The sequence below is a fragment of the Amborella trichopoda genome, chromosome 2 (genome assembly GCF_054954075.1).
Source record: "Amborella trichopoda isolate Santa Cruz 75 chromosome 2, AtrichopodaSantaCruz75HAP2 v2.0, whole genome shotgun sequence".
In the NCBI taxonomy this organism is placed as follows: Eukaryota; Viridiplantae; Streptophyta; class Magnoliopsida; order Amborellales; family Amborellaceae; genus Amborella; species Amborella trichopoda.
In genome coordinates this window covers 28,354,305-28,426,393 of record NC_142337.1, presented here as the reverse complement: position 1 = coordinate 28,426,393, position 72,089 = coordinate 28,354,305, and the positions used below count along the sequence as shown (strand labels likewise).

The following is a 72,089-nucleotide window of genomic DNA, read 5'->3' as shown; positions in this document are numbered from 1 at the left end:
ATATATCGATATGTATATATGTATATACGTATATATGTATACATGTTTATATATATGCATATACACTTGTATACATGTATTTATGTGTTTATATTTTTGTGTATACATGTATATGTGCATGTATATAAATATATAAATACATTTATGTAAATATACATGTATAAATACATATATATAAATAAATATATATGTAAATACATGTAAATATATTTACATATATTTATATGTGAATATGTTAATATAAATGTGCATGCATTTATATTTGTATTTAAATATATTTACATAAATTTATAAATATATATATATATATATATATATATATATATATATATATATATATATATATATATATATATATATACATTAACATATTTACATATAAATATATATATATATATATATGTAAATATATTGAGATATAAATATATATATATATATATTTATTTTTATATATATTTATATGTTAATATAATAGTTATACATGTAAATAAATATATATGTAAATATATTTACATTTATTTATATGTAAATATGTAAATAGAAATGTAAATACATTTATATTTATATTTAAACATATGTACATAAATTTATAAATATGTAAATATATATATTTAAATACATTTACATATTTACATATAAAAATACACATATATATGTTTATGTAAATATAAGTATAAATATATATTTACATATAAAAATATATGTAATTATTTGTAAATATAAATAAATGTAAATGTGTTACATATATATTTAAATATATTTGCAAACATATATATAGTGTGCTCGTTTCTTTAAAATTGGATGAATCTTGAAAGCTTTGGATTGATAGTATGCTTGTTTCTTGATGGCTATCTGTGATTTCTTCTTTGGATCACACTAATAATGCTGTCACGATCGTGTGACAACAAATGCAGCTCGATTTCATGCCAAGACGAACATTTCACAACTTTGGAGTTTTTACTAGAATTTGGAATTTCGACGTCAAAATTTGCAGTCATTTTATTGGCTTCGAGTCCAAAATTAGACCATTCACCATGTGCGGAGTTCGGACCAGAGATAGGCCTAGACCTTACGCATACTATGGAACCAGTCTCCCGTCAATCCGTTGCACGAGCGCCGTGATTTGACCGCTGAAGCGAGGCATGTCGCTGGTGATTTTTCTACAACTTTCTTCACGGATCGACAACTTCTCTCTAGATTTTCTCCTTGTTCGGGAATCATCAAGGGGCGTTCCACATATCAAAATGCTTGTCCTGACGAACACGCTCACGAAATTTGAGCATGATTCGACTCGGAACGAGTGAGATATGGCCCCGAAAGTCACTGCCTGAGACTGTAAAAACAACCACCTTTAATGGTGATTTGGTGCAGGGAGTGCACACGGGAATAGTGTGCGGCCTACCCCTTTTTGGTCTTTTACCCATAAATTTATCTTAGAGTGCCCGATTAAGCCGAAACTTGACCCATAGGGGTTTTCTATCTTGCTGGATCTAATGGAAGTGGTCCAATAGCAATTTGACGCACCGGAAATAGAGCTCTAGTTACAGGGTCCATTTTAGGGTGCTAGAGACTGATTTTTCTGAAATTCTTTCTTTGTTGGCACTGCCTTAGACATGTCAAATTGCAACGAAACATGGCAGGTTGCCTTTTGAAGTGCTTAAGAACATTATGACTTGTTTTGGGACAATTATGAGATTATCGAGAATTCCACTATAATTCAGGCTTATTGACCGGCTTCTCTTTTTATTTTGCATCGGGGACTAAGGTGCTAAAAAATGTGTTCAAACAATGGTCCTTCAGCGTGGGACCTGACTTGCCGCCTTGGTGATTCTTCTGACTTTCGGGTCCTTTCGTGAAGGACTCAAACGGTCAGATTCTTCTTGAAGCTCATATTTTAGGGTCCTGATATCAAGGGATCCTGACACCAGTGATTTTTCTTTGGAATGCGGGCTGAAGCCATTTAAGAGGTGTGTGCTGCATCAACCTGCTTATTAGTCCAAGTGCCCTTTGTGGGTTTCCCTTGAACTTGGGAAGTGGAGTTGTAGGGACAAATTTCACCAACCTCCTTTTATTCGGGGCTCTTTTACTTACGACCTTTCTGCCACATCCACCCTTTTCTTTAATTTTTACTCACGGTTCCCTTTCGGGTTTTTACCATGCCTGGGTTTTTATTTTCACAAAACTCTCTTACGCATGGTTTCGCGACCATGCCCATCTGTCATTTTTACTCATTGTGTTCCCTTGACTAGGTGTAGACCATGCTCGTTATTCATTATTTTTTTGTTTTGTAAAGGCATGTTTAGGGTCATGCCTTCGGGACCTATGTGAAGCCTTTTAATGTCTTGCAATCAAGATGTGCACTATAGTTTTAAGGTCATACAGTTGGACCGTTGTGGAGATGGATGACAGTCTCTGGAGACCATGAAGTGAGTATGGTGGTGGTTTGACTCACTTTGGGGGATGACACGAGGCTGCCTATGAAAGATGGATGGTGTTGGTATGGAAGGTGGATAGTGGTAACCCACTAGCTGACGGTGAGTATGGATGGCAGGATGGTTCGCCATTTTTTGAGTGTGGGTGAAACTCACTGGGGAATGTTGATGGTAATGAAGAAAGATGGATTTAATGGGGGTTTGATGAAGATGGTTCGCGCACATGATCGGGTCGGTTAGGGAAGACGTGCGTGAAGACTCATGTAAAGGGCATGTGCGCGTGTGTGGAGGCACATTTAAGGTCATGCCTCTAGGACCTGTGCAAAGCATTTAGCGTCATGCCACCAGAATGTGCACTATAGTTTACGGTCATATATCTTGGACCGTGGCTATGCAGTTTAAAGTCATGCAGCATGGACCATACAATTTTAAGGTCATACAACTAAACCTTCGCTACAGTTTAAGGTCATATAGTTCGGACCGTGATGCTAAGCCTTTTAACGTCATGTAAGCAGGACATGCACTATGGTTTAAGGTCATACAGCTGGACAATGCAGTTTAAGGTCCTGTCACTAGACCTCCGCTATAGTTTAAGGTTGTATAGTTTAGACCATGCAATTTAGGGTGCACTTAGACCATGATGTGGGTTGCCATGTAGGCATAGCTCCATGGGGAATAGAACAATCCAACTCCCTGGGGATCCAATGATTAAGGCAATATATAAGCAGAGGGCTTAAATGGAGATGCTAAGCGGAAGCAAACTTCACTAGGGATTGGGGGACAAGTATGACTCCTTGGGGGTGAAAAATGAGACTCCATAGAGAATAGGCTTATGGAAGGTAATCTGACTCCTTGGGGATAAAATACCAGAGGAATAAGGACTTGGTAGGAAACAGACCCACTGAGGATTGAAGAGGTAATAATGACCCTAACCTAACTTCATTGGGGATAATGGGCTGCAACATGGGTGTGACTCGTACTGACGATAAGGGACTGTGGCTTGGTCCTGACACCATTAGGGATGATAGGTCATGGCTTGGATGCAAATTCACTAGGGATAATAGTAGGCCACACACGGCAGTAACCAGGTGCTAGCACATGTGGAGAGTTAGCATGGGGAGCGCAACACACACGACAGTAACCAGGTGCTAACACACGCGGGGCGTTAGCATGGGGAGAGCAACGCACACAGCGGTTGACTTGAACGATAGTAACATTGACATGTACGGCATCAGTACATGCAGAGGTAACATACGCAACGCTAGCGTGCACAGTGGCAACACGCACGACGATAGATTTGAGAACACAGCCGATGCTGGGCATAGCCAGTGCTAGCTTTTGAGAACACAGCCGGCGCTAGGCCTTTGAGAACACAGCCGAGACTGGGCATAGATTACGAAGACGGCACTGGTCACAAGTTACACAGACGGCACTAGTCACAAGTTACACAGACGATGCTGGTCACAAGTTACACAGACAACACAGACGACAGTGACTTGTGTTCGGGCCTCAAGCCTGAGCGTGACCCAGTCCTGGTCTCTAATGCATGAGGTTTCATGGGCGGTGATAAACTACGTTTAGGCCTCGGGCTTGAGCCTGACCTAGTCTGGCCCATCGTCGTTTAGTCCTTAGGGACCTGACTTGCATTCCTGATTTGTTAGGGGCACTTCGGGGAAGATTCACCTATATAAAGGGGTAAACCTCATTTTTACCATTTTATCGAAGGTAAAATGGCTAAGGCATTCTTAGTAGCATGAAAGAGAGAGCTCTCAGAGAAAATTCCTACAAGAACGCAGAGCTTACAAGCGATGGTTGTGGGGAGTGTGACAAAGACACAGAGATTTCCTGTGATAACTCTGGTGCGAACGCAGGGTACGTCCGGCAAGGTTTGCTATTTGCTAGAATTGGGAAGTAGGGAGTTTTATTGGGGCCTACAGAGATTCTGGTAGTGATTTCAGGAGTTTCGGAGAAGAAGGAGAGGGGGGTGGAAGTTGCGACAGGGGAGTGCCGGTGAACTTCCGCTAGCTTTCGCGGGTTTTCCGGTGGTGTTCTACCATTGGGAAGAAGACGAGATGGTCCACCAGTGGATTTATGGTGAGCGGAGGGTGGGTTTCTCGTGGGAAGCCGAAAGGTCGTGGGGGAATGAACAGTCACTGACAGCAAATGGCCATCGGGAGGTGAATGGTCATGGGGTGACAAAAGTCCATAGGTAGCGAACATGCATCAGAAGGTGAACAGTCACGGGGAGTTGAAGGGTCTTGAAGAGTTGAAAGGTCACTTGGAGCTGAAGGGACACGAAGGGTCTTAAGGATGCTAGATGATCATCATCGCTAGCAATCAAAGAGTCACGAGCAAACACGCGCGGCGATAGAAAACACAGTCGGCGTTAGCTTTAGCGGGTGTTAGCTCTTTGTTAGACACAAGCGACGCTAGTCCTTGAAGACACAGCCGACGTTAGCCCTCAGGAAACTCAGCCTACGCTGGGCCTTAAAAACATAATTGGCGTTAGTATTTTGTAGACGCAACCGACATTAGCCCTCAAAAAATGTAGCTAGCACAGGGCCTTAGAAACACAGCCGACGTTGAGCCCTGTGCGACGATGATTTTGCACGGCTATGAATTGGGTAGGCAAAGCGTGCTGACCAATGGTAAGGCCTGGCTTATAAAACTTGTTGAAGGCCAAGTCCTCAAGCACAATTGTGAACTCCATGTTGTTTTGTGGAAGAACCCTCGCTGTGAACAAGGTATGCTCTCCATCATAGGACAATTCCTTATCAGAGAAGTCTAATTTGTATGTTTGATATACTCGATCAAAGTGCTTCCACCTTCTTCTAATGTGAGAGAGAATATTGGCCTGTAACCGTCCTCTCCTCAGATGCAAAAGCAACGCTGAGGTCAGCCGTTCTCTTTTCTTCTGATGCAAGGGATATTTTTGGCCTGTAATCGTCCTCTTTTCCTCAGATGCAAGAGCAACACTGGGGTCAGCCGTTCTCTTTTCCTCAGATGCAAGAGCAATGCTTTGACACAACTATGCAATGCTGTGTAATATATGTGTAACCTCCCTAATAATGGGTTTTTTGGCTTGTAACCCCTTCTAATGCAATAAAAGAGGTTTAATTTCGTTCGAACTGTCTTGCTCCTCTCCTTTCCCTCTTTTTTTCTTTCTTTTTATTCGTATTTCCTTCTTGCCATGTCTTTTGAAAGTGTATCAATGATACTACTTCTTTAGGAATCACCCATTGATAGAGGGCATCGCCTCCTCTCCGTTAGGGTACGCCAATATGTAATCCCCATTTGGCGAGACCTTTTTTATAAAGGGGCCATCCCATTTAGGTTCAAACTTCCCTTCGCGCCGCCCATGCATAACAATCGGCCTCTTAACAGCTAGAACAAGATCCTCACGGGTAAATGAACGGACCTTGACTGACTTATCAAAAGCCCTCTTCATCCTCCCCTAGTTGAGCTCGGGATTCTGCTAAGCTTCTAGTCTCTTTCCATCGAGTGCATACAACACTTGATAACGAAGCTTGACTCTCTCGTCTTCGGTCAATCCTTGAAGCATGGCAACACGTAGCGAGGGAAGTTGAATCTTAAGGGGTAACTGCTTCACCCCCATAGACCAAGGAATAAGGAGTGAAATCAGTGGCATTTCACGTGGTAGTGCGATAAGTCCACATCGTTTCAGGAAGCTTCTCATGCCAGTTCTTTTTCATCTTTGATACTGACTTCCTTAGAACACTGCATAGAGTCTTAGTGAAAGCCTCGGATAAGCCATTCGCTCTAGGGTAGTACATAGTTGAATACTTCCACTCGAAACCAAACTGGCTAACTAAGCGATCAGTGTGATGACTTCTGAATTTAGGGCAGTTGTTAGATGTAATCCGGTCAGGCACCCCAAACCGGTATATGATGTGATGCCACACGAAGTTAGCCACTGTAGCCCCAGAACTTGCTTGAGTGGGACCGCTTCAGCCTATTTTGAGAAATAATCTGTAACCGCTGGAATAAAGACATGGCCCATTGTAGATGGAGGATCTATAGGTCCTACAATGCTCGTTCCCCATTATGAAAAGGGCCACGATGTCACTATAGTATGTACAGGCTTCGGAGGTTTATGAATAAGGCTTGAGTGCATTTGGCACACCTGGCACCTCTTGGCATAGTTCAAGGAGTCGGCAACTATTGAAGGCCAATAGTACCCCAATCTATGTATCTGTTCATAAATCTTAGGGCCGGATTGATGCAATCCACATATGCCATCAAAAGACCGACGGAAGAGAGTATCCCCTTTAAGGAGGGTGTACTTGGTAGACATATGGTGCACATTATTGCGTTCGGCATGAACTTCAGGTAGTCTACCATTCTTTATGAAATTGATGATTGACTCTCTCCAATCTTCGACCTGCTCAATTTCTACACATATTGGATCGAAGAAGTATAATTCCTATTTTTGAATATCTGCTCCTTGACTTTGTGCCATTTCCTGTTCAGCTTGAATAACCTCTGTGGCTGATAAGAGTTCCTCAAATGGATAAGGCAGGCACTCGGGAAAGAGGACTCTTTCTTCATCAGCATCAACCTCAGTTCTCAGTTCAATGTATCTCCACTCTACCACCCAGATAGGTGTGGGCCCTGGTAAGGACAATTGAATTGTAGCTCCGAGCTTTGCGAGTGCATCAACCTGCAAGTTTAATCTCCTGGGGATATGAGTCAAAGATACATCATCAAAATGGGCCATATACGATTTTACAGTATCGTGATAAGGCTTGAGAGTGTCTTTTCTTACGTCATAGATCCCCTTAAGCTACTAAATAACCAACTCAGAATCGCCATAGATATTGAGCTGCTCCAAGTCTAAATCAAAGCTTATTTCCAACCCAATTATAAGGGCCTAATTTTTGCCTCGATATGAGAACCGACTTCTGTGAGAGAGAAGGATAGAGGAAGTATCCCTCCTTTCATAGTCATGAATACCACTCTAGCACCTCCACGATCAGATTGAAAGGATCTGTCAAAGTACATCCCCCACGAATGAGTAAGTTATGCACATAATATTGCTTCATCAAGGAGGTCACTTGTTAAAGGAGACTCTGACGGTACAGGATGTGCTGCAAGAAAATCAGCCAGGGCTTGACCCTTGGTAGCCTTTTGTGGTACATATGTGATGTTAAATTCCATAAGCAATAATGCCCACTTAGCAAGGCATCTCGACAAGAATGGGCATGTCATAAGAAACTTTATAGGGTCTGCTTTTGATATAAGCTTCACTTCATGACCGAGCAAGTAGTGGTGGAGTTTTTGTATTGCGAAGATTAGGGCCATACACATTTTTTTATTAGGGGGATAATTCTTCTCAGCCCCTTACATCCTGTGGTTGAGATAGTCTAGTGCGGGCCCTTTCCCTTCGTCGTTGTTTTGTGCTAATAATGCCCTGAGTGACTTATCAAGGGCGGTCACGTATAGGATGAGGAGTTTCCCAACACCGGTGTAGAGAGCACTGGAGTGTTGAGTAAGTATCGCTTGATGTCATCAAGCATGCTTCATCCCACGCGATCGGGGTATCCTTCTTTAACAAGTGTGTAAAGGGTTTATAGCGACCTGAGAAGTTCGAGATGAACATGCGGATATAAGTCAGCTACCCTTGAAGGGAGTGTAGCTCTCGCAATGTAGTTGTTGGAAGCATTTCCTGGATAGCCTTGATCTTAACTGCCTCAACTTCCAGCCCTCGGTGTCTAACAATGAATCTCAAGAACTTTCCTTAGCTTGTATTCTCCTGTTTCTGCAATCACACACACATGGTTAATTTTACAAGAGAAGTGGGCTGAAAGAGACCCCACCTTGTCTTTGAGCGAATGTACATGAACATGCACATCAAAAAGAAGAAAAGGGTAAGTAAAAGAAGAAAAAGAGGTAGATCAGAGGAATTTTGACTTGGTGACGAGAGTAACGAAGGAGCTAGATCAAAAAGTGATTATCCCAGTGTGGTAGCAAGATGAGCACGGTAACTAGATCGGCACAACATAAATACTACTAGACGTCAAAACGATTATTGGCCAGCTTGGCACAATGACTAATAAAGAGTAAGGTGGGCATGATAACTAAGACCGGCTCAACGACAATAATGTTAGATGACAAGACTACCATGGTAATGTTTGCCTCAGCCTCTCTTGGTCAAATGAGACAGAGAGGAGAAAGAAGAGAGAGAAAGAGAAACATGCACAGTACTACTGATGTCGTGCATGTGAGAAGAAGACGAGATGAGCAATGAGGGAGAAAGTAAAAAGTGAAAGAGGACAGAGAGAAGGAAAAGAATGAAGAAGAAAGAGAGAGAAGAGAGAAAGGGAACATGGGCAGCGATTAGAGAAAAGATAAGAAAGAACATGGACGGCGATGAGCTCCCGCAGTCCATGATAGAAGGGTAAGAAGAGAGAGACAGAGCGGCAATGAGCCTTCGCTGCCCATGACAAAGGAACAAGAAGAGAGAGAAAACACGAGCGGCAATGAGCTTCTGCCGACCATTACAAAGAAACAAGAAAGGAGAGAAAACATGGACAACGATGAGCTTCCGCCGTCCATGATAGAGGAATAAGAAGAGAGAGAAAACACGGGCATATTGAGCTTCTGCCGCCCATGATAGAGAACAAGAAGAGAGAGAAAACATGGACAATGATGTGCTTCTACCGTCCATGACAGAAGATTAAGAGGAGAGAGAGAACATGGACGACGTTGTGCTTCTATCGTTCATGATAGAAGGGAAGACAAGGAGACTTTGACAGAGGCCCGACTAGCCACTCGGGTTAAGGCACGGCTTGTTGTTCGTGTCTCTGAAGCAAGAAAACATCATGCTAGGTGATAGACTTCTCCATGCATGAATAGAGAAGAAAGAGAGAGAGAGCAAAGAGAGAATGGGATAGAGAAGAAAGAGAAAGGAAAGATAAAGAAAAAGAAGGAAAGTGGATAAAGAAGATCAAAGAAGAAATAGGAAAGAAAGATTGACGAGTGGAGAGAGAAAATGATGGATAGTGATGAGGATTGAGAAACAGACATAGAGATGAGGATAGAGAAAGAGAGATATGAGAGGAGGAGAGAGAAAGAGAGAGATGAGAGGAGAGAAAAAATTACCTTCATCAAAGGGTACCAAACCTTTTCTTCTCTCTCCTCTCTCACTCCAAGGCGTTCCCACAATTTGAACGTGAACTCTCAACTTTTATTGATGAGTATTGAATAATCAACGGTCTTTAACAATTATGTTTAACATATACTTATAGAATTGGGCTCAAACATGGGTGGATGCTCAAAAACTACCTAAATTGATGATAATTATAATTTAATTAAATTAAAAAAAATTTTAAAATTGGGTGCAAAAGGACTTTTTTACCCCTTCCCAACAATGTGTGAAATTTAAAAACAATTCCTACTGCTGCCTTAAAACTTGCGTGATCTTTCGTGGATGATCTGGGGTTACTCTGGTGCCTGTTTGACCGAAAGATGATTGTTTTCTTGTAGGGCTCGACATGGCGATCGATTTGATACTAACTTCGAGCTATGGATCAGTTTTTTAGGCCACGATCATGGGACTCAAAATTTGGATGAATCTTGCAAACTTCGGATCGATAGTGTGCTTATTTCTTGATGTTTTTCTTTAGTTTCTTCGTTGAATCACACTGAGTATGTCGTCTTGCTCGCATGGCAACAAACACTGTTTGATTTCATGTCTGGACGAAGATTTTGTCGACTTGGGTTTTTAGCCAAAATTTTCAGTAGCTTTGATACCTCCATGTGTGAAGTCAAACCATTCATCGTACGCAGGGTTCGGCCCAGAGATAGCCTCAAACCTTACACATATAATGCAATTGGTTTCGTGTTGATCAGGTACGTGAGCGTCGTGATTTGGCCGCTCGAGCAAGGCGTGCTGCTGCTGAATTTTCTACAACTATCTTCACGAATCATCAACTTCTCTCTCGTTTTTCTCTCTGCTCGGGTGTCGTCCTGGGTCGTGCCACATATCAAAACACTCGTCTTGATGAAACGAACGCTCTTACCAAATTTAAGAGTGATTCGACTTTGATCGAGTGAAATACAGGCCTTTGAAGTTGCTGCTCGGGACTATGCACGTTAGCCTCCTTTAATGGAGATTGGGGTAGGGAGGCCGCGCAGGAATAGCGTGCGGCCTATCCCTTTTTGGCCTTGAGAGTGGGTTCCTAACTATTGAAATGCGGCTTGGCTTATATGTGTGTATATGGGCATTCCAGGCCACAGTTATCGCTTCTTCAGGACCCATAACTTTGTCTTGGAATGTGTATCATACAGTCATAACTTTGTCCTGGAATGCCCGATTAAGATGAAACTGGACTCATAGGGGTTCTAGACCGTGTTAGATCCAATGGTAGTAGTCCCACTGCTATTTGACTCACCAAAAATATACTTCTAGTTATGGGGGTTCGTTTCAGGGTGCTAGAGGCTGATTTTTTTGAAATTGTTTCTTTTATCTGTACTACCTTTGACATGTCAGATTGAGACAAAACTTGGCAGGTCACCTTTTGGAGTGCTTAGGAAGATTCTGACCATTATCAAGCAATTATGAGACTATTGAGAATTTCAATGTATGTTAAGACTTTATTAACTAACTTCTTCTTTATTCTGCATCAAGGACCAAGGTGTTGAAAAATGTCTTCAAATAGCTTGCCCTGCCCAATGTTTGTGCTTCGAGAGAAGCGAAAAGGACAACATTCGAAAAATTTCCTTCAGCTTTATTACTTTTTTCTTCCTAGCCACAGGACCACGTGAATGCCGAGGAAATTCACACAACACTGCAACTCGGATGCTTAGACGTTTGGATGTAATGTACAGGTCCATCCATAGAGACTTTAGGGGGAGAAGAGACTTTTATGTGGGATCCTGTCGAAGTCACCCTCAAGGGACTAATTGTGATTCTGATAGCTAAGGATTTTCTACGGACCTCGTTAGTCAGAATTAAGCCCATCTGACAGTTGAGTGCCATGTTGAAGGGCATTTTTTCCCATTTAATCTGAGTTTTTGTATCATCTGGTGTCGATCCAAGTTTCAAGGATTTTGTTTCGTTTATTTTGGATGGTCTGCTGAAGGGAGTTCTGTTGGTGTTGTCTGCATTGTGCACCAGATATTCCTTGGCGGGCAGGGTACCTCAGTTTATTGAGGTGACCGGCTTTGGGTATAACACCTACCCACTGCTTTGACAATTAGGATACCTCTCTTCTTTGTCTGAGACAACCCCTAAGGATTCAATCCTAATTGCTGCATCACAGGACCAAAGTCATAGCTGACTTATCCTTCTTTAGGAACCTTTTAGCATTTTGGAGTGTGTTAGCGACCTTGTGGGAATAATGCTCTTCTTCATCAGACTTGTATTGCCTCTTCGGTGAGTTTTCTGTCATTTGAGTCCTTTTTGTGAATGGACTCAGGTTATCGGAATCCTTTCCTTGAAGCTCGTATTTTTAGAGTCCTGATATTGTGACACCAGGGATCTTTTCTCTTTTGAGTGGGGGCTAAAGCCGCCTGTTGAGGCTAGTGCTGCATCAACTTGTTTATTGGTCCAAGCACCCTTTGTGGGTTTTCACTTGAACTTGGGAAGCGGCATCGTAGAGATGGTTTTCACCGTCTTCCTTTTATTTGGGGTCTTTTAACCCATGACCTTTCGGCCATGTCCATCCTTATTTTTTCATATTTACTCATGGTGCCCTTTCGGGGTTTTCACCATGCCCGGGTTTTTATTTACGGAACTCTCTTACTCATGGTTTCATGACCATCCCCGTCCGTCAGTTTTACTCATGGCGTTCCCTTGTCAAGTATACACAATTTAATTTTTGTTTTTAGGCTAGACGATAAGGGTTACGAAATAAGGTTTAGATCTAATCAGGTCGCCATTGGTGAACATTCTCAAGCATTGTTGTATGATACTAAAGTTGACAATTTGTACCAATTGAACATTAATAGATATTCATCTTGTTATATCGATGCTTCTTGTGATTCTTATGTGAGTGAGGATGATTCATAGTTATGATACTTAAGATTATGACATAAGTAAAAATAAAATAAACAAAATAGTTAAAAGAGACTTGCTCCCCAACTTGGGAAAAATTGTACTCAAAACATGCGAGCTTGTATTTCTGGTAAATTAAATAAGAAGCATTTTCTTAAATGAAAAAGTCTACTAAATTACGTAGCATTATTCACTTTGATACATGTGGCTCATTAAATGCATAGAGGTATGAAATATTTTATAAAATTTATAGATGATGATTCTCATTATGGATATGTATACTTAATTAGTAGAAAGCCACATGCATTAAAAACATTTAAAGAATATAAAGCTGAGGTAGAAAACCACCTAGGGAGACATATTAAAATTCTTAGAACAAATAGAGGAGGTGAATATTACTCCGACTTATTTACCGAATTTTGTAAGGAGCATAGTATAATTCACTAAATCATCATGCCATATACACCACAACAAAATGATGTCCTTGAAATAATAAATAGAACTCTAATAGACATTGTTAGGCTTATGATGAGCAGTTTAGATTTATCGCCTCATTTTTGGGGTGAGGGTCTCAACACTGCAATGCATATTATTAATTGTGTTCCAATTAAATCCATAGACTTGACCCCCTATGAATTATGGATTGGTAGGAAACCTAACATTACTATCTTGAAAGTTTGGGGTTCTTGAGTACATGTTCTTATGCCGCCACAAAATAAAGAAACTACAAAGTAAAACTATCAAATGCTCTTTTATAGGTTAATCAAAAAACTCTAATGGCTATAGATTTTATAACCATGATACACTCGTGATGCTCATTTCCTAAAAAATATATATGATGAACGCATTTTAAGTAAGCTTATTAACTTACACGAAACCGATAAAGATAACGGTCTCGAAAACCCAATTTCTCAGTCTTCCTTTATAATTAGTAAGAATCATTCAATTGAACCTTGTCTACCAAATTAGCCCCACCTACCACTATAAACGAAATTTACGTATCTATGAATGAAGACAATTATTTTTCCATGAGTGAGGATACAATAGATGAACCTCAAAGCTAAACGGAAGCTCTACTAACTCACATGAGTGGACTCAAGCTATAGATGACAAACTTGATTCTATTTAAAGGAACCAAGGTTTGGTTGATCTCCCTAAAGATAGAAAATTCATTAGTTGCAAATGGGTCCTAAAAAAACAAATGCAAATGAATAAATACAAAGCTAGGTTGGTAGCTAAATGATTTACCCAAACGAAGGGTATATATTATGTAGAGACTTATTCTCCAGTAGCAAAATTTTGATCGATTAGGATCATCCTAACAATAATTGTATATTTTGATCTAGAATTATTTCAAATGAATGTTAAAACAACTTTCTTAAATGAAAAATTAAAACAAGATATATACATGAAACGACCTAAAGGATATATAATTAAAAGCCAAGAAACCAGTATACAAACTTAAGAAATCTTTGTATGGTCCAAAACATTCTTTTAGGCAACGATACTTCACCTTTCATAATGCAATTACTGAAATTTGTTATGCAGCCAATAGATTAAACCGTTGTATATATGTTTGAAATAATGGGTGCACTTTTATTATTTTTTCATTATATGTAGATGATATTTTACTAGTTGATAATAATATTGACATAATTAACCATACTAAATCACGGCTAAGTTCCTACTTTAAGATGAAAGATATGAGAGAAGCATCATATGTACTAGACATTAAGATAACCAAATATAAAAGTTCGAGGCTCCTATTTTTATATCAAGAAAATTATTTAGAAATTATTTTAAAAAGATTTAAAATGAAAAATTGTAAGCCCATAGATACACTCGTTTGTAAAAGATTAAAATTGTCAGATAAAATGTGTCCATCAAATGACAATGATAAAGCTAAAATGGAAAGAGTTCCATATAAATTATGTTATGTTGTGTACAAGACTTGATTTGAGTCATGCATATAATCTCGTGAGTAGAATTTAAAATAATAATGAGATGATTCATTAGCAAGCCGTAAAAAAAATACTATGGTGCATTCATAAAACTAAAAACTACAAATTGTACTACTAAGCTAATAATTTTGAAGTTACTTGGTACTCTGATGCAAACTTTGCAATAGACCAAGATGATAGAAAACCAACCGTTAGACTTGTATTCCTCTTTGGAGGTGGATGTGTTTTTTGGTCCAGAAAGAAAAAAAGTTGTATAACTCAATATACTATGGAAGCGAAAGCCAAATATATTGTTTGTAGCATTGCTACAACTTATGCCACCTAGATTAAAACACTTCATAAATTATGTGAAACAAGATATAGTCAGACCAGTTAAAATTGTGTTAATCAACTGCCATCTCATCAATTAAAAATGGAGCCGATAGTTCTAAAGGTAAACACATTGAAATTTATTATCATTATATTTATGATATTAATAAAAAAAATGAAATAATTGTGAGTTATTTGCCATCATTTTTTTAAGTAGTTATTTACCATCATTAGATATAATTACAGACCCTTTGGCAAATGAATTAAGTGCAGAAATCTTTTCGAAATATATACCTTTGATGGGACTTAAAAACATCTAACTAAGAAACTCCCAAAAATGATACTTTTCTTCGATGTTTTGGCCATAAGAAAAAAAGCCACATTAGCATTAGAAACTTCATGACGTGATTTTGGACGTTGTGTAGTGAAATACATAACCACACTAACATGAAAAACTTCATAACAAAGATATACTTATAAAAGTTAAACCCACTAAGTGGTACAGATTTTATGATATATTGATATATTTATCCCTTATGACCAAATACGAGATGATACATGTGTAACCATGGAACCACACATGTGCCACATTTTTTTAATCTAATTAATATTTTTCTTAAAAATATTATGTATTAATTAGTATATATCTTTACAAGGATTTTAGAAAGAAAAAATCATTTTTTCAACACAGGACAACTCCCCATCTCGCAGGTATTAAAAGCCACTTCTCAAAGATTACAAGAAAAAAAGTCAAACGTCACACCCCTCTATAAGTTCAGATTTCTTGACCATAAAAAAATACATATAAAATAATAAATAAATAAATAATTCTCAATTATTCTTTAAGATTTACAATCCAACAATGCTTCCTTTTAATACCTAAGATTTTTTACAGATTCATCTCCTCTCCTTTGAAGTTAAACAAAAACATGCTTCATGCACACTAATAATAATAATAATAATAGATATCTCATAATCACAAATCTTCCTCTCTCAACATTGAAATACCCCTCTCGTGCAGAACTTGGCCCCCACCCAAGCCAAATAACTCAAGCAAGTCCAACTGGATCAGGCCTGAGTAACATATATACATAAAAATGCCTTAAAATGTAGAGATAAATAAAATAAAATAAAAAATAAAAAAATAAAAAATAAAAAGAAAAAGATAAAAGAAGAAAAAGGTACACACACAAAAATGCCTTTAAAAAAGTGGAAAAAAAAAAACGAGATAAAAGGAAAAAAGGGATATAGAGAGAGAGAATATGAAAAGGGAGGTAGAGTTCTGCCCCTTCTAGAGGAAAAAAAGAGATGAGAGAAGGGGGACGAATTTCTGCCCAGAGATGCAAAAGGGGGACAAACTTGCCCCTCTTTTATAGAGAGCAAAAAGAATGAGAAAGGGAATAAACAATCAGCTCCCCCTCATTTTTCTACATTTCAGTAATAGTACACAGGCAAGCACCTCAGGGGCCCGCCTGAGTACTGCAGCACTCGGGCAAAATTCACCCTATGGTTGTCCATCAAAAATTGAAAACTTAGCCATCTAACAATTTTGCAATTTTGACACCAACAAAAGGACATAGAACCGGGTCTATGTTATGACACTAAAAAGCAAATAGACATTAAGAAATGCCCACACTTGTTCATGAGAATGCAAGATAATGGGCATTAGAAGCCCAATATTTTACTGCACAGGACTCGCGCCATCCTATCCAAGACTTTCCAAGTGCAGGTCAACAAGCACTAAGAGCCCCATTCCGTTTTTGCTTCATAAAGAAAGAAGCAAAGTGAAGTTTGAGACCATTTTCTTATTCCTAGCACCGAAACATAGGCTCCAATCATCATTATTAGATACAATACAACACGGAAATCAAACAAACCTCATCATTTTCAAAGGGACCGAAGAATGATATCAAAAATCAGGGACTCTTATTTAACAATGATGATGATCGGAAACCAATTCATTCTTTATTGGTTACCACTGTTGATCAGATTGCGTATAACGAAGGGAAGGATACCACCATGATTGAAGTAAGCCAACTCCACCTGCCACCCATACAGAAAAACAGAGTCATCGACATTATCCTGGGCAATCATAATTAAGTGAAGAATGAAAATGACCCACTTTTCTATGATACCATTTAATTTGTAATATAGTAATCCATATTTCAATAAAAAGAAAAACCAAAAAGAGAAGTGCCCAGTTTAAATGACAGTGGAGGATGATGAGTGGTATAGCCAATGCACCTAGTAAACATACATCAGCTGCTATCAGAAAACATTCAAACCTAATAATCAGATAGTTCATTGGAGCTAAGAAACTTGAGAGTTTATTGACAAAAACATAACCTGAAGGGTCACCGGTTCCTGCTTTGGAGTATCACAAGATATGCATCAGTCACTTCAACCATAGGTTTTGTTACTCATTGATGATGCCAAAAGCTGAATTTTGATGCAAACTACTTTTTTCTCTATGAGAGAGTGCCCTCAATTCACTCGAGATACCAACTCTCAACCACCAAGGCCAAAGCAAAATCACAACTTGAAATCAATGGATAACAGAAGGCATTTTCTTTTTGTTTTTTTGTAGAATTTGTGTCTCTGGGTTGGTGGGTGGGTTGTTTACTCTTTTTTCTTTGTTCTTTTTTTTCCGGGCCGGGGGTGTGTTGCGTCGGGGGAGTTGAGAGGGAACTAAAACCTGCCTAATAAACTGTCATGCGGTTTCCCTTTTTCTTTTGCTTTTGTTTTAACGTTTTACTTTTTCATGCACACATTGCAGTGATTGCACAAACCCACTATAGAAATCAACCTGATTCATGGACATTTGTAGTTAACAGTTCTAATTTTGGCAAATGCATAAATTCATCATCATCATCATCATCATAGCCTTTCCCAATTAATTGGGGTCGCTGGCAAACGCATAAATTATTAACTATTATTTATGTCTCCATGATGAACCAAGGGAATCCTGAAAATTTTAACCTCAATCAACACTGGTAAAAAAGGGTCACAATCTTCTGCTTTTCAGTAAAAATAATTCAGGATAGCCACTTCATTTACCATATCATCCTGAAACCAAATAATTGAAACCATTCCTTTCCAAAAATATGTTGCAGCCACTAGCAAGAAAATTGGGAAATCTTATCAACTTACAAGGAACTATGATATTTGCAAGTCTAATGCTCTAATAGACAAAGATGACAAGGAAACTATACCTCAGTATCAAATCGAGCTGTACAGGTGAAAGATTTGCCACTGTCAGTAACAACACTAATGTCTTGTCCAGGCCTTATCTCGCTAATGTTGCTTGGCAAGTTGATGGTGTACCGCTCGTGACCTGTTAATCCCAATGTATCAGCATCTTCTCCGGCTTTGAAGCACAATGGAATAATACCCATCCCCACTAGATTGCTTCGATGGATGCGCTCAAAGCTCTTGGCAATCACAGCCTTGACACCCTGATTTGCCCATAACAAACATCACAAAGTTTAATCAGTCAGGAGATAGAAAAGAACAAACTACAGATAAGGGACAGCTCACAAACCAGTAGCATAGGTCCCTTGGCAGCCCAATCACGAGAACTTCCACTACCATATTCAGCTCCAGCCAGGACAATGGTGTCGTGCCCATCCTCCTTGTATCTCTGAAAATCACATCACAACATCAATCAGGCTAAGCTTTTATGCCCATTAGTATTTTGTGAATTCATTTTCCCTTATCCATGCTGCTGCTGCTGTAGCTGTGCCTGCCATTTCATGTATGAATGACAGACAAAGGGAAGCCTAACTGACCTGCCTGTGTGGTTACTACTTTTGTTAAAAGAAGAAATAAGACGGCATACTATCCAGTATTTACTAGTTCAACAAAACGTTTTCATTAAAAGAACATATGGGAACCAAGACATTAAAATATTTGTAGACATCTTTTTCTTTTAGTAGATACAATATCCATGTGAATGGTTGTGTTGCCGCGGTCAATTTTAAAAAATGCCAATAGTAATTTGACCTTTGTTCAAATAATATCCAGTATCAATATCTCGTTGCTTCGGGAAAGTATTCATAAATTTGTAGTATTTAAGTTATAACTAAAAAATATTTTTGGGGGGCAAAATGAGAGACTGGACAATGCAGGCACAGGAACTGATTTTCTTTTAGATAATTAAAGAACAGACTAAATCGGCCAAAGGAAACTCACCATGGCTGCATCAAACACATAGAGTTCCTCTCCTGTTGGAACATGGATCGTCTTGGGGCCAACCTCCCCCTTCAAGAGCTTGTTGACAAGGCGTATATTGGCAAATGTACCCCTCGCCATGACCTCATCATTGCCTCGGCGGCTTCCGTATGAGTTGAAGTCCTTGCGCTCCACCCCTCTCTCAAGCAAGTACCTAGCAGCAGGGCTGTCCTTGTGAATGCTACCAGCGGGAGAAATGTGGTCAGTTGTGATGCTGTCACCGAAGTTGAGCAAACAGTAGGCATTTTTCACACTGTGAGGGCCTGGGGGTGACATTGTCATTCCCATGAAATATGGAGGTTCATGGATGTAGGTTGACTTGGGATCCCATGAATAGAGGGTGCTTGTTGGCACCGATAGCTGGTTCCACATAGGATTGCCCGTTGTGATAGCCTCATATGTGCTCTTAAACATGTCTGGCAGAACGCTTGATTGCACAACCTGAATTCACAAACAATTCTCATACTATCTAATCCTAAGATACTAGAAATTTAATAAAAAATACAAAAATAACATGTACATAATCACGTACTAGTGAGGGAACACACTAGAAAATAAAAATGGAGATTTGTTCCAAAATGTGTATAAAGCAATGAATACTTTGCAATGGCTACCTCTGCTACTTCGTCCTTTGATGGCCAGATATCCTTAAAGTAAACATCATTCCCATCCTTTCCAGTCCCAATAGGTTCAGCCTCAAAATCGATGTCAACCTGCACATATTTATTTCCATGGTAATTGCTCAGCCCTTGCGCAGCAACTGCAAGTGTGAGTAATCTAAAGTTGAATAAAAGTAATACATTAGAGGCACTGTGGAATCATTATGCAAATGCTGTCTAACAGAAAATGATCAGCGATACCCCAAGCCCAAATAGCCAGCAGAAATAGGGGAAGGACATTAAGAAACCACAAAATTTGCATAAGGTAAATTATAATTAAATCTAAAAGGCCATTCAAGTTTCCGCATTAAGTAACAATATGAAGGTACACTCAGTGGCTCCGGTTTCTGGATGCGGTCATTGTGGAATGCGAATCAAATGAGACTTGACCTAGTACTGCCAATATATGTCCTGGATAAATTTTGCAGCACTAAAAAATATTAAAATTAATAGTAGCTGTTTCTAGTTATCTTTCTCCATTGAAAGCATCCGACCACAGAGACAAGCATCTTGTGGTCAACTTTTAGGAAGTGACGTGCAGGGGTATTGTTGTAAATTTTCCTTCAATGTAATGTGAAAGGGTATGTAAGAGGGGTATTCATGTAATTTATACCCCGAGTAGTAACAAATACACGCCCGCATGCATGTACGCAAGCACACACAGACACGCATCAAATAAAGCTTGAGTTCCCTGCAGAACCATGCGTCAAATGAATCAAGGCATCAGAGGTCAAAATAGGCCAGCCTAAAATGTTTTAATTATGGGGATACTGCAAGAGTATAGTGTATGCTTGGTTTCCTCCATCTTCCCCATAATCCACCTCGTGAGAGACTGAGGAACTGGTTCCTAATCTCCTAAATTGATAATGGGTTGAGCATAGAGTTTCCCTCTCTCCCTCTCTCCCTCTCTCTTCTTATCTATTTCCTTTCTCTCTCTACATTCTCTCTCCTATTCCATCTTCAAAAGAAATTTTCTCTCAGATTGACCTGGTGCTCTCTCTCTAACCCCTCTATCCATGACCCTTGATCAAGTTCTTGAACTTTAAGGGCCAACCTATCCTCAAAAGAAACTCCATTTCTGACCTTCAAAAACTCGTTTGTTGCTTTTCCTCTCTTCTTTCTCGCTTGTCCTTTCAAAACACGCATCTCTCTCTTTCTATGTTGCTTCATTAACTCGCTTCCACTTCAATAATAGAAAATTTTGAATTAAAAAGTATGGCGAAATTCTGAGTGATATTAACGATAAGGAAAAGAAAGATTCATTACGAGCAAATTTTTCTATATTTGAATTTCAATACTTGCATGACATAATTTTGTAACTCTGGATAGCGTTTCTGATTTCAAGCTAATTTCTTGATGGTTATGTAGTTTCTTTGTCTTTTTGGGCAGTTGGTTAATGCAATTGTTTTGCTTGTAGAACTCTCTCTCTTTCTCTCAACATTACTAGGCTGTTTCTAGGCTATTTCTATGAGCTATTTTCCATTTAATATGATCTCTACGGTCATCATAACCATGATGAGGTTGCTAAACTGTTTTAAATGGTGACCAAGGGGAAGTAGGGATGTAAAGTTTAATTAGTTGAATAAATGACAAAAATCATTCCCCTTCATCACTGTCTAACCCATTGATCAAACGGAGATGAACTACACTCATATAATGTTTTTTCTTCTATAATCTTGCAGTCATGCACTATACTTATATAGGTTTTTTTATTCTATTACTACGGTGTTGAGTTGTACTCGTATAATTGTTTTTTGTCTAAATCTTGGTCAATACTGAATACGCTAAGACCTTCCAGCTATATTGGTTTGAATTATTGAATCTTTCTCAATATCTTTATTAGAACACAGTTTCAGTAATCCATTTTCCATAATTCATAGGATATCATAACTCCATGACTATGAAATTAACATTGTATACAACCCTATCTAGGAGCATTTGAAAAAATAAAATGTTATGCACACTATGTGTGTGGAAGAAATAACATCCGAAGACTGAAAGAGACTAACATTGACATATAACCAAAAAAGAAAAGAAAAATAAGACTAAGGTGCTTTCAACTTATGTTGCAATAAAATAAATGTTAGCCACCAATATGGTATTTTGTGGGTCACGTGGCTCCAACTCGAAAGGCCTTTTTCCACCATCTATCCTAATTTCTCATCACTGTCACATAAGGTCCAACATTCTCAAAAAGAAATGTAGGGCTTGTTTGTGAAGCTCATATGATGCTAACCCACAAATGATCGCTATCCGTGACGTAAGGCCCAACTTAACAATACATGCCAATTAAAGCAGAGTCCAACATACCTAAGTTTAAGCTCTTTTTCTCTACACAGGCATGAATCCACAAGCCCAATCAGCTAATCCTAGAGCTTCAAGGCTTGCACACAAGGAGATCACACCAAACATTGTTACCTTAGTAGGTCTCTCCATCTCATAATAAAGTGCAAGGCCCTCTTGGCTGTATCCTGCTTGTGCTAGCCTACGAAACATTATGTTCCTTGAATCACATTCCTTGATGTCATCTTCTTGAACAAATCTCTAGCTACTTCCAACCTTTCCATGCTTCTGATACTAGGAAATCATTGGGTTAAAGCAAACTATACTTCTCGGAGAAACTTCAGCAAACATTTTGTGTGCCAGGTCTGGGCTACTGATGCAGCTGTGGCCACCAGCAACCAATAACCAGCAGTAAAACCACGTCTAGAGAGAAAATCGATTGGGAAGAAAAAAGCATAAAAAGGCACAATCAAGGAGAATTGAGACATCCACCACATTACCACCAAGAGAAACACAAAGAGAAGAAGCCCTCTCTCTCTCTCTCTCTCTAAATTAAAGTTTTCTTTCACTCACCAAGTAAAAGCCACCTTTTACAACAGATGTCCACCCCTTTTATAAGGGTTCTCTTTCTTTTCTTTTTTTTAAAAAAAAGGGACCTATTCCATGTTCTCTTATCCAAACGATAAGAGTGGCCTTTTCAACCCATAGAAATTTTTTTAATAAAAGATAACTCAAAAAAAAAAAAAAAAGAGCTTTCTTTTCCTTTTCTAGCGATAAGCCTACTAAAAAAAAAAGATTATTATTATTGACTCTTACCTTGTTTTCCTTTTTTTTAAATAACTTCAAAAAATAAATATTTCCTAGAAAGAAAAAAATAATAAAAAATATGATAATTTCTCATGAATGCTTCTTATTCCGGTCCCAATATGATCGCTCCAAATAATCCAGCGCAATCATTTCAAGTGAATCAGCTATCGCATTTGACAGCCATGAACATTAGTGAGTTGCAGGCAAACGAAACTATCTACATGCCATGCTTCCTTTGAGCGAATGGACCTGTCATACCAAAACCCAAGCCCTGTAATCTTCCACAAATTAAGAGAACCATAGTCAAAGTTGCTTAGGACCCACTGTACACACTCTCAAACAAAGGTAAGGATTCATTAAGTACCCATTAATCATGCAGTCCATAAACAACCTCTGGTTGATTAGTTTCCTCAGAATCTTGGCATGCAGAGCTTATCAATCCTCCATGCGTGTTAAGTTCGATCAAGGAGCTCGTAACAAACTGGTTTGTTTCAAACCCACTTTTTATCACAGGAAAATTGAATTCCCATATTTTAGCTTTGGATTTGAAGTGCATCCCTTGATCATGAGTGTGAGCATGTAGCTATCAGGGGAGAATCCAGAATTTAGCAATTATTTGTAGAGAGAAAGAATGGGCACTGAGGGACCATGGGCTTGAAGATTTGATCATGGTGTTGTAGGTGAAGAGAGAGGGGACTTGGTAAGACATAAGAGATAATGGCCTTGATTTGGTTCATACAATGCATAGAATTGTCTCAGTCTAGAGAGAAAATAGAGGAGAGAGAGAGGTGAGAGTCGACACTCAAACGCTAGAAAGAGAAAGGTAAAGTATTTCTTGTCGAAGATCAACGATGTAGGATTTTGGAATGGAGAAAATGGAAAGAGAAGACGAGCTAGGGCTGACTCTTAAGATATCCATTGGAAGAAGTTTCAGGAAATCACTGGCGAAGGTTGGGCTTAATGGAGCTTGTAGGTCAGATCCTAATATTCTAGAGGCTAAAGAGAGAGAGTGTGGTTATCCACAGGCCGGGGCGGGGGGGGGTGGGGGTGGGGTTGGGGGGCGAAACTGGCGTCCAAGTGGGTTATTTGTGTTTTGTGCTTTTGACTTTTGAGAATAGAGAATATATTATGAAACAAGGGAATAAGTCGTGCCTTCAATCAAAAAGGTGGAAAAGACTTGCTGCCCCAAGTTGAGTTACCCTTTCCTACAACCTTTATTTCTTACATGATATCAGAGCAGGAGAAAGATATAGGTAACCCTAATTCTGTCTCTTTTCTGCTTCTCATATTTGCCTATTTCTTTCTTTACTTCCTTTTGTCAAACTTCGTTTAATCATCTTCCCTAAACCCTAATTCCATCACTTCTCATCTCAAATCTGATTACCTACTTACTTTTCTCAATCTTCCATATATTCCCTTCCATAAATTCTTTCACACAAGCACGCACTCAAACGGGCATGCACACACGCACGCACGCACTCACACACTCTTGTAATAACTCTTTTTTAGTACAGGAATGAAAGTGTCTTTTATTTTTGTTGCGAAGTATGGACTAACGTTTATTCATGTTTGCCATCCTATGGTAACATTTTTGGCAAGGGCAAGCCAATACTTCCCCTTTTCCCTTTAACTTCAGATCCTATCTATACCTTAGACCTTGAGGACAAACTGATTACATGGATGGAACTTTTTATCTCACATTCTAGAACATCCTGAATTTTGGGATGGAGGTCTTAACCATGTTCATGTTCGATTAGAGTCCAAAGCAGAAACTTTCGGATATAAATGGCAGCTACCTTTCCACATTGGACTCCCTAGACATTCGTGAGGCTGGACTATGCCCCATCGTTTCCACAACTATAAATGGGCGGTTTATTTCAGCTATAAATATCTCCGACCGCTCCTCTACTGTAGTGAAACCTTCTTGGAACATTGGTGTGAAGAGACTAACTCGACATTCTTTGATGAAGGGGAGGGTGGTATATCCCTCCTGGATGCTCAGCACAATGGTGTTTCCCCCCATGTTTGGCGAATATTATGATGAATTCACTCCTTCAAACGAGGAAATTTTGGGAAGGATGACTGTCGATAGTATAGAATGCCCTGATGGCTTTTCCTTTTTTTTGAAAGTGTTTAACCGTTAATAAGAGAATGAAAGAGTACAAGAGACCTTGGCAATCCACAGTGAGGATGGATGCTCAAGGGAGGAGAAGGTCAAAAGTGGAAACAAAATCCTCTTTTAAGAGCTTACAGTGAGACAGGGAAACCTAGAAAAACTGATCAGTCCACTGTAATGGGTCCAAAATATGAGAGTAAAAACTAAAAAGGCCAAAAAGGTCTAGTGGTCTGCCATTGCTGCTGCTTCTTTGGCAAGGGAGTCAGCTGCTTGGTTTCCTTCCTCCATTTATGCATCCACGCGATGGACATATTCCTACAAAGGTGTTCAATTTCGTCAAACAAATGATTCAGATGCCAAGGGGGGTGGGAGGAAGGAAGATTCTGCACCCTAAGAGATGGTGTTCTTTGAATTTCCCTCGACGAGGAGGGAATGTAGGTGGAAGGGTTGGATCAGAGTGCCGTCACTTCGGCCTCCATGGACTCAGCGTGGCCAATGTGTTTGGAGACTGTTGCCACAGTCGCGCCGAGGTGGTCTCTGAGGATGGCTCCAATGCCTGAAGGACCAGGGTTACTGAGAGAACAGCCGTCAAAGTTGAGCTTAAGCTTCCCCTCAGGTGGAGGTTTCCATCTTGAATACCTTGATGGCTTTACATTCTAGCTTTGCACATTGGCTTGCCCATTTCTTTTGGATCAAACAAAGGATGGGATTATAATTACAGCAACCTGAGGAGAGGACCTACCATGACGTTTTGGTGTTTCATGAGCCCAAGAGAGGTGGGCAAGTAACCTTAGTCACATTCTTCCCCCTTTTCCTCTATAAGTTCACCCTCTTGAGTCCAAGAGGGTTGTTAATAAGGCCAAAGCACCTTCTATTGCTTGTAAAATGGCAAATGGAAAAAACTGGTGTTGGCTCAGCCGATGCTGCCAAGCATTTACCATGCCTTGAGTGCAATTGCCAAGGATCATGGTCTAGTCCTTAGGACAAGAACGTCGAAGAGTACAGAGGAATTGGTGACTTCAACGAAGGTTTTCCTGCCCATTATGTTGGGGTTGGATGACGGCATATTGCCCTACAACGTACAACACTAATCGTGAAAATAAAGCCGACATCAAGTTCTCTTGTTTAAGGTATGACAGGCTGTACTGCTGTTCGGTTCACAAAGGATGATGTGTTGTGTTTTGTAGCCATTTAAAGGCCATTGCCTCTTGGTTGTTTCATGTACCCTGGTTCCCAATTTTGGTGAGAATACTAGCCTGTGTAATTTAGAGTGGTATGTGACATGTCATGATGAGAGGGCTCAATCAACAACTCCATGAGATTTAAAGGGGCCTGCCAAAGTGCATAGTGCACTATGGAACTCCAGGCATAGTTTTGCAATCTAGGGTTGAGGATTGTGGAGTTGGATCCGCACCACAGTATTGGTGTGAGTTTTGGCCCCAAGAATCATCTGCCAGAGCCGGTACACTCATACCCCATTGAGGCAGGTTGTGTCCAGCAGTGGTTAAAGTTTATCAGCCAAAGGATGTACAAGCAACCACAGTGTGAAAAATGGGCTTTGCAAGGAAAAGGGCCTCAACCACGACACTAGAATTCTTCATGCATACATGCATGACTTATGCATTGACCGGTTATTGATCAGAATTCTAGATTTTGAATGTGTCTGTATATGCTGAAGAAAGACCCTTTACCACCAATATTGGTACCTGAGATTGATAGGCAATAGCCATTGTCGGAATCAATAGGATGGATATGACTTGTCCTTGAAGGGCAGTAGGGCACACGTACGATCTTAGGTGAGCATGCAACCCTATCTACCTCTTGGCTGGCTTCAATGGGCCAACCATGAGCCCCTTGCATGAGAGTACTTGTGGGTCACAGGTTCATTAGATTAGTTTGAAGGTAGGTAGTGATTATGAGTGTATCTACGGCTATCTAGTGGAAAAGGATTTTTCTTCCGAAGGCATGCTCAATTCTCCAATGCGATCTTTCACATCTTTTCTTTCAGGTTTTTCAAAGAAAGAAGAACATTCTCAGTCACCTCAATCTTGGTGTTTTTAATTTTTAAATACGCAAAGGACTTTTCTGAAAATAGAAATTGGTTTCTCAGAAAGAACTTTTCTGGAAATTTAAATTTTTTTATTAAGTTTTGGTGTTTAGCAAATAAGTGGGCAATCTAGCAATAATTTGACAGATGTGGGCCACACTGGGACCACACATGTGGAACACGTAGGGCCCACTCTGGTCGATGGCATGTGGCAACTCAAGCCCTAGATGGCTAGATGCATGGATGCAAGTCGAACCCCCATGGTAGACAACTCTAAATTCAAATAAGAAACCAAATTTAAATAAAATAATTCCACTAGAAATAGAAAAGATTAATAGAGTCCATCTATCTTTGGATTATATCATACTTTCCCTTTCATAATATCATAAACTCGTAGTATAGAAGTACTCCAGCATTAAACATACCAACCAACTGAAAATTTCGAAGTTAACTTGGAGGAAATCAAGAAGCAGATGTCCAAAGAATATAAGATCCAATCTTGTATGCATCTCTACATCCGGATCATTAGATTTGGGGAGCAGACCCACGAATTCCAGCTCAATTTTTCAGAAAGAAAAGTAATAAAGAAAGATTGGAGTTCCAAACATTTGAGGAAGAGGTTCTTCCTCAGATGAAGTTCATTACCTCATTTAAACAATCAGTTCATTTTAAATTTTTGCGTTCGTGTTGTCATACTACTTTGAATTTCCAGAAGCAAGTGACGGCTTGTTCAAGCAAAGATTCTTAGTTTTATTTTTCATCGTTTGACCCAAAGGATGTGAACATACCGTCCCAGCAAGAGCATAAGCAACAACAAGAGGAGGTGAAGCAAGATAATTCGCTCGAGTCAAAGGATGTACTCGCCCTTCAAAATTCCTATTACCAGAAAGCACGGCTGAAGCAACGAGGTCTGCAAATGCAAAGCAGATTTGTCAAGATTTCCGAAATTGAGTTTGATTTTTTGAGGCATTGGATGACAATATTACCATTGTCTGCAATCGCCGAAGCAACAGACTCATCAAGTTCTCCAGAATTTCCTATACATGTAGTGCAGCCATAGCCAACAATATGGAAGCCTTGCTGGTCTAGGTACTTCTGCAATCCACTACATAGACCAAATGGAAATGACAATTCAGAGGGTATAAGCATCAAAACTTGGTTCCTTCAATTTATGCTGATGTTGTCTGATAACCAACATAATATTTTTTTACCTCTGGAGCAAATATTTAGTCACGACTCCAGAGCCTGGTGCAAGGCTTGTCTTAATCCATGGTTTGACCTGAAATAAAATCAATTTCCATCCTCATTTATTAGTTACGACTCCAAGTATGAGAGTTGACCCAACCCCAGGTCCACAACATACACCAGAAATCTTGTTGGGTTACAAAAAAAAATTTACAAAGGAAATTTTGAGAAATGGAAAAAGTCCCATTTGAAAAACAGAATCTAACCTCGAGACCCAACTCACAGGCCTTTTTTGCAGACAGAGCAGCTCCAAGCATAACACTGGGATTCGAGGTATTTGTACAACTTGTGATAGCTGCTATTACAACACTCCCATGCTTGATCTCTGCAGGCTTCCCATGGAAAGAAAACTTTACAACCTTGTCCTGTGATTCCTTGGGTACAGCAAAGCCCTGGTGTATCGAAGTTCATGCCTTCAGTAAGAAAACATATGCCGCAGTGTATTTGATGACAGAAGGATTATCAATGCACTTCCACCAAGCAACTTGGTGCAGAAAACTTGAGATGGTAGTCGTTTCTTTTCTTTCTTTTTTTTAAGGGAATATCACAAGAGATGGTTTTTTCAAGCAGCTCAAAACCATGAATTCTCCAGTCAGAAAATCCAGGGTTCTTATGAGCCATATCCAAAACAAGTACCTGAATGTGTAATATTCTTCCATACTCCACACAGAAAAGATTTTCCTTCTCTATTTTATTAAGGAAAACGAAAAACAACACACATAGCATAATTATTATTATGCTAAGTTCAACAAATATTTGTTCACAGATTTCATTGTATCAAATAATTACTTTGCAATTGCCACTAGATCTTCATTGATATCATCTATTCTGAATAACAAAAGAAAAATCAGCAAAAGCAAAGTCAAGCATTGACAAAACACAGACGAGTGGAGCTCAAAGACAGGCCAAACAGAATACACACTGACGAATCTACTAAGAACAGCACTAAGCATTGGTCTTCATCTCACCTTGAATCCAACCTTGTTGTCCAGACAAGAATGCCAATCTGCTTTCATTTCTTTCAGAGGAACTCGATCATGCGGTCTGTCATTTCCAATGCAATACAAAAAATTGTGAGCAAAAGAGAAAAACTGAATTTCACTAGGAAGAGAAAAGCAGATCACCGTTTTGGTCCCGAAAGACATGTTTCAACATCTGCGAGATCCAACTGAAGATAGGACGAGTACACTCGCTCTGTTTGAGGCTGCACATGCACGCGAATTCAGTTTCTGGCTTATGTTAAAATACTGGCTCACAAGAATGAAATAGAAGAGAAATCTAAGGTTTACCTCCTTGTAGTCAACAAACATTTTGTTTGCTCGTAAGTATGCCTCTATCATAGACACCTATTTCATTAGTGAACAGACCAAAACTATTCAAACTATGGCAATAATATTTAATCCAAAAAACTTCTAACAGTGAAATACTCAAATCCACTTACAGTTTCATCACTTCTCCCAGTCAATTTAAGATACTGTAAAGTTACATGATCAACAGGGAAGAAGCCCATTGTTGCTCCATATTCAGGTGACATATTGGCAATAGTGGCTCTATCAGCCAATGACAATTCGCCCATTCCCTCACCTGTATGAAAACAACAGAACTTCATAACCAACCAGGGAATGTCATTCATCATAGAACAACAGAAAAAAAGTTGTATTTCTGAAATGATGTGACCCAATTGAATTAATCTTAAATAATTTTATGTTGAGAAAGCTTACCATAAAACTCAACAAACTTGCCAACAACACCATGCTTCCTCAGCATTTGGGTGACAGTCAAAACCAAATCAGTAGCTGTTACACCATCGCGCAGTCTCCCTGATAACTTAAACCCAACAACACCCGGCAGTACCATGCTCATGGGCTACAAAACATATGAAAGCATCAACAATTGAAGCATGCACATAAGGGTGGACTTATGCATGGGTGAAGCTTATGAATGAATACAAAGATGTGCATGCAGCTCAAGCCAACCACAAGGAGTATGAAAGTAACAATATTACTTTTGACAAGCGTAATTACAGCGATACTTGTCAATTATCAAACACCCAACCTTCCTCTTTTAAATAATAAAACTACTCAAAATGTTCCATTTTTAAGTCACAGATGTTAGGAAACTTTCTTCTGTATCTCTTCGGTCACTTGGCAGTACTTCATGAAGTCAAAATGGATTTTACAATAATTAATTTTCTGAGAAAACAGAATTTACAAACAGACAAATGCCATTATACCCCATGAACATCAGTACTTGGTATCTATGAACTTAATATTATATAATCAAGACTATTAATAGCATGAAATATCTCCTGTTAATGGACATAATGTAAATATCATCATGAAGTAATAAAGACCATAAAAACAAGTAACTAACTATTTATCAAGGATGAAAAGAGGAGAACAAAGGCTAACAAACCATTTAACCATATTGTCAAGCTCACATCATAATCAATTCTTTCCTGGCAATCTCTTCTAAATGTATCACTGACATCTTGTCCACAATCACCTTTGAAGTACATATGAATCTTGCTCATAGCACTGACTCAAGAAACATCAAACCAGACCCACTTAAAAGCCAGTATCAATCATAAATACCATTTTAGCTATATTTTGGTTGGTAGGTAGTTAACCTTCAGAATAAAACCAATCAACCCATGGTATTTTCGCTATACTTCGAAAACCAACATTGAATTCTCAATGCATTTGGCACCTATTTCATGCTTCAAGATGTTCAGAGAAATACATTTTCACATTTCCTTACCTGACCAAGCATTGCAGCCTCTGCTTCAATGCCTCCAACCCCCCAACCAGCTACACCTAGCCCATCAATCATAGTTGTGTGGGAATCAGTCCCAACCACACTGTCAGGATAGAGTACACCATTGGTGTTGAAGACAACCCGACCAAGGTACTCCAAGTTTACCTGAAATTTTACCAGAACATTTATGCATAATACAACATTAGACCTTGCAAATGCGTACATAACATTTTATGGATACAGATCTATATAAACACTATTTAATGTTTTCTGAAATTCAAAAGAGAATTATCTTGTCACTCCGTGTGACCAATGTAAAATGCAGATACCTGATGCACGATACCAGATCCTGGAGGGACAACAAGCATGTTATGAAAAGCATTAGAACCCCACTTGAGAAAACCAAATCTTTCCTTATTCCGCTGGAATTCCAGCTCCATATTGGCCTGCACGGCATTTTCTGATCTTGCTACATCAACCTGAACTGAATGGTCAATGACTAGATCCACAGGCACCTGCATCCACAGTGGTGGATTAATCAATTACAAGCAACAAAACAACTTCTGGGAAACAGCTAGAAGGATGGCGCAAAAGAAGAAACAGTTAGAAGGATGGCCCAAACGAAGAGAGCATTGGATTCAGTTATACATAACTAAATGAAAAAGGACAATAGCGAAACAAGGGAAATGGCTGAGATTGAGTTCTTTATCTGAGATGATATAAATCTAAATATACATGTTCAAGGACATAAAAGAGGTCCTAATTGTTTCTACTTTGATATGCTTATAAGACCCATATATTGTGGAAGTAGATGGGACATTCCAATCAATGGTAACATTCTTGATTCTTGAGTCCAATCTTCAGAAGTTATTTTGCAAAATATATAGTACAGAAAACTCTCCAGTATACTCTTGATAACGTAACTTGCTATGATTTGCGATGCTATTAATCTAGAATTTGGATGATCTGATGGAACTTGCAAATTTGAAAAGTCTGGAATTTCTAGAACACAATTCTCTCATATTATTCAATTTCATGTAATATGTACTAATCATTCCTTCTTGATAAATTATTTAAATATTTAAGCAGTAGGCAAGTGAAAAATATTACATCTTAAAACAAATATTACATTAAAAATGAAGATTGAAAAACATAAAAGTTGTTGACTTGTTCATCATCAAAAAAATACAAATAAAAAGTTGATGACTTGTGCTCTGCAAACAAAGGGTATTCTATAGAAAAACCGATGCACTGTCATCCATCACCTTATACACTAGCGTCACATTCCTCTCTGTGTCTGAACTCAGTGGAATGTTAAGCACGGGTCATCGTCTAAGGAAGAACAACACACCAGATCCAGCTTTGCCATGCAAAAGGAAATCCCCATCCCATTAAATTCGTGTGCATGCATTAAAACTGATGTTCTCTTCACATACCTAATCTTTATCTCCCCATTTCTATTCCTTTCTAGCTTCAGTATTGTCACATATGTGGAAGCGGACATCTCAGCATGCTAGATCAGATTGTAGAGTTCAGAGCAAGCTTACAGCAACAGTTACCACATGCAAAACAACAGTTTGAAGGGGTGATATCTTTAAACATGGACCTATGAAGCCCTCTCTACCTTTCTATAAAATTAACAATCCCTTAGGACCTGCTTACTCGATGAATGTGTTTCAAAAACAAATCAAGCCCAAGAGTAACCACGGCAATTCAATAGAACTAGTCATAATATTATGGAAGTGAACACATAACTTTAAGGAATGCAAGGAAGAATGCCGGGGAAGCGCCCTGGACTACAAACATAAAATTAAGAAGTTCCACGTGGAAATTCAAATTATAACGCAAAAGATGATCAGTAGTAGTCACCCGCAAAAATGATAGTACCGGAATCCTATTTTACTGAATAAATATCAATACTGTACGTAAATATGAATTCAACAATTTTCAATACATCAGTCCAGCATCACTGATGTCAATAAGCAAGCAAATTCTTATGAAATAGATAATATCATATTCGTCTTCCTCAGAATACAACATTGAGAAGAACTTGAAAAGGTAGGAATTAGCATGCTTGTCACAAACAGGATAATACTGACCAAAGGATTAATCTTGTTAGCATCACTGCGAAGATTGTTCATAGCATCCCTCATGCAAGCAAGATCAACCACAGCAGGGACACCAGTGAAATCCTGGAGAAAAGTTAATGATGGGAAATCCCAAAGGTTAAATAAAGTACACATATCCACCAAGAAAACTGCAAAGAGTCATGCAAATTATATAGTAGTGAGCAATCGTTACCTGAAGAAGAACACGAGCAGGTTTGAAAGGTATCTCAACTTGCTTTGGGGAAGTATTTTCCCAATCAATAATCTTCTCAACATCATCCTTTGTGACCTGGAAGTTGTCACAATTACGAATCGCAGACTCAAGGAGAATTCTGATTGAGTAGGGAAGCTTGTCTGCATCAGAAAAAGAGGGAGTGTATATAAAACATCTCATTCAAATCCAAATTCAAAATAACAGAATAAAAAAACCAAGTCAAACTGAACAAGCAATGTCCTATAACAAAATTCAAGGGACAGAATTTCTGATCATCAGAAAAGTGAAACCAAAGGGTGCCAAAATTAAGTTGAACACCAACATATTTAAGGTTTCAATTTGATAAAGTTGATTCAGTAAAAGCCCTAATAGATCCAACAATCTTGCACGATAGATCCAACAACCTTGCATACGATTACAAAACTCCAAGGACACATAAGTTGCCATCCCCAAGATACGACGACCCTCAAGAGAATCATAAGGAAACATGAGATATAAAAATCCATCGATCGAAATATCATAAAATCAAAAATATTTCTGAGGTAAGCTTTCAAATAAGAATTAAGGCCACATCAGAAACAATTGAGATTCTGATCAAAGAACAGCCACAAAAAAGTGATGCAATCCTGCTGATGCCATGCTAACATCATCTCAAATACTTAATTCCCCTTTTTTTTTTTTTTTTTTTTTTTTTTTTGAGAGAGAAACTTTTTATTTATTTTTTATTATGAACTTAGTTAAGGTTCATGGGTTACTATTCATGGGTATTGTTCATAGATTACTATTTTCTGGAATTTTTAATATCGTTTAGGGGTGGTGTGAAGTTTTTAAGAATTATTTGGCATTTATTAATTAATAGGGGCAGTTTGGTGCATTGTTGCTGGAACCTTGTAGGAAAGGTCACAGACCCACTCCGGAACCTCGATTCCCACAGTTCCAGCTAGGAATCTTGGATAGAACGTGGATCCAATATAGGGATCCGCATTCCCAGCAAGTTCGAACCACGATTCTCAAGTGTATGACACAGTGCATATGATTTTTTCTCTATTTGGCACTGACTCATATGCAATGATTCAGTTTTGTGCCCAATGGGACTGTGAACGCACACATCATTCTTGATCCCTTAAAACATACTATTGTGATTCCTTCCCCATGGAATCGTGCTTCCCTGTGACAAGGATCGCACTCCCTTGATATAGGATCATACGAACAACGATCCCAACCACAAGGAGCTTCCAACAATCCACGGTTCATTCTCAATGGCTTGGCCTCTTTTTATAAACCTCCAACCTTCCCTCTCAACCCAACTTCTGTCCTTTCCAAGGTCTGGTCTACCATTGCACCACCAAAAGTGCAGGCCTTCAATTGGATTGCTTGCTCTGAAATAGCACTCACTGTAGACCATCTCCAAAAGAAAGGGACACCCATTCCCAATAGGTGCGTCATGTGTCTATGTGAGGAAGAGACGAACTCTCATCTCTTCATTCATTGCAACCTCCCTCTTGGCCTCTGGAGTCAAATTATCCGGCTCTCTGGCCTCTCATGGGTTACCCCAGCCTCCCTCTTGACTCTCATCTCATCTTCTCTTGACTTTCATTGGCCGAAGGCGCGCAGAATACTTTGGACTCCATTGCAGCAACCATCTGGGTACTTTGGATCGAAAGCAATTCCAGGATCTTCCGAGGTCTTAAATGCGAAGTTTCAACTCTCTTCCACAAGATTACTTCTCTAGTAATCTTTTGGGCCTTGAATCACAAGGCTTTTGGCGGAGTCTCGACAGCTACTTTCCTTCGTGACTGGGAAAATATCCTCCACCTTGAACCCCATCAGGTCTCAAGAGCTAACAACTGGTTGCCTCCCCCAAATAGTATCATCAAGCTTAATTTCGACAAATGCTCCCTCGGCAACCCAGGCCCAGCAGGTGCTCGAGGGGACTTTCGAGACCACAACGGCAATATTTGGCTTCTTTCTCAGAGCACTAAGGCCATGTAGACTCTCAACTTGCAGAGTCTATGGCACTCTTATTGGGCCTAAAAAGGTTCGACCAATCATGGGGATCTCAGATGTTCGTCAAGGGGGACGCCAAAAACATAATCTCTTGGGCTTCTGAAAATGCCCCCCTCCCTGGTACCTCGCCTCTATTTTTGAAATTGCGCATATTTGCAGGGATGTAGTCTCCTGGATGCATACCTAGAGGACGTCAAACAGCTTGGAAGACCTACTGGCTAAGGATGGTGCTCAGGCCCAAGATGAAGCCCCCGCATAGCCGCAACGTTTTGATGAGCTGCTTCGACTATAGTTTTGTCGTTGGTCCATCTCTTTTTTTGCTCTGGACCTCTGCGGGCACATCTTTTTTCCTTGTGCTCTGTACATCTCTTGCAATTGGGCATCTCCTATAAGCCCCTTTATTTTTTGTACAGGGCCACTGTTAAGTGGCCTATTTTTTGGTTGAGAGACACGGCCTGTGGGTACTTTCGACATTTACTTATGTATACCTTTCTTTTATAGTAATACAATTGTTAACTTCTCAAAACACAAAAAAAGTATTTCATTTCACCTTGGGAAAACCCCCACTTAATACAAACTATTACAATAGTCTTCAACACTATGCCCTTATAATACGAGCATAGTTTCTTACAATCTAGATGAAACAAAATAAAATACAACAAAGACTAAAGTAAAAATGTGCATGAGCTTAAAGTATCCATGGGAAGCCAATTTCACAACAATCACCGTGCGAAAACCGCAACGGTATAAGTACCACCCTTGACTATCACTCTCTCGATAGCGAAAGAGTGTTCGGTTTCGATCTAATCTCGGAAAGCAAATCACTTACCACCACATGACAAAGCTCTCATCTCATATACATCCCAAAATCATCTCCAGATTGGGCATAAGACCAATTAAAACAAATAAGGAGAAAACGGGGCTCAAACGGGCTCGAAACACACTAGTTTCAGCCTTAGGGTTTGGCTCAAGGTCCTAACCACTATAGGATCAAAAGGGACCTTTTTCCTTGCATAGAGCTATGGGAAAGTTCATTGTTATGCTTGTATGTTAACATTTCCAGCAACATAGAAGTCCCAATAGTTTGCATAGGATGGCATGAAAACTATGCCAACAAGACAACAAGCAATGAGCCCTTACAACCCTAACGTTTAACTACTTCAAAAGGGATACTTGTGAATAAAATGCTCACTGTTTTGCACAAATTACAGCAGCCAAAACAATCATAAAATAGTGGAGAAAAACTGAATGGAAGTACGAGATGAGGTTATGAACAATATACCTCCATCTTGGGTGCAACATTTGTAAAAAGCAACTCCATCTATGTCCTTGGATATGGTATTACAAAGAAGTCAATATAATTTCCAGCAATACTTTTAAACATAACCGAAGCCAAAACCTTGCTCAACAACAACCATCAAACAATTGATGGTGTGTGGGACAAAGAGCTTCATCAAGGGAGAAAAGCATGGAGAGGGTGACACCATTTGTGATCTCGAGAGGGTGTATCAAAGTGGTTTATGGAAAATTTCCAGCAAGGTTTTCTAGGCATAACAGCACCCTAACAATGCTCAACGGCACCCATCAAACAATAGATGGTGCGTGATGAAGGTTGGAATCCAAGGGCTTCATCATGGGAGAAAAGCTTAACAGGAATCAAAGGTGTGCAACACTTTCAAGTGTGAAGAACATAAGCCTAAGAGTGGGGCGTGGAACCCCTTTAGAGATGAGATTAGAGTTTGAAATTATGAACTCACACAAACTTCAACTCAAGCGGGAAGTGATCCTATTATAGACTTTTCATGTGGGGTTCATTTCATACTCAACCTCCCATAGAGCGATCCAAGGGTTGAGGGAGGCTAAAAGTCTTAGCCTACCTAATCACCAATATTCAAAAGTGTGGATTCGGGCACCTAGGCGTTTTGGGTGCCTGGCCACCTAGGCGCCCGCCCAGAGACAAGGTGCCTTCACCAAAATTGAACCCCCCCCCCCCCCCCCCTCCCCCACCCCACCCCACCCCACGCCACGCCACGCCACCCCACCCCAGCCCCTACCCCTGCCCCTGCCCCTGCCCCTGCCCCAACCAAAAAAACAGGAGAGTTCTTAGGGCATGGTTTTAAGTCTTTGGGAGTTTTTAGGGCAATTTTAGAGCCCCAAACTCCTCGTGAAATAAACGAAAATGAAATAGTACAATCACATAACAAATTTAAGGATACAAGTCTCAAAGATAATGTAACTTGTAAGACATTAAAATACCTGAAATCCCAAATATCATTGTAGGAAACTAGAAGTCTAGACTAGAAACGATACACAAAGTCAACAAGGAAAAATCAAAAAACAAGTACATCAAGTCATCATCCAAACATGTAAATATATCGTAAAAGAAAAAAAAAGGTAAAAAGAAAAACACATGATTCACAACATTATATGTTGTAGCAAAATAAAATCAAAACCCTCTTTCAAATATGATAATACTTTAAAAATATCATAATCAAATCGATGTCGGTGCAAACTTCATCTATTGGGTCACCAAAAATCCTCAAAATCAACTACTAGAAGCTCTAAATCCACCTATGAACTATTGTCTTTGTTTTGGGAAGAAATCACAAAAATCAAAACTTTATCGATCTTTCGATAATCACAAAAGAGTAGTTTTTTTAGGAGTTTTTCTCACCCTAAAAGCCACGGTTTTTGTTTTAGCGGTATAGAATACTCCCCAAAACTCTTTTCCCCCCATTTTAGTGGGAAAAAATGAAACCTTTTTTACCCCCGCCAAGCGTTTTTTTCGCCCTTCTGCAAACTGTCACTAAGCGGCGCCTAGGTGGGCGCCCAAGCTGTAACACCTATGCGGGCGCCAACGCTGTAGCGCCTAGGTGGCGCCATGCCCACTTAGGCAGGCGCCCGAAGACAGGCCGCAATATCCACCGCACAGATAGCGTCTGGGCTTTTTTTGAAATATTTCGCCTAGATGAGCTCTCGGAGACAGGTCACATAAGTCCACCGCCCAAACAACGCCTAGGTGTTTTTGAAATTTTTCGCCTAGGCAGTCGGGCGGCCGAATTTTCGAACACTGTTAATCACCATTGATGGCTATCACATGGATAGTGATTAATGATCACACCCTTATCACCATACCCACATACCACCTTAACTTGCTTTCAACAATATCAAATGTGCCCTCAATAATTTTCAAAAACATTGAATCTCCGCCATTCATTTCACCATCATTAAATCACCACCATCACATAAAAATCTCAAATTCAAATTTAAAGAGAGTGGCGTGCCACTCAATCCATATTGGGTTGGACTTGCTTCATGCTTACACAAGCTCCATGTCGAGCGAAGCATCCTCTAAAGAAATGTCACTTTCAAAGGTGAGGGACAGGTCATAACTTGTCCCCTTATCACCTTCATACCAATGAGAAGCCACCATTTCAAATTTCTAAGGTGTGAATCATAAAATTGGAAATTTAATTAAATCATGAAATGAGAAATCCCTACACTTACACATGTGAACACACAGATGCCACCACACATGTGCTTCACATATGTGATATAAATCACTTTACACTTACCCATGTTATGTCTTATATCCAAACAATGTCCTACACCAAGTTTTAGGCTTTCCATGTCATGCCCCATAAGGCGATGACGTGGCTGCCCTATAGGATGCATGTGTGGCACACATAGACCATTTGTGTGCCACATGCCACATGTACAGAAGTTCTTAATTGGAATTAGTACACAACACATTTATCAAAGCATTTTTCTCTAAAAATAAAATTCCCAAAAATCATATAAAATAATGATAAATCATATTTTTATCATTTCTTATCAAAACATTTCGGTCTGGCACTTCCAATAAATCCAAGTGGAAAACCCTGATTCTACAAGCAGTTAGTTGTATGATACTCCACTGAGCTAGACCAAAAATCTAATCCAATATCTCAAACCAACCCAATAGGCGCCTATTCGTCACAGGCTTCAGTTCAAACATGAGCGGACCTATAAAATCTGGCCAATAGTTGGATGGACCCTAAGGTTGTTCAGTGGATTACATGTGTCTCCTAAGTATATGCACTCTTGCGGATGTGGGGGTCCTCTCTCAACACGCGTGCACAATTCTGATAGGTAGATCTTACCATATCAGAACTGCTTTCCAAAATGCGACTGTCTGTGCAGCGGAGGGCTTGGCTTAAAGTATTCATTTGAATTGGCATTTCCCATAGAATCTCTGCGACTTTCCTAGCCACTATGGTTTTGTTTAGTCCTCTTCTTTGTCTGAAAATAGGTTTGATTTGCTTCACCTATGAGAAATTGTACCAATCTTCACCACGCTGTGAGCAAGCTACACGTCTCGGGGATTTTGGGCTTATGTCCTCTTACAGCCCAGCTCTGCTCACCAGTGATTCAAAAGTGCTAGGCGGCACCTAGGCGGTCGGGGGGTTCCAGGCTGCCCAGCACCTACGCGGGCGCCAAGAACCTGGGCGGTCTAATAATTTTTTTTTTGGGTTTTTTCTCTTTAAAATAGTCTCTAATGGGTTTAGGTTTCAAATGAACCTAAAACCCACAATTTTGCTCCTTTAGTATTTAAAAATGACCCAAAAATACCCTCAAAGAGTTGCATTTCCGCCCCTGGGTGGGGTGCTTTTTGAAACAATGCTGCTCACACAAGGCTTATACAAAACAAACAAACAAAACAAACAAAACAAACAAACAAACAAACACACACAAACACATCCCCAAACCCTGGCTCACACGACATGAAGCGAAACTAATCTTACCGACCTTAACTAAAGGAAAAACCCTAAAACCTTCCGATTCACAAGATGCTCCATGAACGTCCCCTCAATCTAAATGGGGTTATTTTGGCCTATCCGGATCCCAGTACACAATTTATTCCAGTTGAAACTAAACATGTTTCTAGTTTTTATCAAAATCCTAAAATACCCAATGAGATTTATGAAGAACTAAACGAGGTATGGAAAAACCATATTCGCGAAACATATCAAAATTTCGAAAGCATATGGGAAAATTGTCAGACCTGATAGCAAATCAGAGTCTAGACCTAAAAGCATATAGGAAGTACATCTTGTTACTTTCCAAGCCTCTAGAAATAACATATATTTCAATGATCAACGATTCTTAAACAAAAGATTGAGTTTTCATAAACCTAGAAATATCATTGAATGAAAAAGACTAAGTTTTGATCAAATAGATCAAAAGTAGAAATCCCTAATGATCCCCAAAACCCTTGGGCTTCAAAAATATTCATATACCTATTTTTCCAGGATCCTCTTCAAAAAATCTGAAAGAAGAAACGGATAAACAATAAGAAATGCAGTAATCTCTTAACTGTTTCTAGGATAAAACTCGAACAAGATGAAATTTTTTTTTCCCATAACCAGAACAGAAAAAGATATTTATTTGTTTTGGGTGAATTTAATTTTTTAGGATATAAACCATATCATTTGGATATTTTAATGGATACAGGAGCAACAACATGTGCCTGTAGTCCAACTACCCTACCATTTGAAAAATGGGAAAAAAAGAATACTCTTATACAGGCCACTGGAATTGATGGTAATAATACTCAGATAGAGTATAAAGCCAAAAATGTTTCAGTCAAGTTAGGAAACAAAAAATTTCTTATTTCAAAAATTTTATGTTTTCCTTTCATGCATGGTGATTTTATTTTGGGAAACAATTTCCTTCAAAATTACTATCCAATAGAAATCCATGACGACAAATTGGTCATTACTCAAAAAGGTAAAAAGATATCAATTCATATACTTTTAGAACACAACTATCGTTGTCAAATAGGATTCTCGTTGCAAAAGCGTGGTGATTTTATCAAAAAAAATCAATGAAATAAAAGAACTTAATGAAAATCACTGGGTATATAAAACTCTTGAACCAAATTTCAGTGATAATCCTCGAAAGCTATGGTCTAGAAACCCAATATACTGTAGCCTAAGACTCTGTAATCTAAACAAGATTATTAGAGTTAAGCCTATGGTCTATACTACAAAAGATATAGACGAATTATCTATACAAATAAAAGAACTTTTAGAAAATATGATTTATAAAAACCAACTACAAGTCCACATTCTAGCACTGCTTTTATGGTAAGAAACCATAATGAAGAAAAAAGAGGTAAAGTCGGAATGGTTATAAACTACCAAAGACTAAATCAAAACCTAAACTTTGATGGATATTTTATACCTAGAAAAGATGTATTGATCCATCAAACAAAAAATTCCAAATATTATAGTAAGTTTGATTGTAAATCATTTGGCAAATTATGTTAACAAAAGAGTCAAATCCATTGACTGCTTTTAGTGCACTCTACAGTCATTACCAGTGGAAGGTTATGCCTTTTGGATTGTGTAATACTCCTCAGATATTCCAAAGATGGATAGAAAAAATCTTTTCAGACCTGAATGATTTGTGTAGTTTACATTAATGATGTTTTGGTATTTTCTAAAACACTAGTACATCATAAAAAGCATCTAAAAATAATATGCGATAAATTCCTAGACAATGGAATTATTTTAAGTCCCAAAAAGATTGAAGTTAAAAAAATGTCAATTGAATTTTTAGGAATAATTTGAGACCAGAAAGGTATAAGATTACAAGAGCATATTGTTGGCAAAATCAAAAATTTTCCTGACAAACTTGTGGATAAAAAACATTTGCAAAGTTTCCTAGGAATTCTAAACTACAGGAGATATTTTATGCCAAATCTATCTAACAAGGAGAAACCTTTATTTCAAAAAAGATAAAGAATTCACTTGGGACACTAAAGACTCAGAAATAGTCAGAAAAATTAAAGTTGATCTTGAAAATGTACCAACTGTTTATTTTTCTAAAGAAGGGGATAAACTTATACTTGAAACTGATGCTTCAAATGAAAATTGGGAGGCAATTTTGAAAGTTGTGGTGAATAAAGAAGAATTTATATGTGGATATAATTCAGGTAAATTTAAACGAAATGAGAAAAACTGTATCACATATGAAAATGAACTTCTGGCAGTTCTTAGAGGAATAAAGAGATTTCACATATATTTGGCACCAGAAGAATTTATTATCAGAACAAATAATAAAGCGGTAAAATATTTTCTCACAAATAAAGAAGGGGAAGATAATCCCAAAAGAATTTGACGGTCTAATCAAAACCCATTATAACTTTTAGGTCGAATATATTAAAAGCACTAAGCTCTTGCAGATTTTTTCAGCATGAATACAGAAGACCAGCCAAATGGACAAAAGCAAGAAGCCACTCCTAGGCAACGAGAAAAAGGAGGAATTCCGCTTTATTATCTGTTTTGATAATAAATTCTTCTGGTGCCAAATATATGTATTCCTCTAAGAACTGCCAAAAGTTCTTTTTCATATCATTGTTTCATTTAGCCAAGAAATTTGTTCCTTGGCATATGATCATTCTTTCAAAATTGGTGATGAAAGAAGTTTATTTGTCACATCTTTGCCAACAAGCCACTGTCCTACTGCTAAACAAGTAAGAGAGACAGAATAATTTATGACCCTATGTGAAAGGCCTGCAAGGCTAGACCTGCCACTTGAGCTTATCATGGAAGCAAATGATATTTTTGAGGAAGAATTTGATGCTTATTGTGAATGGCAAGCACGTGGTTCACAAGATAATTTAAGTGATTGTACTTTTGATAGTATTGGAGAATCCAATATTCAAAACATGATGAAAGGAAAGAAGCGTAGTGGGACCACGCCACTAAAACTTACTAGACAAATAAGGATACTGGACAGATCGACTGCAGGTTTATTCAGCCACGTGTTCATGCAAAAGAAGATGACTGTACAAGAATCTACTTTTAATGTGTTGCCGACAGTATGAAAAGAATCAACTTTTCACTGTTAAAACAACTTTTCACTATTCCACAGTAAATAAGAACTTCTGGCAGTTCTTAGGTTTAGAATTCAAAATCACCATTTCTATATCCTCTTGGATATGATAGAATTCAACTCTAAAATGTCTCAAAATTCTTATGAACCTTGCCTCTTTTGCCCTTGCAATTTCAACACAATTATCACACATCATTTTAACAGTTTCACAGACCTCAATGGCTTATATCTGAGATGGTTGAGGAAATCATTACCTCCTTTAGCAGTCAGACAGGTTGCCACACATCATGAATCCATTAACGATATTGTTCATAAATGAACAAATATCTAGAGGCAGCTTTTCACTTATCTGGATTCCCTTGGTAATCAAAATATCCATGCATAACCAGTGTCCAAATCATCCCATAATTTTTCAAAATCTCAAAATTCTCTTAACAGCTTTTCCAATGCCCTTCTCTCTGAGATCCACTAATCTCACTCTGGGAAGAAATTAAATCTAGCCTGGTTCCTTGGGTAAGGAACATTGAGGATCCCATAAAATCCCGTAGGGAACTCTCTCCTTATATCGTCTTTTATCTTTGGAAAACATCTTGGTTTGACCCTCCTACCCACTGATAGGTTATCTAAATCCTTTTGATACTTTCTTTCAATACGAAACGATCACACTGATTTGTTTCTGATAATCTCGATTATGATACTTTCTCTCAGAATATCCTTTGTCTCTTACACCGGTCCTAGCGAGTTATTGGCAATATTTGTCCACATATAGTTTTAAGCGTACTATATTACTCCCACTGACTTTAACATTCATACACTTATCATCCTTAAAAATTCTCATTTGGTCAGTCTATCATGAAATCACATAAATCACCTTCTTGATGCTTGTTTCAAGTCATGGAGAGACTTTGAACAACATCTACACCACATTTTCCTTTCATTTCAACTTGAAATCCATCAGGCTTCTCTTGAGCAAGCAAAAACTTTTCTTTCAATTTCCTTTTACACACCCACTTTGATCCGCTCGTCTTGCGATACGGAAAAAGACAGAACATCTCCACACTTTGCTATCATTGATTGAGTGTGTATGGCTTCCTACCATTGCATGTTTTTAAGACATCATATGGCTTTCTAGAAGGTTCATCATTTTCCATCTCACTACCTTTTTCACAGACTTCACTTAAGCAGGTAAGGAAAAATGGGGGGGTCATCTCACTCTGGGTTTTTTGAGTTTCAAGGTGGGTAGAGGGCACTAGTCCTTAATCTCAAGTAAAGCAAGTTTGTCATGGGTCACTCTTTCTTCAAGAATTCATTTTAAGAAAACATGCATCTAGACACTCAACGACTATTCCATTGAACAAGTCATAGAATCTTAAGCACTTAACATGGTTCTTGGGAATGAAATCAAATTTGGAGTTCAACATGGTATTGTTTGAGATGTGATTAGGATAGAGGATAAACAACCTGAAACTTTGAGACGAGACTAAGATGGAGGTTTTGAGGTGACAAACATTTTCTTATATCAAGTATATTAGAGTGGACTATTATCCAAAGCCAGAAAACTCTATGGACCTTTCCTATGAGAGACCTTAATCATTTTCCTCCGAAATATTCTTCACACAAGATTTGGAAATTATCATCAATATCTTATGAAGACTTTTCATCATTTCACTACTTATGTGGCCTAATCATTTTTTGCCTCTCAACTGGGGATTTGATATCTATTGGGAAATAGACCATTTTCTAGATAGCTCACTAAATGTTTGGACCAATGAGGTCCTTACACAACCAAAAACCTCACATGAACAAAAACGGGCAACCAGGACATAAAGCTAAAAGCAAAGATGAGGTTCTCATGCAACCCAAGTGCGTATTGAGTATCCTTAACATAATCTGAATTCCTAATTCTAGTTCATCCTGATTTCCCCTATGCAAATCTTAGTTACTTCCTAGACTAAGTTTGGAAACATATTTCTTGATTGGTGACGTGCATGGTTGCCCCATAGTCCAAGGAACTTGTAGTTGTCCCATCACCAACGAGTATCTTCTTTTGGAGCAACGAATTCCTCCTAATTTTCTCTCATATTTAGATGATGAAAACCCTAGGTGGGGTTCTAAGAAGAACAACAATAACAATAAATAGTTTGGGTTTCTTTTTAGTTTTTTTAAGGCTATTTCAAATGTTCTTTCTATTTTATTTCATTGCTAGACCAGTTAGGAACTTTTTAGACATTTTAATTAAAGTTAAGAAGCTTAGTTTCAATTTATACTTAAGTTAGGACCTTTTAGTCAAAAGTTAAGTGTATGGACAAATATTGTCCAAAACAATAATTTTCCAATATAAATAAGGGCATGGATGGGCTGGAGAGTCATTCATGTATTCCCCTCTAAGAAAAACAAAAGACTTTGTCTTGTAAAAGAAGCCTAAAGCTTAGCCTTAAGTAGGGGAAAGACTTAGGGTTTCTCCAAAATTGCTTGTGTCAAGGTGCTTATTGCTGATTGTTCTAAGCTTCTTCAAGTTCTCCTACATCACTCAACCACCAATAGAATTTGGTAAACCCCGGATTTATTGGAAGTGTCAGACCTTAATGCTTTGATAAGAAATGATGAAAATTGATTTATTATTATTTTAGATGATTTTTGGACATTTTATTTCAAAGAAAAATGCTTTGATAAATTTTGCTGTGTACTAATTCTAATTAAGGACGTCTGCACATGTGGCATGTGGCACACAGATGGCCAATGTGGGCCACAGATGCATCCTATAAGGTAGCCACATCATCACCCTATGGGGCATGACATGGAAAGCTTAAAACTGGGTGTATGACCTTGTTTGGATATAAGACATAACATGGATATGTTATAAGTAATTTATGGCACATGTGTGAAGCACATGTGTGGTGGCATGTGTGTGTTCACATGTGTAAGTGTAGAGATTTCTCATTCTCATGATTTAATTAAAATTCCCAATTTTATGATTTGCTCACACCTTAGAAATTTGAAATGGGGACCTTTTATTGGTGTGAAGGTGATAACGGGACAAGTTATGACATGTCCCCCACCTTTGAAAGTCACATTTCATATTTACTCCACATAGAGCTTGAGTAAGCATGAAACAAGTCCAAGTAAGTGACATTTTTAGAGTCAAAGTAACATTTGAAAGTGATACTTCTAGAGTGATGTTCCCCATGTCTAGATCTTTTGTCACTGTCATCATCACTCGACTCCCCACACAGAGCACAAAAGTCAAAAGGTTTGTACTTGAGATCCTCTTGGCCTAAAAGATCACCCGTCTTATTGAAGCTTGCGAACTTCTGCACCAGCTGCTTTACTTGCCTTTTAAGTTCCTTAATTCGGTCATCTATGAGATCATGGAGTGGATCTATGAAAATCTCCCTTTTATGGCCCCTTCTCGCTGCCATGAGTTTGCCAAAATCACAAATCCTAGGCAAATAATCAACAAAATTAGTTGAAATCAATAAGATCTAGGTTGTTTCGACATAACTTTAGCCAAAATCAGCAAACTCTAAACCCCACTATAACTTCCCCCTCATTGTTGTTGATCTAAGACACCAAAAAAAGTGGTGTTACAGTAACTCCGTACGTGCTACAGTAACTTCCGTGTAGATCAAGAGCTCTGATACCACTTGATGTAGGGAAATTTGAGGGAACAATAAAATCAGCAAGAAACAAAACTACACACAAGCATAAGTCGAAGAAACCACAGGTTTCTTCTCCAAACCGAAGCTGGAGTTGCAAAAGCCTAAGCTTTTCTCTCTCTCAATATCTAAAAATCATGTGGAATTTGACGTTTTCAAGGCCCCACACATCTCGTATATGTTATAATTCAATGTTCAAAGACATTACATGTCTATATAATGATTAAAATGCTCTATATATCCTAACTTAAACTTAAATTTTGAAATGACAATTTTACCCCTATGAATGATACCTCGAACAGTACTCATGAAATAAATAAAAAAACTATAAAAACCCTAGAATTCTAAAAGTATAAAAATAAATAAATTCTAAAAGTATAACTATATTATGCATCCTTTGAAATTGAATAAAAATAAAAAATAAGATTATGCCCTCCATCATCGGGCTGTATGATACTTCTAGGCTAGACCCGAAAATCTAATCCAATTTCTCAAACCAGCCCAACAGGCGCCTATTCATCACAAACTTAGTCTGAACATGAGTAAACCTGTCAAAGTTGGCCCAAGGTTGTTCAGTAGATTACAGGTGTCCCCCAAGGACATGCACTCTTGCAGATGCCGGGGTCCTCTCTCAGCACGTGTGCACAGTTCTGATAGGCGGATCTTACCATATCAAAATGGCTTCACAAAATGCGACTGTCTGTGCACATGCTGCAAGCAAGCTACACATATCTGAGATTTTGGGCTTATGTCCTCTTACGGCCCAGCTCTGCTCACACAAGGCTTATATAACACACACACACGCATGCATGCACGCACACACACAGATATATGTGTATATATATATATCACAAACCAAGATCCACACACACACACAAATATATGTGTATATGTATATATGTCACAAACCAAGATCCATTGATCCCCAAGCCTTGGCTCACACGACATGAAGCAAAACTAATCCTACCGACCCTGACTAGAGGAAAAACTCCAAAGATGGGGTTATTTTGACCTATACAATTCCCAGTACGCAAAGAGTTCGATAGTCAATGGTCACTCCCGCTGTGACTCATTACATTGCTGGCATCGCATATAAGGCCTTGAAAGGCCACATATCCAACAGATAAGGGAGAGGGGAAGGAGTGACAGAGGAAGGAACATTAGAGGTAGGGGCAAGAGAGCAAGGAAGGGGGGGCTCTGTGGGGGTGGAGGAGATGGGCATGATGAGCCATGGCTGTGTACTAAAATCTTTCACACAAGATGCGCTATGCAAAGCAAGGTATGCATGGTCATTGTTGACAACAAAAGCGGCTGAACATGGTTTGTCAAGAAATGGTGAATAAATTGAAGTCAAATAAAGAGAAGCATCTGCAATCCTATAATGGTACAAACAAGGTAATTAAGTTCCTAATGGTTTTGCTTAATCTCTTTTTCTATTGGTAAATGGTATAACAAATCTGTATGGTGTGACGTATTACCAATGGACGCATGTCCCTTGTTGTTAGGATGTCCTTGGCAGTACGAAAGTCTTGTGATCCATAATTACATAAACATGTAATTGTTTACCAAGGATGGTGTGAACGAGAAATTACACCCCCTAAGATATGATGATAAAGAGAGGGTTAAGGTAGAAAAGAACGTAGTTTTGCCCCGACATTTTTTAGCTGAAAGTAGCGAAAAGAAGTTGGGTTTGCCTTAATAATGAAGGATAACGATGGTGTTGAGGTGGGCAATGAGGTAGTTAAGACGCTTTTAGATCAATTCAAGGATTTGATGCTTAAAGAATTACCAAGTGGAATATCTCCCATCAGAGATATCCACTATTGCATAGACTTAGTTTTGGGAGCTAGTTTATAAAATCTACCACACTACAGCATGAGTCCTCACAAACATGACGAGCAATATAGAAAGTTTCAAACCTATTAGATAAGGGGATGATTTGTGAGAGTCTAAGTCCTAGTGTTGTCCTAGAATAGTTGACTCCCAAGAAAGATGGCACTTGGAGACAAGGCGACGAACATGATCACTATCAAGTTTAGATTCCTCATACCCTGTTTAGATGATATCAAGATCTAAGGTGTTTTCGAAGATCAACTTATTAAGTGGGTCTCATAACATCAGAATTAGACCTGGAGATGAATGGACAACAACATTTAAGGCTCGAGAAGGGTTATATAAATTGTTGGTGATGTCGTTTGGCTTGTCTAACGCACCCAATACTTGTATCAAGTTATGAATTAGGTATTCAAACCATTCATAGGGAAGTTTATTGTGGTATATTTTGATGTATATTTTGATTTACAGCAGTATAGTTGAGGAACATTTGGTTCATTTGAGGCAAATTATGGAAACATTACAAGCTGAAAAGTTATGCATCAATTTTAAGAAGGGTTCTTTCTTGACAAATGGTCTTATTTTCTTGGGATATGTAGTATCTGCTAAGGCAAATAGAGTGGATCAGATTAAGGTTCAAGCAATCATTGGCTGGCTGACATCGACTTGTATTCATGGGCTAACTACGTTTGAACGGTGGTTTATTAAAAATTTCAACAGCTTGGTAGCTCCCATTATAGATTGTATGCGAAAAACCAACTTTGTTTAGACAACATGCAGCCAATGATAGCTTCCAATTGATTAAAGAAAAGATTACATGGGCACCTGGCTTAGCTCTATCAAATTTTGCCACAGTTTTTCAAGTGGATTGTGATGCATCCCATGTTTGGTTTGGTGCTATTTTGAGCCAAGAGAATACACCCGTTCCTTTCTTCAATGAGAAGAATGATTCTAAGTTGTGATATTCGGCATACGATTTAGAGTTCTATGCCCTGGAGGAACTATTTGATTCAGCAGGAGTTTCTATTTTATTCTGATCATGAGGCCTTGAGGTTCCTAAGTACTAAAAGAAGTTTGAATAAAAGGCATGCCAAATGAGTTTCATACTTGCAAGAATTCAATTTTTGATCATGCATAAGGCTGGAAGTCAAAATTGAGTAGCAGATCCATTGAGCAGGAGTCCATGGCTGAGTGTTCTATCAACATTAGTTCTGGGCATTGAAATAGTTTATCAACAATATGCTAGTGACCGATATTTTGCAGAAATTATTGAATAGGTAGAGCAAGGAGACTCAAAAACTACTAAACATTATGTTTTACAAGAAGGTTTTCTTTTTAGAAGGAATTGCCTCTGCATACCAAATGGTTCCTTGAGGTCGGAGATACTTTCTGAATTGCATGGTGAAGGACTAGGAGGTCACTTTTGCAGAGACTTACTTTAAAATTGGTGTAGGACAAGTACTTTTGGCCGCGAAGGAGAGATTTTGGGATGTATGTATACAGATATCATATATGCCAGCTCACAAAAGGAAGGACTCAAAGCACCAGGTTGTACATTCCATTACGGTACCATGATAGCCGGTGTAAGATATATGGATTTTGTGATGGGATTGCTGCAAACACTATCTTCGTAGTAGTTTATTGTTCGCATTTCATAGCTTGCTGAAACACTTTGGATGCCACGTAGACAGCCAATTTGTATTTCAGAGATGTTTGGCTTCACGATGTTCCCAAAACTATCACTTCAGATCGAGATACATGCATTATGAGCCACTTTTGGAGGACCTTGTGGCAAAAGATGGGGAAGAAGTTGTAGTTCAGCAGAGCATACCATCTTCAAACAGATGGTTAGATAGAGAAAGTTAACAGGAGTTCGGGTATTCTTTTGTTCTATTTGACAAAAGGATGACCGCAGTAATGGGATTTATTCCTGCTGATAATGCCGGAAATAAAACCTTTCGAAGTAGTTTATGGCAAGAACCCCAAGTAAGTACTGGATCTAGGGAAAATTTGCCTAATATGGAACAAGTTAGCAATGATGCAGAGGCTTGGGTGAAACACATTCGAGATATCCAGCCAACACTGGTAGAAAAGCTTAAGAGGAACACAACGCGTTACAAAGAGGGTGTTGATTGACACAAGCGCTGAAAAATGAGGGTGATTTGGTTATGGTCTACCCGTGGAAGGTGAGATTTCTCGGCTACCTTGTTGAGTTCTGAAGAGATCGGGAGATAGAGTGGAGCATCTAGCAAGTTATGATATTTTGCCACTATTCAACATTGTTGATCTCATGGTGAGAACGACAAAGATCGATTGGTGAGCCGCAGGAGCAACTGCCAGAGTTCGAGGCCAAGGTGATTGATTTTGTGCTTGATACCAGGACAATTACCACAAAGCATGGATCATATAACTAATATCTTGTACACTAGAAAGATAAATGTAACGCAGAAGATTTGTGGATCTCGAATATGGAGTTCAAATGGGTAGATCCTAACAGGTGGAAGCAATATATTGATTAGAACTCGAGGGCGGATTCTTCTTCAAATAAGGGGGGTTCAGGCAATGTTGTTGATGGCATACTGAAATCATCTCTAATACTTAATGGGATAATCTATAATTTACAACCCTTCAAATTACAAAGGTTAATGTTCGAGTGAGTTGAGAAAGGTGGATTCACTAACTATGTGATTTCTTTTTTTAAACAAAATTACTTTTGTGATATCTTACTCATCAAGTAAGGACTTTATGTAAATATCACCAAAAGAAAAAGGGTATTTTTGTTTTTTTATAAGAGGTAAAGTTGAAATTTTTACCAAATGACAAGGGTACTCTACAAATATAGTTCCAAGGCACTAACTTCCCAAATACACAAATACCATTGTACTTTGTGAAAATTTCAAATTTGGCATTACTTAATGATTAAGTTACCTATTAAAGTAATTTTGAACAAAAATTATTTATTTTTTGATAAATACACCCATCACAACTCATTGTAACATTACCTTTTGTATTTTGAGGGGTTGTTAACTCTAGACAAACCCATAATTACTGTTCTATTTATAGAGGTATAACTGTTCAGAAGTACTGCTCACAAGGGTGTTTCTGAAATTTAAAATATTATTTAGGTGCGAAGTTTTGAGAATAATTTGGAATTTATTAATCCTTGAAGAGTGACTTTTCTCCATTGAAACCTCTTGAGCTTCACTTTTAGTGAGTCTGTTAAATTTCCAGCCATATTTTCTCTTTAATCCTGTCCATCAACACTCTAGTTGCATCAAAAATCGCCCAAGGAAGGTAGAGTAAAACTTTCATAATGTTTTTTTGGATTGGTGAAATCTTTCCAAGTGATTCATTAAAAAATTAATCGTAAAGAATTTTAGTGATTAATCTGGCACCATGAAAAATAACACAAACTAAATTTAAGACTGATCCCATTCAATTACACAACTGGAAGTAAACTAAAACATATACGTACCAATCCTTCGGTCATTAAGAGCAGGCAAACTGTAGTACTTTCCATATTCACCACCCCCAGGCTTCGGAAGACCAGTCAAGATGCCCTTAAAAGCATTCTCAGATGCTGAAGCAGAAAAAAAATCAAATAAATGCATTGAGTTATAGCATGTGGTGCTATAAAGTTTGGTTAAAAAAAACAGTAGCTAATAAAACCACAAAAATTTAGTGAAACAGAAACATAAAATCACCGCCATTGACAGAACAAATAACAGCTAAATGAATAAAACTATTTGCAGCAAGAATCTCCAACCGAAAGGAAACGGGCACACATTAAGAAGCTACAAACTGACAAGATCCACAAGCATGGACATGGCAGTCACTCTTCTAAGCAAACCACTGCAATCAAATAATAAAACCAAAAAAAATGACATGAGAAAGAAAATGCAGGGACACACAAAGCAAAAAAATACACAGAATGCAAAATTGCCACAAGGAATTTTTGATTCAACTCAATCAACGGAAATCAAGCAACAAGGTATTTCAAGGATATTTAAGAACTGAACATGAACTGAACCATCTAAACAAGGGGAAATTTCGTTTAGAATGAAACAAATATAAAGAACCGCAACATATACAATTGCACATCCAGTGCCAGTCCCAAGCAGGCCATAAGACAGGGCATGACGGAAAATAATAGAATCACCACAGTGAGAAAAAATTTAATAACGAGAATTATTCTGAGGTGCTAATTAAACAATGAGAAAGTTGAACAACAATGTAAATTGAACAGCAATATGCATGCTCGGAGTCAAACAAAAACATCAAAAGATTAGAAAAATGCAAGCACGAGAACATACTAAAACTTCCCAAGCAAAGAGCATATAGAACTAAAATAAAAAGGCAATTTGGCAGACTTACAAATATAAAACGCAGAAGCAAAAAGCCAAACATAATCAGATCTGGAATAAAAACGTGTACCAGCAAACACATTCTTCAACTGGGACTAAGTGCCACCACCACAAACAAGTAAAACAAACTAAAAGTAAAACACCATATCAGAACTAAATAACGAATTCAAATTTTAAATAGGTAGGGACACCCAAAGGCTTTCAAAACCTGAGACTCTCCAACATATTCTGACACACAAATTCACTCAAACAAAAATCAAGAAGTGCAAAATAGCTAGGTCAAAAGAAGAAAAAAAAGAGACTTACGGAATATATACCGTGCATACATTACGAATAAACTCAAGTTCATTTTCTACACTACAGCGCTATCCACACTAAAATTATAAAAATAAAATAAAAAGAAAGAATTATCAAGGGAGGGCTCAATCCGTCAGTTTCAAACTCAGATGCCACTTCTGGAATAATCTTGCCAGCTAATTAGAGATAGAACAAACAATCTCATTTATCGTGAAAGAAAAACATCAGGGGACAGAACCTACAGATTGAATTGGAATCAAAACCACTTCCTTTCCTGCCAAATGCAACAAAGTTAAACTCAAAAGAAGGAACTAAAGTTTTGATGATTATAAGAGCTTATCAGCTCACAAACAGGGAAACGCAATCATCATGATACATAATCCACACCCCGTATTACAATTCAATCATTTCCATTTCTAAATTCTAATGAATGAGACAAGGTGAAAAGCTACACAGTAAATAGCTAGAAACATTTCCTATCCTCCAACAAACAAGGGCTTGTACCCATGGAGGAGAACTTCCTCTGAAACCGTTCGATCACAGCAGCTGAGCTCCTGATCTGAGCTCGCAAGCTAACAGGCGAGCGCCAATCGTAAAAGGCCTTAGAAAACCACTGAGAAGAAGTCCTCAATGGGTTCGAGAAGCCATTAACGGTCGCAGAGAAGCTTAGGGTTTGAGAATGGAGGAAAGCAGAGAGGGAGGGAGAAGAGGGAGTGGGCGATGATCTTCTAGCAAGAAAGGAGAGGGAGGAAGCCCTAGATGCTCTGAGGAGGCCGGTAGAACCGCTTATATACATGATCAGCAGGAAGAAACCCAAGGAAATTTGATCGCGTCTGCAACTGAAACGGCAGAGCAATGGGTGAGTGATGAATATTTGTTTGCGAGTTAAATGGGAAATTGTTTAGTTGCCGGAGAGAGAAAGAGGTTGTCTAGTGGACTAACGATGCTTAGGGTCCCGTGCCCCTTTTGTCAGGGTGATGATCCCTAGGACCACAAATTTGACTCGGTCGTTTTTATTTATGGTATTATACTTTGGAATTGTTTGGAGAGAAACTATTTTCGTGGGACCAATGATTTCCATTCATTGGATGTTAAATACGATGGCTTGGGATGAGTCAAGTCTGAGAATATATTTTTTTAACTTTTTATCTCATGATTACTTATTTTGAAATTTAAAAGACACGAATTATCGTGATTTTTATGTACTAAAAATAAATAATCTCCCTATAAATAACCTATTATACCTTTATAATAAACAGCTACTGACATTTATTTACCTATAAAAAAAAGCATGCTGACATCCATATTTGTTATATCTTGAGGTTGTTTGGGTGTCTAGAAATACATTATGTGGCGCAATATGTTATCTTGGAAAATTGATATTTATTGTTTGAGTAGTATTTAGATGTAATTTGAGAGATACATTTCAAATTTAGTTGGAAAAAGATTTTGAAGATGATGATGATGTGAGATACATTTCCAGTATTTGGTAGGGGTGGCAATAGGCCTAGACCCGGTAAGGGTCCGGGTATAAGTCCAACTGATTTGGTCGAGGATTAAATCTTGGAAACAAACACTATTCGGGTCTAGTTCTGGGCCCATGATATAATATTTAAATAATAATGTATATATTTAACATAATATTAGATTATATTTAAATATTCTTTTTCTTTTCTTTTTTTATTGGGTCTGATAGGATCCGAGTCCAGGTCTGGGTCTAATAACTTCGAGTCCGGTCAGGTTTGGGTCTCATAACTTTTTTAAGGTATGAGTCTGGGTCAGACAGATCCGATCCAACCTTTTTGCCACCCCTAGTGTTTCGCACATCTAGAATAAACATTTTAAAGAAGTTCTTAGATTCCTACATTAATTACCATCATACTTGCAAGGTTGAATCTCATGTACTTTATTAAATCATTATGATGTGACTTTTAAATTTTCTTTTGGTTATATTTTACCTTTCTTTAGATTGAAATATATAAAGAGATAAGAGATTAGAAATATTTATATTTTTTATTTTATGCCTTCTACATGTAATTATTTATACTCAAAATTGTGGGTAGGGGACTACACCCCTGCTTTCATTCTGGGTGCAAACAATCGATAAGTTGGTAGAGTATGAGTCACGTCAAATTACATTCCGAAGGAGAACCTAAGACCTTATCTCTTTAAGATTGCCAACAAAACTTGCTTCCCTTTCATCTCAACTTTGGAACTTGACCAAGAAGATTTAGGAAAAAGTTTGAAGATAAGAGGAATATTTTAAGAAAATTGATGTAAAAAGAGAACAAAAGCATAAAACCATAAGTAAGCAACTAAACTAGGAAGCTACAAATAAACATGGGTGAAGAATCTAAGTACTAGATACAAGAATAATAAGAAATTGAAGAGCATGGAGGCAAAAAAATAAGACTAATCTAAATATGCATAACATAGGACAAAGGAGAGAGATAATACCATGGCGATGTGGGCATGATTGCGAAGAAGCAAGATGATGAGGTCCTCGTCGACGAGGCACAGAGATATGAGTATGAGATACGAATAAAGATAATAATATAACATGAAAAAAAAAAAAAAAAAAGAAGAAGAAGAAGAAGAGAGGAGAGTAGAAGATAGTAAATACTAATAAATAATACGCAATAAAAATAACAAGACTAAATAAAATAAAGAAATGAAAGAAAATAGCATAAGAAATAGAGTTAGGGTGAAAGAGACAGAGAGAAGGAGAGAATGATGCATTAGAAAATGGATAATTGAATAAGTACATAGTATGTACTAACAAAAAGTAATAAAAGGGCGAGAAAGTGATATATAACTAGGAGAAGATGAAGACGACTGACATATTGAACAACAGATAGGGGAAAAAGATAAAATAAATACAAAAGGGGGCAGAACATGAGAGAGGTGAAGTAGACGATGTCGAAGTCATAAGATAACCCGAAAGAAAAGAGATTAAAGCAACATATTCCTAACTAAGGCGGAAAAGCATAATAAGGGAAAACCAACTAACATTCAAGTAGAATGCACAGGAGACGGGAGAGATCCATATCCTCATACTAATAAAGAAGGGGAAGAAGCGCAAACACAATCAGCAAAAGAAATGGGTGGAGCTAGGCATAAAAAAACTATTAGCAAATAGAGAAGATGAAAAATCAAAGGGAAGATATAGAATCTATACTAAGAAATGTGGAAAAACAAGAAGAGACTCCGATACTACAAACCAACAAGAATACATGTTGTAAAAGGAAATTAAATCATAATTTGATGAAAAAGAGAAGCAGGAGAGAGATCTACCCCATCATTATTAATAGTAAAGAGAGAAAGATGAATAAACACAAAGATCCTAATTAGAAATAAATGCTCTCAAGAAAGGAATGAAGATTACTTAATGATGAGAGTGAGAGATAAAAGAGGTTTGTTGAGAAGAGATCTACGTCATTGGAGGAATATGGAGAAGTAATAAATGCCAAAACAAAGAAATAAATACAAATCAACAAAAGGGAAAATGAGAGTAAATATAACTAACTTAGCACAATAAATACTACATTAAATAAGAGAGCATTAAAAGTAGGTAAAAACATGACGAAATAAAGAAAAGCGAGCAAGTCTAACTAAAAAAGATAAAGAGAACTTTATCAAGGAATGAAGAAGAGAAAAAAAATCATAAGTGTGAATGATAAATGAAAATAAATCTTAGGAAACAAATAAATGGAAGAAGAGAGGGGAAAATGACATAAATGCCAGGCCCGACACCCAGAGTCGGCACCAATTCAGATAGTAAATTTACACAATCAACCCGAACTTTCTCGGTTTTTAACGTGGCAAGTAGAAATAGGAAGAAGGAGGCCCAGAAGGTTTGATTATCTGGACCGCCTTGGGTTGAAGTGTAACATGAAGGGGTTTGTATTTGCAGCTTTGGATTGAAGGGTTTGGTAGGATGGGGTTGCTCAAAGGGGGTCTTCTCTCAAACTCTAGCCTAGGTTCAAAATCTAGAGATTTTTAAGCATAGTCTAGGCAAAAAAATATCAAGGTCCCAGACCCTTTTCTTGAGGTGAAGGGGGTTTCTTATTAGCAAAATGAACCCATAACAGCCTGTATCCACTATTGTGTGAAATTTGGTGTCAGCAGAGCATTGACGCCATTTGGAATGATGCTAACGCTGGTTGGACTGACACCAAATCATTATTGCTAGCCATAATGACAGTCAGATGAAATTAATTGCTCATGAATGCTGGTTTGTACGATCTGTCCGAGTTTGGTGCCATTGGCAATGGTGTTGGCAGCATTCCGAGTGCCACCCAGCACTTTTCAGGACACATGGCTGGTCGGACCTGATTTTTCTTCTTGCAGACGGCGGGAAAAATCCTCTCTCAAACAACCACAGAGGGTTCACATGTGTTACACGTGTGCTCTCCTATGTGCAGATAGGAACCAACAAAGAGAGATTTTATGACACGGGCATTTCAACGCTTACATCGTTGTTTTGGGGTTCGGAACACACTCGGGCAGTTTTGCCCTCTTAGAACAATTACGAAGCCCTCCGGCTGTCTGCCAGTGCGGCTTGGATACAAACTCTCCTCAGGCTTTTCAACTAGCTGCTTCGTTCTCTCTGATTAAAAACTATATTATGGACTCGGTTCTACTCCTCTACAGTGGCTCGCTCAAATGAGGGTTGGCTAACAAAAGGAGGGGACGAGGGAGAGAGGTGATGAAGATCCCCTCTCCGTGCGAACATTGTGCGCTCGGGTGATTAGAGTAATCAAAGGTTTAGAACCCTCTTGATTTTTTGACTCAGGAAGACTCCTCCTGAGCGACTGAGGGACAGAGCGTATGCGTCTCCAACAACTCAACCCGACTGTACAGAGAAGAAGTTAGAGCGATGATCTAAGGGTTGGAATCGTTAGGTTGACTCTGAGGGGTATTGGTTCGAGCATGTGTAGGATAGCAGGGGTGCTATATGTTACCGCAGGTTTTTTCTGCGTTTGTGCTAGAGATACGAGGGGAGAGAGACACGACCGTGCATTCTCCGCTGGCACAGGTTACTGTGCGGGGCAAGTAACAAGTAGAAGAGAGAGAAGAAATAAAGAATATGAAGAGAGGATTAGAACCGCGTGACTAGCAAAGGTTAGGGGTAGTTTCTCTCTCTGAAAAGTTCTTTCTCTCTTCGGTGCTAGATCCAAGGGTTAGGAGCAAGAGACAAGTGGAAACAAGCTTATCGCCTCTATTTCATTATTGAATGATTCGGCCCTTTTACAATTGCCCTAGGTTTATATTTATAGAGGATCCACAAAATAAGGGTGGATACTCAAAACTAAACCTAATTACAATTAAAATAAATTATAATAAAATCTTGAATTTAAGAATAAAGACAAAAATGCCCGTTAAACCTTTATGCAAATGGCGAAACCATCCCTCTTTGAGGGGCCTTTCAACATTACCAGATCTTGGAAGCTTTTTCGAATAGTTGTGATAATGTTTGCAACGATCAATCATCGTAGTCTTGATACTTGTTTGTGTCACGACCCCGCCCCCAAACGCTTTACCGTACACGACAGATGGTGCCCGAGCGCGGGTCCGTGACCCAGAGGTAGTGTTTGCCACTCAGGTCGAAGCGAACTCAACGCCTTTATCTCGGTAATCAAAGAAAACCATGGGAAAAACTAAATTGATAACTTCAAGTACATGTGAATACTTAAACACTTAGGGAACCCATTCATCCAAAAAGGCACTTCATAACATTTCTTCCAAAAATGACAATTGGGTTTGGGGCACCAGGGCCCAATAATACATATTTTTCAAAAATATATAAAATTCAAGGCTAACCGCCCAACCACATACAAGATCTAGACTTCTCCTTCAGAGTAACTAGCTTCGACCCCCAACTGCAAGCCCATGCTTCTGACTCTAGATCTGTCGCTATTAGTCTACAAGGAGGGAAAAAAAACAGGGGGATGAGCTCTATAGCTCAATAAGTGGATCTAGTTACTATACATCATTAATGAGTTCACTCATGCATCATAAGCAGTTCATTCAACTATAAGAAGTTATAGTGCAGCAATCATGTAAATCAATAATCAGGCCAATACATCAATTATAGGAATTATATCCAAATGTCTATTATCACTTGATCATCAAAATCATTAGCATGCATATTTACCATTCAAATTTACCTACTCACTCCTTAATTCACCTACTCCCGAAGTAGAAGCTCTATCCATCAGGCTAAGCCAATTCCATTGTTTAGGACCTCTACCATCTCTCAGGAGGGAGAGAAGTGACAAGTGGGGAAATCCACTTCGTAATGCCCTCGTACTCACACAAACGGACCCCAACACACTTTGGGGGGGTCGATAGGCACTTACCTTGCAATGCGTCGGTCACTAGTCTCATCTCATGAATCTTGGGGGGGGGGGGGGCTGCGACCCTCCCTTTTTACTTCCCTTAACTCCATCCTATCATTCAGCAAATTTGGGGACATAGCCGGTGTCACTTTTCTCAGTATAGCAGTCCCTACTGTTGATGGGTGTCCCATTACGTAGCGGGCAGTACCAGTAAAGCAGTATACACTACCTATGGGTGCCCCATCTCGTAGTGGCCAGTATCACAGTATCATAATAAAACAGTACCCACTACTGATGGGCATCCCATAGCGTAGTGGTCAGTATCACAGTATCATAACATGCTCAAGCATTAAATCTACTTATACTGAATCGGTGTCTTATGACAAATAATCCAAATTTTCATTATGTAAAAGTTGAATCTTACTCAGAGTTATCCAGCAGTCACGTACCATTATGACACTTATCATATAGCACTCGTCATGGAATTATCACATTAACATGACATTATCGATTTTCACATAACTCATAGCTACATAACATCGTCCACATAACACTCTAGCATTTAGTATTCATCACATGAAAATTAACACAGCACTCACGCTCATCACTTATCAAAGATGATACATTGCTACTGGAATTGCTTAGTGAGTAATTCAGAAAAAGGGTAATAGAAAACGAGCATAACACAAATTTTTGTGACGTGCGATAGTGATGCACCCCTCTTCTCGGGGGCGTAACTCCCAATTTAAGGAGAATTTCAAAGTGCCTTAAGCCTGCGAATTTAAGTTTACACACGGAACTTTAAAATAGCAGTGATCTGAAGAGATTTGGGTGTCATTTGATAGGTCAAAACCTTGGCACACAAACAAAGATAGTTGCTGGAATTTTTCTGCAACAGTGAATAGTGACCTGCCCGCCCGCATATTTCGAGGCATAACTTTTAATCTAAGGGGAATTTCAAAATCCTCCAAACATGTGGTTTTAAGATCATTCATAGATCTTTCAAATGGTGGTGGTTTGAAAGTATTTAGACATAATTTTATTGGTCAAAAGCTTGGTGCAAAATAAGTTACAATTGCTAGAATTTCAGTGATTGCAGACAGCGACCTACCCCCACATTTTGGGGCATATCTTTTGATCCACACAAAATTTGAACATGATGTAAAAGGAAAACTTAGATGCTTGTCTGTCATTTAAAACTGATTTGAGCTCATTTGGACCCCGTTTAGTCACTGAAGAGTTCATTGTAACATCCCCCATAGTTCCTGGAAATTGTCCCTTTTTCAAATTGTAGCATGCTTCCAAGTGAAATGCACCATTTCACAAGCCAATGTAAACTCTGATGCAATACATTATTTATATTGAGCAAATTTTGCAAGGAAACTTATTCCATACATATATCAAGTTCATTATCAATATTCAATCACTCATTTAAGAGTATTTTAATTCATCAACATTCCTACATCCCATTCTATCATCTCACCCATCATATTTACTCAAGTTTGATCTCTATCAATTTAAGTGATGGATGGCACTAAACCAACTTACCTGGTTCTTCACGGTGTCTCCAAAGTCCACTCACATGCCTCCTCAAGCTCCAAGCGAAGGCTTCTCCATGGGCAGCAGTTCACCCTGCCACTTGCTTCTTAGAGAGCGAGAGAAGGTATGAGGCAAGTGAGGCAAATGAGGGGAAACGATGTTGAAAAAGAGGAGGGGAGAGGCTTAAGTATTCACGGTTGGTGGGATTCATTGTGGCTGACGGGTAGGTGAAAGTCATTGTGGCTGACTGTGGGCAGCGCTGACACATACGGTTTGACCGAGCACTCATGGTGCTGCCCTTTATTCAAGCATGATGTTGCTCATCCTTTGCCTTCACAGACGGCGATAGTTCTCATGCGCGCTGCGTTGGTCCAACTCACGCACGGCGATACTCCCTTGTTTTACATGTGGCGATGCCCAAACGGCACTACTCGATTTCATGTGTGACATTACCTATTTCACGCCCAGCGATACCACCATTCACGCACAACAATGGCCTCTTACACGTGCAACAATAAGTCTCCTTTCTTAGCGTTGGGCACGTGCCTCTTCTTCTACATACACAGCGTTGCCCCTCTACTGACTCCATCGTCATGCATGTCTCATGACTGGGAAAATTTTTGATCCTTACATCATCCCCCCTTAAAAAGGATTTTGTCCTCAAAATCATGTTTGTGCCAATAAAAAAGGTGGGGGTACTTTTCCCAAATTTCATCCTCCCGTTCCCATGTTGATTCTTCTCTTGAGTGATATTGCCATTGTACCTGGATGAGGGGAATTTATTTATTGTGTAACACTTGTTTTCTTCGGTCTAATATCCCAATTGGGGGTTCAACATAAGTCAAGTCCGATCGGTTCGTACTCCAAACCATGGGACTGGAGCAGCGATACATGAAAAACATTGTGAATGCTGGCCAACTTAGGAGGTAGGGCAAACCGGTATGCCATGTTTCCAACTCTTTCAAGAATTTCAATAGGCCCAATGAATCGTGGGCTTAATTTTCCTTTTCTACCAAATCTCGTAATACCCTTGGTTGGCAATACCTACAGGAAGACGATCACCCAATTCAAATTTGAGGTCTCTCCTGCAGTTATCGGCGTAACTCTTCTGCCGACTTTGGACTGCCCTAAGCCTCTCTCAAATTAAGGAAACTTTCTCAAAAGCATCTGAACTATTTCGGGCCCCAATAATTTCCTTTCGCTCACTTCATCCCAACAGATTAGCGACCTACACTTTCTTCCATACAGGGCCTCAAAAGGCGTCATTTGAATACTGACTTGGAATCTATTGTTGTAAGCAAACTCTATCAAGGCAAGTTGTCCTCCTAGTTTCCCTTAAAATCAATGACACACGCCCTAACCATGTCTTCCAATGTATGAATGGTTATATTTGATTGTCCATCTGTTTGGGGGTGAAAGGCGGTGCTAAAGGCAAGTCGGGTCCCCAAAGCTGATTGCAGACTTGCCCAAAATCTAGAGGTGAACCTGGTGTCCCTGTCTGATACAATACTGATAGGCACCCTGTGTAATCTCATAATTTCTCTGATGTACAATTGGGCCAGCTTATCCAGGGTATAGGTCATGCGAATCGATAGGAAGTGAGCTACCTTAGTTAATCAATCTACCACAACCCAAATACTGTCACACCTTGCACTTGACCTTAGCAATCCTGAGACAAAATCCATCGTGATGTGTTCCCATTTCCATTCCAGTATGGTTAATGATTGTAGTAGTCCGGTGGGTTTTTGATGTTTCGCCTTCACTTGCTGACATATCAAGCACTTAATGACAAATTGGGCCACATCCTGTTTCATGTTGTTCCACCAGAAGACCCTCTTCAGATCCTGGTACATCTTTGTACTTCCCGGGTGCACCGTGTAGCAGGAGTGGTGTGCTTCTTCTAGAACAACCCTTTTTACACTCTCGTCATTAGGAACACATACTTGGTCCTTGAATCTCAACAACTCATCACCATCTATAGAGAAGTCCTCTTTTTCCTCCATTTTTATTTTTTCACGGACCTTCATAAATTGAGGATCTTCTTTTTGCGCTACTTGGATCTGTTGAAAAAGTTGGGGCTCCATTCTCAGACACGAAAACATTCCTACCCCATCACTAAGGGACCGAGATGGGTGCCATTCCACCACATCTTCTAATAGTTTCATCTCTCGAACCATCAGATGTGCCACTGAGACGACAACTTTCCAGCTTAAAGCGTCGGCTACTACGTTAGTCTTGCTTGGATGGTAATCGATTGTACAATCGTAATCATGCAATAGGTCCATCCATCTTCTTTGTCTCATATTCAACTCATTCTGAGAAAATAGGTACTTAAGACTCTTGTAGTGTGTGAACACCTTAAATTAGGCCCCATAGAGGTAGTGTCTCTAGATCCTTAATGCAAATACTACTACCGCCTGCTCCAAGTCATGAGTTGGGTAGTTTTGCTCATACGACTTCAATTATATGGAGGCATAAGCAATGACCTTACCTCTCTGTATGAGTACACCTCCAAGCCCTTTATGAGATGCATTTGTATAAACTACGAAGTCTTCATTCCTTTCGCGCAAGGTTAGTATTGGGGTTGTGGTTAGTCTCTTCTGAAGTTCCTGGAAGCTTCTCTCACAGTCCTCTGACCATACAAATCTCACGTTCTTCTGGGTCACCCGAGTTAGGGGAAGCGCTATCCTTGAGAATCCCTCTACAAAGCGCCTGTAGTATCCTGCCAACCCCATAAAACTATGAACTTTGGTCACATTCGTTGGTCTCTCCCACTTAAGCATTGCTTCAATCTTGGAGGGGTCAACCGTGTTCCCATCCTTAGAAACGATGTGACTTAGGAAGGCTACGCTAGGGAGCAAAAACTCACTCTTGCTTAACTTAGCATACAGTCTCTTCGCCTCCAAAGTTTGCAAGACAACTCTCATATGCTTTTGATGTAGTTCTCAGCTTTTCAATTATACCAAAATATCATCGATGAAGACCACTACGAAATCATCCAAGAAGGGTCGAAACACACTATTCATCAAATCCATGAACACATCAGGGGCATTGGTTAACCCGAACAGCATGACAAGGAACTCATAATGACCATATCGAGTTCTGAAAAGTGGTCTTTGGGATGTCTCCCTACTTGACTTGCAATTGGTGACATCTCGATCGGAGGTCAATCTTCGAAAACACTTGGGCCCCTTAGAGCTGGTCGAAAAGGTCATCGATCCTACGCAGGGGATACTTATTCTTCATTGTTACTTGGTTCAACTGCTTATAATCAATACACAGTCTCAGGGACCCGTCTTTCATTTTCACAAACAGGACCGGTGCACCTCAGGGCAACACACTAGGTCGAATGAACCCCTTATTCAATAATTCTTGCAACTGCTCTTTCAGCTCCTTCAACTCTGATGAAGCCATTCTATACGGAGCTTTGGAGATGGGAACAGTGCCAATGACAACATCTATCTCAAATTCAATTTCCCTCACAGGAGGTAGGGATGACAACTCTTCTAGAAATATCTCAGGTTCCTCTCTTACTATAGGTTTCCCCTCTAGCTGGGACTAGACGTCCTGATTCTCTACTACATAAGCTAAATGCCAGCCACACTTCTTAGCCAGGAGGCGAGAGGCCCGAAGGGAAGAGATAAAGTGCAGAGGGGAAGTGTCCCTAGTGCCCACAAAGTGTAGCTTTGCTTGGTCAGGACGTCTAAATGTTACCATCTTTTCATGGCAATTGACGGTGGCATGGTGGGTGTACAACCAGTCCATGCCTAGAATAACATCAAAGTCCTGAATATCTAGGTGAATCAGATCTACTGGTAAGTCACACCCATCAATTGTAATTTTACACTGTCTATATACCCTATCAGTTTCCATAGAATCTCCCACAGGTGAGCATACCACTGAGGTATAATTGAGACATGCAGGTGTAACATTCAAATGCCAAGCAAAATGAGGGGTAACAAAAGAGTGAGAGGAACCAGGATCAATCAGAGCTCTAACCATAATACCACAAATAGAGAGCACACCTCTGATCATTGAGGTAGACACCTTAGCTTCTTATTCGGTGAGGGCAAACACTCGTCCTTGTGTCTTCGGTTGATCCTCTGCCTTCGCCATAGGGAAATCCCTAACCCAGTGATCGGGCTTGCCACACCGGAGGCACACGTTCCGCTTCCTGCAACACTCGGCAGCAGTGTGGTTATCCTTCCCACAATGAGTACAGACCAGGCGTCAATCATTCTCCATGTTGCCCGGGAGATTCTTCTGAGCCCTCTGGTTAAGTTGGTAAGGCTTTCCCCTAACATCTCTCCTTGGGAATTGTTGGGGTTTCTTCCCAAACTTTCCCAATGGTACGACCTTCATATTTCCTTCCTTCCTTGATATGTGGTCCTCGTAGTCTGTTTCGATCTTTAGGGTGAGGTCTACCAAGGGGGGGTACGACTTCAAATTGGACGACAATACTCTTCTTCTAATATCCTGCCGAAGGCCCCTCTTGAATTTAACCGCCTTTCGCGCCTCAGTGTTAATAATGTGGGGCGCGTACCTAAAGAGTTATGCAAATCTGGTGGCGTATTGCTCCAATGTCAAACCTCCTCGCTGGAGTTCAATAAATTCTACTTCTTTTCTCTCCTCGATTGAATGTGGGAAGTACTTCTTATTGAAGGCTGTTAGGAAATTTTCCCATGTGATCTCGGTCTCAAACACCCTCCAAGATTGCTTCACCATCCCACCAATGCTTGGCTTCTCCCTCCAGCATGGAGGCTCCCAACCTAACTTTCTGCTCATCCGAGTAGTGCAACACTTTTAGGATCTTTCTATCTGCCTCTTCCACCTTTTGGCCTTTTCTACTCCTCCTTGCCCCAAAAAGGTTGGGGGCGCCAGCCTTCTAAACCTCTCTATTAGGCCATTGTCATTCTGCTTCGGGGTAGGAGTAGATTGGGCTGGCATCGACTCCATCATTGGGGCCATAGCCCCCAGAGTCCTATAGAACCCACCGAGCACCTCGGTGTTCTCATTGCTGGAACTTGCATTGTGAGTAGGAGCCCTCAGCATCTTCAACCTAGTCACAAGAACACCCAATCACTAATCTATCCTAAAACTATTCTAAAGACTCCTCTAAAACTTCTTAGGCCAAGAATCCTATCTTGGCTGCTCTGATACACCACCCCGCCCCCGACCCCTTTACCGTACACGACAGAGGGTGCCCGAGTGCAGGTTTGTGACCCAGAGGTAGCGTTTGCCACTTAGATCGAAGCAAACTCAACGCCTTTATCTCAGTAATCAAAGCAAACCATGGAAACAACTAAATTAATAACTTCAAGTACAGGTGAATAATTAAAAACTTGGGGAACCCATTCATCAAAAAAGGCACTTCATAACATTCCTTCCAAAAATTACAATTGAGTCTGGGCACTAGGGCCCAATAATACATATTTTCCAAAAATATATAAAACTCAAGGCCAACCGCCCAACCACATACAAGATATGGACTTCTCCTTCAGGGTAACTGGCCTCAACCCCTAGCTGCAAGCCCATGCTTCCAACTCTAGATCTATCGTTATCAGTCTGCAAGGAGGGAAAAAAAACAGGGGGATGAGCTCTAAAGCCTAGTAAGTGGATCTAGGTACTATACATCATTAATGAGTCCACTCATGTATCATAAGTAGTTTATTCAACTATAAGAGTTTATTCAACTATAAGGAGTTATAGTGCAGCAATCATGTAAATCAGTAATTAAGCCAATACATCAATTACAGGCATTATATCCAAATGTCTATTATCACTCGATCATCAAATCATCAGCATGCTGATTTATCATTCAAATATTACCCACTCATTCCTTCGTTCACCTACTCCCGAAGTAGAAGCCCTATCCATCGTGCTAAGCCAATCCCATTGTTTAAGACCTCTATTATCTCTCAGGAGGGAGAGTAATGACAAGTGGGGAAATCCACTTCGTAATGCCCTCATACCCACACACACGGTCCCTAGCACGCTTTGGGGGTTTTGATAGGCACTTACCTTGCAAGGCGTCAGTCGCTAGTCTCATCTCATAAATCTTGAGGGGGTGAGACCCTCCCTTTTTACTTCACTTAACTCCATCTTATCATTCAGCAAGCTAGGGAATATAGCCGGCGTCACTTTTCTCAGTATAGAAGTCCCCACTACCGATGGGTGTCCCATTGCTTAAAGGGTAGTACCAGTAAAACAATATCCACTACTGCGTAGTGGCCAGTATCACAATATCATAACAGAGTAGTACCCACTACTGATGGGTATCCCATCGTGTAGTGATCAGTATCACAGTATCATAACATGCTCAAGCATTGAATCTACTCCTATTGAATCAGTGCCTTATGATAGATAATCCAAATATTCATTATGCAAAAGTTGAATTTTGCTCAGAGTTATCCAGTAGTCACGTACCATTATGACACTTATCATATAACACTCAATCATGGAATTATCACATTAACATGACATTTATCGATTTTCACATAACTGACAGCTTCATAACACCATCCACATAACACTATGGCATTCAGTATTCATCAGTTGAAAATTAACGCATGCACTCACGCTCATCACTTATCAAAGATAATACATTGCTACTTGATTTTCTTAGTGAGTAATTCAGAAAAAGAGTAACAGAAGACAGGCATAACACAAATTTCTGTGACATGCGACAGTGATGTAACCCTCTTCTCGGGGGCGTAACTCCCAATCTAGAGAGAATTTCAAAGTGCTTTAAGCATGCGACTTTAAGTTTACACACGAAACTTTAAAATGGCAGTGATCTGAAGGGATTTGGGAGTGATAGGTCAAAACCTCGGCATACAGAGAGAGATAGTTGCTGGAAACAACAGTGAACAGTGACCTGGCCACATATTTCGGGCATAACTTTTAATCTAAGGGGAATTTCAAAATCCTCCAAACACGCAGTTTTAAGTTCATTCATAAATATTTCAAATGGTGGTGGTTTAAAAGTATTTGAACATAATTTGATAGGTCACAATCTTGGCACAAAATAAGTTATAGTTGCTGGAAATTTCAATGCATGTAGGCAACAACCTACCTTGACATTTTGGAGCATATCTTTTGATCCACACGAAATTTGAACATGATATAAAAAGAAAACTTAGACTAGTTACACGTATCTTTCATTGAAGACTAATTTGAGCCCATTTGGACCCCGTTTAGTTACTGGAAAGTTCATTGTAACAACCCCCACAGTTCCTGGAAATTGTCCCTTTTTCAAATTGTAGCATGTTTCCAAGTGGAATGTACCATTTCACAAGCCAATGTAAACTCTAATGCAATATCTTATTTATATTGAGAAAATTTTAAAAGGAAACTTATTCCATACATATATCAAGTTCATTATCAATATTCAATCACTCATTTAAGATTATTTTAATCATCAACACTTCTACACCCCATTCTATCATCTCACCCATCATATTTACTCAAATTTGATCCCTATCAATTTAAGTGATGCATGACACTAAACCCACTTACCTCGTTCTTCACTATGTCTCCAAACTCCACTCACAGGTGTCCTCAAGCTCCAAGCGAAGGCTTCTCCACGGGCAGCAGTTCACCCTCCCACTTGCTTCTTAGAGAGAGAGAGGGTATGAGGCAAGTGAGGCAAATGAGGGGAAACGATGTTGAAAAAGGGAAGGGGAGAGGCTTTTGTACCCACGGTTGGTGGGATTCCTTATGGCTGACGGGTACGTTAAAGTCACTGTGGGTGACTGTGGGCGGCACTGACATGTACGGTGACCGTATGGTTTGACCGAACACTCATTGCATTACCCTTTATTCATGCACACCATTGCTCATCATTTGCCTTCACAGACAACAATAGTCCTCATGCACGCGACGTTGGTCCAGCTCACGCACGACAATACTCTCTTGTTTCACGGCGGCGATGTCCAAATGGTGCTACTCGATTTTTTGCGCGGCGTTACCCATTTCACGCTCGGTGATACCTCCATTCACGCATGGCGCTGGCCTCTTACACATGCGACGATAAGTCTTCTCTCTTAACAACGGGCGCGTGCCTCCTCTTCTACACACACAGCGCTACCCCTCTACTGACTCTATCGCCGTGTGTGTCTCATGACTGGGAAAATTTTTGGTCCTTACAGTTTGATTCTTAAGATTTTGATGTCTGTTGATCGTCATGCGACAAACGCTTTCTTGGGCAGCGAAAATCTGGCTAGATCATGATCTTTTGGCCGTCGCTGCAAAACAATCTATGGTGTTTCGAGTTTTTATTTTGATTGCAAATTAAAGAGGAGACTTCCACTGTCGTTTTGCACGAATTTTTATCCGTTTTGTCTTTGCTTGAAGTACTTTTTGTTTTCGAGAAATCACCGGAAAAAGGGATTCCAGCGATTGGGCGGTCTGTAGTTTCTTCTTCCTTGAATTTTGTGGTTTTATCTGACCTTGGATTGAATGTAACAGTTACACCAGTTTGTAGCCCTTCGTGATACAGTATCATCGGGCCTATCTTTTTGATGATTGAATGTACATTTCTTGAGTTTAGTGCTTTACGAAGTTCGATATGCCTTTTTCTTCAAAAGATCTATTTTTCATGATTTTGGGCTCATCTTCTCTCTAGAAAAACTTTAATTTCGAGTCTTGTGATGATGCATGCCATATATCAAAATGATCGGGTCATCGAGACCTATATCGTGTTTGAATTTGAGCTTGATCTGACTTCAATCGAGCTATGTGTGGATGTTTGCAGGTCATCTCGAGAGGTGAAGATCACAGTCTCCATGATTGGGGACTGATTTTGGTGAGGTCCCACTGGTTAGATGCCTCAATCTCGCCCTTGGATCTAGACGATCTGGTGGCACGTGTCGTGGGTTTCAAGAAAAACCTGGGACTTGAGACTGCACTCTCGACAATCTTATTAAAAAACAAGGGTAAGTACACCAACCAGTGAGAGAGGAATTTGATATGAGGCGTAACACACATCACTTGGGTCTGTGACTCACTCGGGCTATCTCGCACGAGCGCCCTCTTAGATCAAAGCAAAAAGCCCCCCAGTCCTACAACTGGTTCGAAATCGCCATCTGTACTCTCTTGTTTCTACAATCACATGCGCACGGTTAATTTACAAGACAAGTGGGCCAAGTGACCCCACCTTGTCTTTGGGGGAATGCACACATGTGTGCACATTCAAAAGAGGAAAGGAAAGAATAATGAGATGAAGATTGAGGTGATAAAGGGAGAAGGAAAAAATAGAATAGAGGAAAGAGATGAGAAGAAATAGAAATTTGATCAAGTGGCTAGATTGACACAGTAGCTTGACCAATATGGTGACTGACTTGACACGGAAGCAAGACGGGCACAATGACTTAGACAAACACGATGGCTTAACTACTCGATGACAAAATCACTACCGACGCCTAACACAATGTCTAATCTAACATGGCAGCAAGATAAGCACGGTAACTTTGACCGGCATGATGACTAAACTTCTCGATGACAAGACCATCATGACAGTGCTAGACGTAGCCTATCCCTTAGTCAAACTAGAGGAGGAGGGAGAGAAGGAGAAGAGAAGGAGAAAGAGAAGGAGAAAAGAATGAAAGAAAAATAAAGAAGAAAGATAAAGATTAGAAGAAAAGAGAAGAGCAGAGAAGAGGAAAGAGAGAAGGGAAGAGAGAGGACAGAAGAGAGAAAGAGAAGAGCAGAAACAAAGAGAAGAGAAGAAAGAAGAGAGAGAAGAAAGAAAAGAGAGAAAACTGAAGAAATAAGAGATAGAAGAGAGAAGAAAGAAGAGAGAAGAGACAAGAAAGAAGAGAGAGAAGTAAGAAGAGAGAAGAGAGAAGAGAGAAGAAGAGAAGAGGTAAACATAATAGAGAGAAAAGGAAGAGAAGAAGGAATAGTGACAAGAGAAGAAAGGAGAAGAGAGAGAAGAAAGAAAGAGAGATGAAGAATAAGAGAAAAGAAACATGGACGACGATGAGGTTCTCCGGTCCATGACAAAGGAAAGAGAAAAGGGAAAGAAGTGTGGACGACGATGGGGTTCTGCCGTCCATGACAAAAGAGAGAGAAAGGGAAAGAAGCATGGACAATGATAGGGTGTCATTGTCCATGACAGAGGAGAGAAAGAGGACAGGGGGAAGAAACATGGACGACGATGAGTTCTGCCATCCATGATAGAAGAGAGAGAACATAGACAGCGATGGGTTTCACTGCCATCCAAGATAGAGGAGAGAGATAAGAGAGAGAAAAGAAAGGACACACATGGCTTTAGGCATCGCCATGTGTCTCAAAAGAGACTCAGACACGACCCAGCCCGCCACTTGAAAAAGGGCCCAGTTATGTGCCTTTGTTAGAGGTGAAGAGAGGAAATGTCAAGCTCAGCGGCGAGGAACGCCATGCACGACATGGGAAAGAGAAACTTATACAGAGGCTTGGCCCGCCAGTCGGGTTAAGGCCTGGCTCACTGTGTCCATTCCAAAAGATAAGAAAGGAAGGGGGATGTCATGCACAGCGATGGGTAATGCCGTGCATGACTGGGAGAGTGAGAAAAGACAGAATAGAGTGAGAATAGGAAAGAAGAGAGAGAAAAGAAAGGAAATAGAGAGAGAAGAAAGGAAAGTAGAGAGAGAAAGAAAGAGAGTTTAGGAAAGAGAGAGAAGAAAGGAAAGTAGAGAGAGGAAGAAAGAGAGATAAGGAAAGAGAGAGAAGAAAAAAGTAGAGAGAGAAAGAAAGAGAGAGTTTAAGAAAGAGGGAGAAGATAGGAAAGTAGAGAGAGAAAGAAAGAGTGTTTAAGAAAAAAGATTAAGAAAAGAGAGGGAAAATTAGGAAAGAGAGAGAAGAGATTAGGAAAGAGAGAGGGAAGACACAGAAGGAGAGGAAAAAGAGGCATGCAAGGCGCTGCCACTGTCGTGCATGTCAAGAAAGAGGAAGATAGAGAGAGAAAAGCATGCACGACACTGCCATTGTCGTGCATGTTAAGA

At 39.2% G+C, this 72,089-nt stretch overlaps 1 protein-coding gene across 1 annotated transcript; it reads right to left on the bottom strand.

The window, feature by feature from the left end:
* Positions 1-16,505: 16,505 nt before the first annotated feature.
* On the bottom strand, positions 16,506-54,163 carry LOC18425876 (aconitate hydratase, cytoplasmic). Its single transcript, XM_011622013.3, has 20 exons — positions 53,729-54,163; positions 52,039-52,143; positions 33,166-33,326; positions 32,964-33,056; positions 31,194-31,379; positions 30,868-31,029; positions 29,829-29,973; positions 29,549-29,691; positions 29,397-29,453; positions 29,232-29,311; positions 29,076-29,151; positions 28,314-28,499; positions 28,074-28,141; positions 27,849-27,967; positions 27,651-27,772; positions 19,565-19,663; positions 18,912-19,391; positions 18,262-18,360; positions 17,933-18,175; positions 16,506-16,763 (listed from the first exon to the last, which is right to left on the bottom strand). The coding sequence occupies exons 1-20, from the start codon at positions 54,018-54,020 to the stop codon at positions 16,686-16,688; spliced, it is 2,994 nt and encodes a 997-aa protein (XP_011620315.2). The 5' UTR covers positions 54,021-54,163; the 3' UTR covers positions 16,506-16,685.
* Positions 54,164-72,089: the final 17,926 nt, after the last annotated feature.

Bases quoted from the DNA above. Each gene is read 5' to 3' on its own strand.
- LOC18425876 (XM_011622013.3), bottom strand. From the start codon at position 54,020: ATGTATATAAGCGGTTCTACCGGCCTCCTCAGAGCATCTAGGGCTTCC. The intron at 29,692-29,828 runs GTAAGCTTTCTC...GTTTTCATACAG, and splicing joins CAAGTTTGTTGAGTTTTATG to GTGAGGGAATGGGCGAATTG. The intron at 28,500-29,075 runs GTGAGATGAAGA...TCGATACACCAG, and splicing joins ACAACAAGGTTGGATTCAAG to GGCTTTGCTGTACCCAAGGA.